The sequence below is a fragment of the Manihot esculenta genome, chromosome 15, assembly GCF_001659605.2.
Source record: "Manihot esculenta cultivar AM560-2 chromosome 15, M.esculenta_v8, whole genome shotgun sequence".
Taxonomy (NCBI): domain Eukaryota; kingdom Viridiplantae; phylum Streptophyta; class Magnoliopsida; order Malpighiales; family Euphorbiaceae; genus Manihot; species Manihot esculenta.
The window spans coordinates 8,313,958-8,384,027 of record NC_035175.2 but is presented as its reverse complement, the minus strand read 5'-3'; the positions used below and the strand labels follow the sequence as shown (position 1 = coordinate 8,384,027).

The 70,070-nt window shown below is 33.0% G+C and overlaps 10 protein-coding genes and 1 non-coding gene across 15 annotated transcripts in view; 4 read left to right on the top strand and 7 right to left on the bottom strand.

Annotated features, from left to right (window-relative positions):
* Positions 1 to 5,385: 5,385 nt before the first annotated feature.
* Positions 5,386 to 6,622, bottom strand: LOC110600857 (non-specific lipid transfer protein GPI-anchored 6). Of its 2 annotated transcripts, none has more exons than XM_021737761.2 (3): positions 6,138 to 6,621; positions 5,909 to 6,007; positions 5,386 to 5,821 (listed from the first exon to the last, which is right to left on the bottom strand). In XM_021737761.2, the coding sequence occupies exons 1-3, from the start codon at positions 6,460 to 6,462 to the stop codon at positions 5,688 to 5,690; spliced, it is 558 nt and encodes a 185-aa protein (XP_021593453.1). In that variant the 5' UTR covers positions 6,463 to 6,621; the 3' UTR covers positions 5,386 to 5,687. The 2 variants fall into 2 exon arrangements, with proteins under 2 accessions (XP_021593453.1, XP_021593454.1); XM_021737762.2 differs by having other exon boundaries at positions 5,519 to 5,791; positions 6,138 to 6,622.
* A 6,836-nt stretch (positions 6,623 to 13,458) lies between these two features.
* LOC110601021 (leucine-rich repeat extensin-like protein 5) lies at positions 13,459 to 19,152 on the top strand. 2 transcript variants are annotated; one of them, XM_021737997.2, is made up of 10 exons: positions 13,459 to 13,610; positions 14,395 to 14,732; positions 15,050 to 15,172; positions 15,278 to 15,308; positions 15,907 to 15,989; positions 16,418 to 16,495; positions 16,626 to 16,679; positions 16,867 to 17,001; positions 17,147 to 18,016; positions 18,110 to 19,152. In XM_021737997.2, the coding sequence occupies exons 2-10, from the start codon at positions 14,424 to 14,426 to the stop codon at positions 18,845 to 18,847; spliced, it is 2,421 nt and encodes an 806-aa protein (XP_021593689.1). In that variant the 5' UTR covers positions 13,459 to 13,610; positions 14,395 to 14,423; the 3' UTR covers positions 18,848 to 19,152. The 2 variants fall into 2 exon arrangements, with proteins under 2 accessions (XP_021593689.1, XP_021593688.1); XM_021737996.2 differs by having other exon boundaries at positions 17,147 to 19,152.
* A 559-nt stretch (positions 19,153 to 19,711) lies between these two features.
* On the bottom strand, positions 19,712 to 22,467 carry LOC110601022 (the record flags this gene model as incomplete). Its single annotated transcript, XM_021737998.2, has 5 exons — positions 19,712 to 20,062; positions 20,191 to 20,366; positions 21,948 to 22,022; positions 22,100 to 22,174; positions 22,392 to 22,467. Coding segments are annotated over 5 exons (597 nt in total), but the record flags the coding sequence as incomplete, so codon positions are not given.
* Positions 22,468 to 23,098: 631 nt separating this feature from the next.
* On the bottom strand, positions 23,099 to 35,420 carry LOC110601634 (E3 ubiquitin-protein ligase BRE1-like 2). 3 transcript variants are annotated; one of them, XM_021738845.2, is made up of 19 exons: positions 35,173 to 35,420; positions 34,515 to 34,676; positions 34,340 to 34,427; positions 34,005 to 34,235; positions 33,676 to 33,843; positions 33,284 to 33,477; positions 33,098 to 33,181; positions 32,868 to 32,987; positions 32,606 to 32,792; positions 32,362 to 32,522; positions 31,268 to 31,339; positions 30,361 to 30,437; positions 27,478 to 27,672; positions 25,456 to 25,528; positions 25,233 to 25,319; positions 24,984 to 25,121; positions 24,707 to 24,909; positions 23,712 to 23,874; positions 23,099 to 23,464 (listed from the first exon to the last, which is right to left on the bottom strand). In XM_021738845.2, exons 1-19 carry the CDS (start codon positions 35,281 to 35,283, stop codon positions 23,333 to 23,335), a joined length of 2,646 nt encoding a protein of 881 aa, XP_021594537.1. In that variant the 5' UTR covers positions 35,284 to 35,420; the 3' UTR covers positions 23,099 to 23,332. The 3 variants fall into 3 exon arrangements, with proteins under 3 accessions (XP_021594537.1, XP_021594538.1, XP_043806993.1); XM_021738846.2 differs by lacking the exons at positions 34,340 to 34,427; positions 34,515 to 34,676; positions 35,173 to 35,420 and having other exon boundaries at positions 33,937 to 34,077; XM_043951058.1 differs by lacking the exons at positions 33,676 to 33,843; positions 34,005 to 34,235; positions 34,340 to 34,427; positions 34,515 to 34,676; positions 35,173 to 35,420 and having other exon boundaries at positions 33,098 to 33,207; positions 33,284 to 33,423.
* Positions 35,421 to 37,412: 1,992 nt separating this feature from the next.
* On the bottom strand, positions 37,413 to 38,973 carry LOC110601398 (transmembrane protein 45A). Its single transcript, XM_021738514.2, has one exon. It carries the CDS (start codon positions 38,598 to 38,600, stop codon positions 37,659 to 37,661), a length of 942 nt encoding a protein of 313 aa, XP_021594206.1. The 5' UTR covers positions 38,601 to 38,973; the 3' UTR covers positions 37,413 to 37,658.
* Positions 38,974 to 44,518: 5,545 nt separating this feature from the next.
* Positions 44,519 to 45,019, bottom strand: LOC110601985. The gene has a single exon (XM_021739416.1). The coding sequence runs from the start codon at positions 45,017 to 45,019 to the stop codon at positions 44,519 to 44,521; it is 501 nt and encodes a 166-aa protein (XP_021595108.1).
* A 1,520-nt stretch (positions 45,020 to 46,539) lies between these two features.
* LOC110601395 (transmembrane protein 45B) lies at positions 46,540 to 47,709 on the bottom strand. The gene has a single exon (XM_021738512.2). The coding sequence runs from the start codon at positions 47,689 to 47,691 to the stop codon at positions 46,750 to 46,752; it is 942 nt and encodes a 313-aa protein (XP_021594204.1). The 5' UTR covers positions 47,692 to 47,709; the 3' UTR covers positions 46,540 to 46,749.
* A 3,985-nt stretch (positions 47,710 to 51,694) lies between these two features.
* Positions 51,695 to 52,526, top strand: LOC110601442 (dirigent protein 19). The gene has a single exon (XM_021738573.2). It carries the CDS (start codon positions 51,847 to 51,849, stop codon positions 52,435 to 52,437), a length of 591 nt encoding a protein of 196 aa, XP_021594265.1. The 5' UTR covers positions 51,695 to 51,846; the 3' UTR covers positions 52,438 to 52,526.
* Positions 52,527 to 53,653: 1,127 nt separating this feature from the next.
* TRNAA-AGC lies at positions 53,654 to 53,726 on the top strand. The gene has a single exon. It is a non-coding gene; the product is annotated as a tRNA-Ala (tRNA).
* Positions 53,727 to 60,032: 6,306 nt separating this feature from the next.
* LOC110600786 (metal tolerance protein 4) lies at positions 60,033 to 63,010 on the top strand. Its single transcript, XM_021737653.2, has 7 exons — positions 60,033 to 60,320; positions 60,615 to 60,784; positions 60,916 to 61,114; positions 61,852 to 62,030; positions 62,117 to 62,267; positions 62,391 to 62,521; positions 62,659 to 63,010. The coding sequence occupies exons 1-7, from the start codon at positions 60,116 to 60,118 to the stop codon at positions 62,836 to 62,838; spliced, it is 1,215 nt and encodes a 404-aa protein (XP_021593345.1). The 5' UTR covers positions 60,033 to 60,115; the 3' UTR covers positions 62,839 to 63,010.
* A 3,126-nt stretch (positions 63,011 to 66,136) lies between these two features.
* LOC110600977 (casein kinase 1-like protein HD16) overlaps positions 66,137 to 70,070 on the bottom strand; it is an 8,298-nt gene continuing 4,364 nt past the window's right edge. The window contains exons 12-16 of the mRNA XM_021737936.2: positions 69,280 to 69,454; positions 69,077 to 69,167; positions 68,464 to 68,621; positions 67,558 to 67,746; positions 66,137 to 66,444 (exon numbers count right to left, since the gene is read on the bottom strand). Of these exons, the coding sequence (XP_021593628.1) occupies positions 66,385 to 66,444; positions 67,558 to 67,746; positions 68,464 to 68,621; positions 69,077 to 69,167; positions 69,280 to 69,454 (673 nt within the window). The 3' untranslated portion in view covers positions 66,137 to 66,384. The remainder of the gene's footprint in view (positions 66,445 to 67,557; positions 67,747 to 68,463; positions 68,622 to 69,076; positions 69,168 to 69,279; positions 69,455 to 70,070) is intronic.

Below are 70,070 nucleotides of genomic sequence, written 5' to 3'. Positions count from 1 at the left end.
GGTCACCCGTTTGCTGGGAAGAGGTAGGAGAGAGGTCCCTAGCAGGACCCGAGCTAGTAGAGATCACCAGCAGGGTGGTGCCCATGATCAGAGAGAGAATCAAAACGGCTACAAGCAGACAGAAGAGTTATGCAGACATCCGCAGAAGGCTAGTAGAGTTTCAGGAGGGGGATCTGGTATTGCTTAAGGTGTCTCCAATGAAAGGAGTGGTTCGGTTCGGGAAGAAAGGTAAGCTGGCTCCGCGGTACATCGGACCCTTTGAAGTCTTGCAAAAGATTGGGAATGTATCGTACAAGCTGGATTTACCTGCTTCAATGGAGAGAATCCATCCGGTTTTCCATGTTTCTATGTTGAGAAAATTCGTGTCAGATCCGGGCAAAGTTCTTAGTGAACCTGATATGGAGATCCAAGAGGATCTCACCTATGTTGAACAGCCAGTACGGATCCTTGACACCCAGATCAGAAAGCTAAGGAACAAGGAAATCCCGATGGTGAAAGTCCTGTGGAACCACCACAATATAGAAGAATGCACTTGGGAGACACGGGAGTCTATGCTCCGGCAATATCCTCACCTCTTCTAAGGTTAGTCTCTATGTGTTTTATGTGTATGTTATGTTATATGCCTTGCATGTGCTAGTTGAGGAACATTCGGGGACGAATGTTCTTAAGGGGGGGAGAATGTAATACCCGGCTAGACTCCGGTATCGGAATTCCTACCGTCCGGTGGAACCTCGGATGTCGGAGACCTCTAGAAGGGTAAAAGCATGTTTTTATTAAATGTTTTCATGTATTTTAATGTTTTAAGTATGATCTTAAATAAGTTTTTGCATGAAAATTCTTTAAGGAAAAACCCAGGTTCGGCCGCCGAAACTCACTTTCGGCCGCCGAACATGCATGGACTTTGGGAGGCACGTTAGGCCCCCGAAAGTCTAAGTGAGGGAAGTGCAGGTTCGGCCGCCGAACCTCATGTTCGGCCGCCGAACATTGCATGGATGCGGAGGCACATTCGGCCCCCGAACGTGGCCTGGCCAGCCACTATAAAAGGGTCCCCTTGGTCCGCACGGGCGAGCTTTTTCTCTCCCATTGTCGGCCAAGGTGAGTCTCCACCGTTCCTCCCTCGATCTTGAGTGTTTCCTCTAGATCTTTCATGGTTTTAACAAGTTTATAACTTTGTTTTGAAGATTTGTGAGCTTTGAGCAAGTTTTGAGTGCTTGGAGGTTCAAAGAGCTTAATCTCTCCATCTCCAAGCTAGGATCGCTTTCCTCTCGTTTCTTCAAGAGGTAAGGGTCGATCTTGAACCCTTTTTATGTTTTAAACAAGTTTTAAGTAAGATCTATGGGTAGAATGCATGTTAGGGTTTATGTTGAACCTATGAGTTTTGATGACTTTATGAACAATGTAGCTTGATTGTGTGTGAATGAAGTGTTGTAGATGGGGTATATGCATGTTTGAGACCCCTAGGAACTTGTATGTGTGTTTTGGTTGAGAAATATGCATGATCTATGGTTTTGGGAGGCAGGAGGTTCATTTGAACAAAGTTTCTGCCGTTTGGCAGAAACCAGGTTCGGCAGCCGAAGGGAGTTTCGGCCGCCGAACCCCTCTTGTGAAGGCAGCTTTCGGCTGCCGAAGGTGCCCCCGAAAAGAGACTTTCGTCTCTGTCTGGCACTTTCGGCCGCCGAAGGTGCCGCCGAACCTAGCTGAGTTTCGTCTCTGTCCAGGACTTTCGGCCGCCGAAGGTGCCGCCGAAGGTGCCCTGTTCAGCCGTTTCATGCATATTTTCTGTGATGTTTTCATGATGTTTTAGGGGGTTTTTGGGGGATATATTAGAGTTATGTTTATATATGTTTGGTCCCTCATTGGAGTCCACCTGTGTAGGTTCGGACCCGAGGAACCGAGGACCCCAGCAGTGAGTGAGCTGCTTCAGTGTCTGGTCAGAGCTAGCCAGAGGTGAGTGGAAACAAGCTTAATGTTTTAAATCAAGCAATTAAATGTTTTGAGCATGTTTCATGCATCATGATGACATGTAATAGGCTGATTGCATTAGTTCACGAATATGTCGCATTGCATTTTATTTTGTGGTTGTGGGTGAATGCTGTATGATCCAATTAGTCCACGAGGCTTTATATATGATATGACAGGAAGACCAGGACCCCATGCTACGGCCTGGCACGAGACTTTATATATGATATGACAGGAAGACCAGGACCCCATGCTACGGCCTGGCACGAGGCTTTATATATGATATGACAGGAAGACCAGGACCCCATGCTACGGCCTGGCACGAGACTTTATGTATGTTATGACAGGAAGACCAGGACCCCATGCTACGGCCTGGCACGAGACTATGTTGGGACTAATTGGTGACAGGTTCACCCTTGATGTGGATTGTCTGTGATATGATGCATTTCATGAAAGCATGAACTTTAATATAATGTTTTTAGTTTCTGCTCACTGGGCTTTTAGCTCACCCCTCTCCCCTAACCCCCAGGTTTGCAGGTACGGGAGTGATAGAGAAGAAAAGAAGAGAAAAGTCATATGTATGTAATAGCTAGAGTATGTGGACATGACAAATGATAAGAATGTAATGTAATTATGTTATTGAGGATAGAGTTGTGCTTGACCATAGTATATGTTAATCCCTTGGTATGTACATGATCTTGTGTTTTGATATTGATGTAAACCAACTCACCATATGATGTATAGCCCTTGAGGCTTTGTTGAAATCCCACAGAGGGATTAATGTTTATGTATATGATGAATATAGTGCATGCACAGGTTGAGTTTGGTGAATGAAGAAAAAGAAAAGTTTTTAATTCTTATGTATGTTTGATGATCATGTATGGGATTAAACAGGTGAACAGGATGTATGTAGGCTTGCTACGGGTTCCGGCGGCCTTAAGCCGACCTGAATCCTAGCGCCGGTAGCGGTCCGGATTTCCGGGGCGTTACATAGGTTCTCTGAGAAAATCACCCCAACCAAACTTGATATCTTCTTTCTTCAACGTGAACGCAAGTCACAGAAAATCTCCACATATATAGCAAAAAATAGTCAGTTTTTCGTATTGAAATTTTACAGTAAACACAATACCATCATCTCCAACAAACTTTTTCCGCCGGTTGCCGAATGTCCAAACAAACTTTAACTCTCATAGGGTCCGGCAGCATAGCATGTATCTCCTTTCAAACAAGGAGAAATTGATTGTATAACTAAGGGCTCTCATTCCCTATATCTTTAAAATTAACGTTAATATCTTTTTGCCTCTAAATCCATTATAGGTATCCCTCTAAAAGATACTATAAATCTACCAAAGAGATCTGCATATTCTGAAAATTGAGTGGATTGTATGTGAGGAACATCCCTATCATATAGAAATTATAAGTGACGATCGGAATATTATTGGAACTCTTAATAGGGACAACAATATCTTATTTTTCATTGATAGTCAATTGACGCAAATCGTCTTCCATGGAGAAGAGAAAATAAAAAATTAGGTTTAAGGAAGAGAAAAATGAAAGAGTATCGAGTCATAAAAGGACCACAGAGAGAAACTTGCATCGAAATTCATGGCTTTAATAAGACTTCTTATCACTTAACTCAATAAGCATTTATAATCTACAGAAACATAAAAATGAAACAAAATATGAAAGGTCCAATTTTTTTTTATATGTTCCCCTTATTTTAAAAGGAAAAAATTTAGTTTAGTTTGAAATTACATTGATTTATTTCAATCCGAATTCTTATCAGTTTTAATTAAAATTTGATATGAAATTGGAAATCCAATTCTAAAACAAACCCATGATCTCATGGTTGAATTTGACAAAAAGGTGGAATGGTTAAAATTTGGTAAAAATGTTAATTTTATCTTTAAACTATATAATGGAGACTAAAAATATCAAATTGAATTTTTTTAAATCATCACTTGTTATGATTTTAAAATATGAGTTATATTTTATTTAATTTATTTAATATTTTTTAAATTTATTTAATTTTTAATAATAATTAAAAATAAATTTAAAATTTAATATATTTAGCTTTATAATATAATTCAAATAGTAAATTTGATCGTATAGCTACTAAATTGTGGGGATGGCAAGGAAGGTGTAGGATGGCCATAGCCGCAGTGATGGCCATGGCGTGCTCGTGGTGGCGTTATGATAGTGGTGATAATGAAACGGAGGCGAAGTGCAGGCAATGATGTGTTTGTGTCCATGTTTTTTTATACGCCTATTAATTTAAATAATTTAAATATTTTTATCAACTCACAATTATATTTTAAATTTTTAATTTTAAACAATTAAATTAAATCTTTAAAATTTATTAAATAAAATAAAATCAATTTTAATTAAAATTTTAAAATAATATATATCATTTCACGTTATTTTTTTAATTATTTTTAATTAACTATATTTTTTATCTTTACGATAAAATAGTCTTTTTTTTTTTAAACTTTACTTCCCAACTTTTTTATCAGAATAAATTAAAATTTTTCACAAATTTATATTTATATTTATTTTTAAAATTACAAAAATATATTTATATTTATTTTTAAAATTACAAAAAAAATCATCGACCAATTTAATTTTTATTTATTTATTAATACCTTCACTAAAAATACGATTCTTAATGTCTTGATAATTATTTTTACAATTATTTAATATTAAAAATTATAATATAAATATAAATTTTTTGAAAATTTTAAATTATTTTATTCAACAAATAAAAAAAATTGAAATATAAATGTAAATCATAAAAACATTTAAATTATTTTAATCAATAAATTAAAAAAAAAAAAAAATAGAATGACGATGGCAATCTCATATTTTGGTCATCGTGATAAATTATAAAAATTTAATTTAATTATAAAATATAATGCGTGAATTGTCCAAAACGGATTAATTCTTCCTCATATACAGCAAAGGGGTGTGTCTACTCAAATAAAATTTTATTAATTTAAATTTAAATATGAAACTTCCTATACATCTAATATATCATCTAATACAGCAAGTATCATAAAATTACTCTAAAATTATGTAGCTATGCTTTGACATTCTAATCTAGAAAATGATTCTGTTGTTTGTGGTTAGAAGAAGAAGCTTAAGGAGATGGGCAACTATAGTTACTGTTGTAAATGGGACAAATTTCTGAATATGGATTGACATGAAATAAAAAGACTTTAGACAATGCTTCACCATAAACTGACACATATGCATATTATTCCCTGGATTGAAAAGCTAATACCAGATATTAAGGACAGATGTTTGGTGGGCAAAGATTGGAATCGTATGAAATCCATCTAATTAAGGAGCATCACAAATCAAACAACCCCAACTAGGTTAAACATAAACCAAGCAAATAGATCATCATCTCCATCATAAATCATACAATTGAGAGAAGCCATTATGAAAATATTACTAACTAGTTAGCTGGTAAAAATTGGGGAATTTCTCCTTTAGAAACCCACCCACAGAATTAACTTCTATGGGACCCTCTAATTCCCAAATGCAGTTGGAAGTATAATGGCAGGGAAAATACAAGTTCTATAGAAAGAAAAATTGATGACAAAAAGCAATCTCACACAGAACAACCTAGAAGGAAAAGGAACTGAATTGTAGGATAGAAACAGTGCTAACAGATTAAAAAGGTACAATTTTTGTAAAACAAACCACAGATTATCTCACTCGTATCATCAGATGCCAAAAGCTGTCAAGGCCCATAGCAAATACCCACAAATCATCATCTCAACTCCAACCCATTTAGATCTCTTTCCCATTCCTCCGTCACTCTTCTCCTCTGCAGTTGATCCACTTTTAGTAGAGTTCCCTTTAATGGAAATATGCTAATGAGTCAGCTATACAGCTTATTCATTATCTGTTATATGTAATAGAATAAATTGTCTGAAATTCTTACCACTTGCTCCAGTGCTTGAACTGTTACTCCCTTTGGCGATATTGGCAAATCCTGCAAATACCTTAGCATCTGTCGAATTGGGAGCCAAGTGTAGTATATCTTCATCATCCACACCCCAGAAACGGCAATAATCAGCCGAAAAATTCAGACAAGAAAAAGGGTTTCAGACAAAAAGAACAAAGATGTTCATTAGATCTAAGATGATGTTAGTGATGGAGGAGGAGTTTACCGATGCACTGTGTGACATTAGCAGGGGCTTTGCAGGCACTGGGGAGAGTAGCAGCAAGAGTAGCATTGATTTTTATACCAAGACTTGGATCATCACGATCTTTGATTAGAAGACAAAGGCATTTGGTGCTCTTCTCTAGCACTTGCTTAAGCCCAGTACAGCAATCCAAGGCTGGAGTTTTAGCAGTTCCTCCGACGTAAGGAAGACACGTGGCTAGACCCACAAGTTGGTTTGCACATTCTGTTTTATCTTGCTCTGTGTCTGAGATTGCAACTCCAAGTACCATCATAAACCCAGTTGCCAGAAGCAAAGCTTTTGAGCCCATTGAAGCAGAGAAGTGAGAGAAACAGAGAGAACAATGAAGAAATTGATATATATACCCACTAGGGTTTTTTTATACTTTCAGTTGTGGTTTAGTTTTGATTTGGAGAATGAGCAGAGAGGGCATAAAAGGGAGAAAGAAAAGGGTTTTATCTGCAGTGAGAGTGAAACCTTTAATAAAACATAAAATGAGGAATTTTTTTTTTTAAATTAATAGGCAAGGAGATAATCATAATTAATAATAATAGGTTAGTGCAGAGTTAGAATTGAGACATCACATGACAAGGAAAGAAGTGGATTTGTCTGTGAGTCTGTCTTCAAGTGGGACAGGAAACTATTTGTTAATGTGTAGAACCAATTACATCCAGAATAAATACATGTTGGTGGAGGTTGGAAAATTGATGCAAATGTCAAGTGCTTTCTTCCTTTTTCTCTGCCTTTTTAGAATGTGTTTTCTGAATATTAAAACAGCAAATTAACGTTTAAAAATTAAAATAAAGGAATTAGGTATCATAACATCAGTTTAATTTTATATAAAAATATATATTTTTAAATAATTTTTGTATAATAATATTTATATTTAAATTAATAAAGTATGTAATAAATATTTTACTAAATTAATTATCACTTATAATAACATAATTTAATAAACTTTTGTCCTATGTAGATGGGAGTATTCCTATTATGGATCCGAAATTGAGCACACCCGTGTTTCTGTTGTCTTAGATAACCCGTGATTTAAATCCGTGATTAATTCATTTGTCTGTTGCGTTACCATATCCACATCTTTAATAATTTAAGTTGAGGATATATTATTAATTATAAAAATATTTCCTCTAATTTTAAAAAAATATCTACTAATTAATTAATAAATTAACTTCTAAAAAAATGCTAATTTATAGTTGAAACAAAGAGTAATTAGTGGAGTTATAATATATTTAATTATTTATATATTTTTCATAACATCCTTTGATAAGAACTTTGAATCCCCACTTGCATTAAATAATTTATGGCATGTTCGGACATGTGTTCCTCTTTTATATATGAAAAAATAATCTTAAAAGCTGAAACCAAATGTTTTAAATTATAAAGTATGCAATCAAAGGTTGAAGATAAATTCTGAAGAGTTTGTTAAATAGATGGTTCCAGAAGAGAGAAAGAAAATGTACAGACAGTTGCGAAGTTAATTAAATTAAAAGTGGTAGTTGACATTTATTTAGGAGTGTATTCCCAATTTTGCATTGTTAGGTTTTGGTGCTATGAATTGCACAATCATAAATCACACGTTTGAGAATATGATAGAATCCACGTTTCAAGAAGAGAAATCGCTGTTAGATGTTGTTCCTTATCTTTGCAAGAAACGTCGTTGTTTTGCCTCTACAATTTTTCGTAAACCTTTGCTGTTTGGTTTTGTGTTTTGTTTTCTGATTTTCACTTTATGTTTAAGTCGTACCATAAAAAACAGAGTTTTTTTTTTTTTTTTAATGTGGTGATGAAAGTTTAAGGTCTTAAATTTTTTTTTTCATCAAAAAACTTTTGTATGTCTCAATAACAGAATTTCAGACAGTCATTGCCATTTTTATGATTAGTCTCTCTTAAACAAGCGATATGGGAAAATGCTTTTTTTTTTTTAAATAACAAAACGTGGTTAAAATTGACCTCTTGTCTAATTTTTTTTTTTTTTTTTTCTAGTTAGAGGTTAGGTGTCATATGAAAGCAAAAGTCCAGTTTGTCTCCAATTAATAACCGCATGAAATATCAATTCGGGACCGCACCCTTTCTTTTTACCGTTCATAACACGGAAAGTTTCAAATCCGGATTCCATATAATAGTAAAATTTTACATATTTCTTTAAAAAGTTGATTATTCTGTTTACCCCTTTTATTGCAAGTACAGTTGCCGTCAATACTGCAGCCTGCAAGCTAGCTGGTATTGAATGAAAAATAAAAGTAATTCAGCTTTTCGGAAACTTGAATGCATGCACAATTATTTGAGATCCTCAACTAACTCACCTCTTCTCTACCTCAATTTCCCACTAAATTCCATGTGCTACTTCTATACTTTGCATTTCCAGTTTCCACTTCACCTCAGTAGCAATAGGCAACAAATTCCCATATTAGAAATCAATTTCAAGTACCAAAATCATTGTAAAAAAAAGATTGCAACTACAAAAATGTGATAAGAAAAAAAAAAGAGGAAGGAAGAAAGAAATAAAGGTATGGCTGCTTGTCAAATATTAATTATGCATCCCATACTTTTAATTTCTTTATCTGCCTCTCAATCCCTCCAAGCTGCCCTTGGGCCTGTAAAAACCAAGAGAAATAGAAGAAGAAAAGTATTTGAGGCTTAGATGAATTGTATTTGATAATTTGTAATACAGAGATTACATTGCTTTATATAATATTTCTAAAACCTAAAAAATAGCTATAACAGAAAATAACCAAAAAGATTTACAAGATTATAATACAGATTATAATGCAGAGAATATCGGAACTGTAGTCACGTAGTTTCACTAATACCCTCCCTCAAGCTGATGGTGTAGAAGTTCGAAGCCGAAGCTTGTCACGAAGAAAAAGAAATGGTCCCTTTGCCAATGGCTTTGTAAGAATATCTGCTATCTGATCAGCAGAGCTTATAAAACGAATAGCAATTGTTCCATTTTGAACTTGTTCTCTAACAAAATGATAGTCAAGGGCCACATGTTTCGTTCGGGAATGAAGAACAGGATTAGAGGACAAGTAGACTGCCCCAATATTATCACACCATAACGAGATTGACAACTTATGGCCATAACCAATTTCACAGAGGAGAGAACGTAGCCATAAAGCCTCAGCTGCAGCATTAGCTAAAGCTTTATATTCACTTTCAGTTGACGATCGGGCAACAGTTGGTTGCTTTTTAGAGGACCAAGAAACTAAATTTCTGCCAAAATAAATCAAATAGCCACCAGTAGAACGGCGATCATCCGGACAACCTCCCCAGTCACTATCCGAAAAACAATGAAGTTGAAAATCAGCACTGGGTGTGATAAATAACCCATATGTACTTGTTCCCCGCAAGTATCGAAGCAATCGCTTAACAGCCTGCCAATGTAAGATTGTGGGAGAGTGCATGAATTGAGCCAATTTATTGACGGAGAAGGCTATATCAGGTCTCGTCAGAGTCATATACTGTAAAGTACCGATTACTTGTCGATAACATGTGGCATCAGACAATTTTTCACCCATCAACTTACTAAGATTTGGAGTTGTCGGCATAGGAGTAGAAAATGGTTTTGCAGCAGCCATATTATGATCACTCAGAATACCTTCAAGATATTTCTCTTGAGATAATAGTAAACCATCATTAATCCGGCTGACTTGAATACCTAAAAAATAATGCAAGTCACCCAAGTCCTTCACAGGAAACACAGAACCCAATTTTTGAATTATGTTCTGTAACTCATGGGAATTGGAACAAGTTAGAATTATGTCGTCCACATAAATCAAAATAAAAAACTTCAAGGAACCACGACATAGATAAAAAAGAGAATTATCAGCTTTGGATTGCTTGAACCCCAATGAGAGAAGAAAAGTAGTTAACCGCATAAACCATTGGCGAGGAGCCTGTTTCAACCCATATAAAGATCGTTGAAGCTTACAAACATGTTCAGGAAATGACGAATTTTTAAAACCTGTGGGCTGCTCCATATATACCTCTTCATGAAGAAAGCCATGAAGAAATGCATTGGATATGTCAATTTGTGTAATGGACCAATGTGAAGAAACAGCCAGAGAAAGTATCGTCCGGACCGTTGTAAATTTAATTACCGGAGAAAAGGTTTCTTGGTAATCAATACCACACTGCTGGGAATACCCTTTGGCTACTAAACGAGCTTTGTAACGATCAATGGTGCCATCAGCATGCCGTTTAATGCGAAAAATCCACCGATTGCCAATAACATTCTTATTCAATGGTCGAGGAACCAAAGACCAAGTCTGATTTTGAGTAAGAGCAGAGAGCTCTTCCTGCATCGCTACCCTCCATTCTGCATATGGTATAGCTTGTTTAACTGATTTAGGTTCAGTCACTAAATAGTTTGGTTTGGTGTTGATGACATAGGCAAATTTCTTTGGTTTTGGGTTGGGTCGTAGGAGCATAGGATGTGTTCTAATTGGCGGAGTTACTGCTGGTGTGACAGGGTCAGTAGTAACAAGGGGTAGAAGACTGAGGCCAACATTAGTGGGAGAAGTGTCAACTGGTAAATGGGCTTGAGGAGTTCGGGTAAGAATTGGAGATGATGGCAAGGTGGGTGCATGTGAGTGAGAAGCAGCATTAGTGGGAGAAGTGTCAACTGGTAATTGAGCTTGAGGAGTTCGGGTAAGAATTGGAGATGATGGCAAGGTGGGTGCATGTGAGTGAGAAGTTGGAGTTATTATTTGTGAAGTGGACGATAAAGGTGAAGAAACATTACCTGAAGAGGATACGGATGCCAAGACTTGTGAAGGAAGGTCAGCACTAGTAATAGTAATCCATGGTTCTTGAATAGGACGGGAAACAGGAACGAGAGAAGATAAATCAGCATACGGAAAAATAGTTTCATGAAGTTTGACATGCCTAGCTAAATAAACTCTATTAGTTTTAACATCAAGACAACGAAAAGCACAATGATTAGGACTTAAGCCGAGATTGACACATTGAACAGAACGAAAAGAAAATTTATTTTTATTGTACGGACGCAACAAAGGAAATATAGCACAACCAAAAGGTTTAAAAATTGAATATTTTGGATGCTGAAGATATAACATTTGATACGGTGACTTTTGGTGAATGACATGACTAGGAAGAACATTGATCAACATAGCACTTTGCTCTAAAGCAAAATTCCAAAAACGTTTGGGCAAGTTGGCATGAGCTAAAAGAGTAAGAGTAGTATCAACCAAATGCCGAATTTTCCGTTCCGCAATACCGTTTTGCTCATGGGTGTAAGGACAAGCAATGCGATGAATAATACCAGTAGAGGTGAAGTACTTATTTAACTTTTGGTACTCACCACCCCAATCAGAATGAAAAGCACGAATTGTGGTATTAAATTGACGTGTAACCATTTGCTCAAAGTGGAGAAAAGTATTATAAACATCACTCTTATGTTTTAAGAAATAAACCCATGTAAAACGTGTATAATCATCAACAAATAGAACAAAGTAAGAATGACCATGAAAAGATTTAACAGGGGCAGGACCCCAAACATCTGAATGGATTATTTGAAATGGAGAAGAACTTTTATGTTCCACAGAAACTAAAGGAATACGAGAAAGTTTCCCTAACAAACAACTAGAACAAGGCTGTAAATTATGAGAAGAACTAGAAATTAAATTCGATTTAACTAAGGCAGATAACTTGTTACGATTCGGATGACCTAAACGCACATGCCAATCATCCATGGTAGGTACAGTAGCAGTCATGGCTTGTTTTGAAAATCTTAGTGCATACACTCCATCTTCACTGGGTCCTTGCATCAGTACCTTCCTCGTGCGTTGGTCCTTCACAGCAAAAAAAGTAGGCCAAAACTCAAAAAAACATGAATTGTCATTGGTAAATTTTTGAACAGATAGTAAAGGTTTAATAATTTGAGGAACATGAAGAACATTATGCAAACGAAAAGAACCAGATGCAGAAGGAAGAGTTGCGTTACCAGTATGAGCAATCTGTAAACCATTACCATTACCTACTTGCAGATTATCATTGCCATTGTAATCACTATATGTGCTCAGTGATTGCAAATCTGGAGTAATATGATAATTGGCAGCAGTGTCTGGATACCATGTTCGCGGCTGCTGTGGTAGAGGAGATGGAGCCGCAACATAATTCGCCTGAGGATTAAAAGGTCGAGCCTGATAAGGACGAGGCTGACTTTGAACAAACTGTCCTGATTGTCCAGAATAATTCCGTTGAAAACGCCGACGACAAACATTGGCAGTATGGTTTCTGCCATTACAGATTTGGCAAGGTCCCCTCGGCCTATTACCTCCAGATTGATTAGTACGATTGCCACCATTATTACGAGTCCTATTTGTTGCATCAGATGTATTAGAAAAAGAAGAAGCAGATGAGTTTCGAACAACCATATTTGCTTGCGGATGTGAGAGGCTTTGAAGAAGAACTTCATGTGCAACCAACTGACCATGTAATTCATAAAAAGAGACAGGTTCTGGTCTGATATTTAATGATGTAATAATGGAATGGTAATCAGCTCCAATGTTGCGATAAATGATAGCATTAAATTCTGCAGGAGAGAGAGGTTTCCCGGCAGCAGAAAGCTCATCAGCTAAGGCTTTGGCTTTGTTGAGAAATTGAGAGACAGTTAAATCATCTTTCTTGAGAGATTGAAGTTCAATATGTAATTGCAGTTGTCGATTTTGAGATAAAGCACCAAAGGATTGTTCTAATGCTTTCCAAACCTCTTGAGAAGATTTAAGACCAATCACATACGGGAAAATTTCTTCCGTAAGCGACGCAAAAATCCAAGATAGTAACATTTGGTCTTTGCGAAACCAGATAGCATACATGGCAATTTGAATATATATTTGGGTGAAAATTTCTTCCGTAAGCTCTACAAGATTATTTTGATAAAGTTTAAAGATATAAATATATATTTGGGTGAAAATTTTACTATAAATAAAAACCATACATGGCAATTTGACATCGATAATGGGGACAGTAAAATAAATGACAGACATGGTTGTTTGGTAGAGGCTGGACCAAATTAAGCTTGAACAAAGAACACTATTTTCCTAAATTTTAGCAAAGGGGTAATAATCTTAATCATCAAAATCAAACAAATGTAAATATTTATTTTTTATTGTCTTAGATAATATTACAATATTATTTCAATTTTAGATTTTTTCTATTATTTTCCTATTCTATGGCAAAATATGTCGAAATGCTGCGTCGGGTTGATTGGACCCATCCCAATTTAGTGGGTGTTCACTTTGGTAGGTTAGGTTGCGGCCCAAGACTAGCGGTTAAACGGCTCCGTATCGTAGCTCGGCCCTTCAACGCCAAAATGAAAGCTCGAGTTCCAGATACCTTTTACAGTTTTGCTTGCTTTGCTCAAGGCTGCTCCTGATATCAAATCCTCTGCTCTGACCTCTTTCACTTGAAAAGCCCTAGGTACGCTTCTATCTCTCATGAATTTTTTGTTGCTAAGATTAGGGCTAGGTATTGATGGAATTTGTTTTATATCCTCTTTTTTTCCCCCTCTGAAATTTATCTAACCAAACGGTTGCAATAAAGTTAAGAGAAGTGTAATTTTGTTAAATTTTTGTCGTACTTATAATTCTTTGTAGTAGCGTAGTGGAATGGATTTGTCTTTTTTTTTTTTTTTTTTAATCTCCTGTTGGAAATATTTTTGTGCAGTAGTTGATTATAATGTGCATTTTCATTCGTCTGTGTAGTTTCACTACGTTATATCTGTAATATCTGAACTTGCTTTTTAGCTGGTTTGTTTTGATGAAACTGAGGGGAAATAGTGTGAAAGGAAGTGGAAACCTGATGCTGAACTGAACATGGACGGAGGGGAAATAGGGTTGGACTGTGCAGAGATGTGGGATAACTTTGAAGTTGGAGGAGGAGAAAGGGAAAGTGAAGGAATGGAAGAACTTGAGGAAGATGGAGTGGAATGAGATAAGGATGGGGGAGCAAGTATAATAAATTCCATGAGATTAATGATGTAAATTTTCAAATTAATTGTTGGGAGGTTCTGAACGTGTGAAGTATAGATGTGTAAATGAATTCCTTATAATTTTCCATAATTCCTTTGTTCCAGACAAGCTCATATTATTTGGTTTTTGCCTTGTTATGATTAGTTCTGCAGGTTATATTGAAAGTGGCGAGTGTCAGAGATTAAACCTTACACTGTTGCTATATTTATATATTGGTTTGCTACTTTGTTTAGGTGTAGTACAAGGGTGACCGGAGAATAAGATGAGTGCTGAGGTTGACCAGACATCTGCAGTTGAACACCACAAGAATAAGATGTCTGCAATAAATACTTCGTCGGGTGCATCAACCACTGGTCCAAAGGTCTCTATATTTGCTGCAAAGTCTGGATTTGTCATACCAAAAAACAAACTATCAGGTTCATTGGTTCCAATCTTCAGAGGAGGTAAGAAGTCAGGAGGCAATGATGCAGCCAATGAAGACAGTAAGAACCAGGAGCTGAGGAAAACGAAATGGGGTCCAGATCCATATCAGGATGCTGCAGTTAGAAGGGGAAGAGCCTTAGCATATCAGGTAGATTAGGTTTTCCCTGCAAGTAGTAAGTCTTCTAAATATTCTTTATCATAGTAACTATTTTTTCTTTATTCAAAAAACACACATCTCAACTTCAATATCAAAATGTCAATTTTCAAATGTAAAGTATTTCAATTTAAAATGGGGTAGGAGGCATTATAGCCCTGGTTTGTGGGAGGAAAATATTGCTCAGCTGGAAGCAATTAAAGGTTGCCTTTTCCCATTGGGTGCTAAAATGTCAGTGTCTTCCGTGTGAATGGCTCACATGGAAGCTTCCCGTTCCAGGTGCCACTAAGTGATATACACATTTTGGGCAGACTCGAGTGGATCAAATCACACAAAAGCTGGAGTTGGGAATTCTGGAACCTGTTGAAACTCAAGACCTACAAGCTGATCAGAGTGCAGATCTCAAGTTGTCCAGTCCACCAATTGACATCAAGGTAAATTTATGGTTGATTGTGCATCCCTTTTTCGAAGAATACTTTCTACTTCCTCATTGTCATTTGTATGTTCCTGAGCTCTTACAATTTTAATTTTTGGTGAAGGAGTTGAAACTTGAAAGGCGGGAGATTATAGGTATGCTTGATTTTTCTTCTCTATCTCTTTTCAATTGTACATTCCTTTGCAGAAATAATGTTGGCAGTGCCCTGATATTTTTAGTGTTTACTATTTGAGAGCATGCAGTCAAGTGCTTAAATGGATTGAAAATTTCTCATCTAGTGCATTTGGCTGATTTCTCTCACTGGTTAGCATTTTCAATTTGAAAAATTTTTGGAGGGAAAGAGTAGAGGAATTGAAGTTGAGTACAAGGCAATGGAGTGGGTTTTGAAAAAATATGACTTTTTCCTTCTCATCTCATGAGTAGCATGTGATTTTGCTCACTGTTGGCCTTTTCTTTTTTAGCTCAGCATTTTTTCTATGAAAATAAGCTCTGGCCCCTATTGTCAAAACCACCATTTCAGCTATTGAACCAGAGAAATGTACTTGATTATAAATTGTTAGCTCTTTTAATCACTTGAACTAAAAGAAAAAGTAAATAAACAAAAGAGGGAGAAATAAAAATCAGGTCAAAGCTTTGGGTGCTGCTAGGCTTGCTATACCCATTCCTTTCATAGACTGGTAGTTGCTATATATGGCATCATTTTCTTTTAATTATTGTCTTTTTAATTTCCAGGTGAAATACTCAAACTGAATCCAAGCTACAAGGCACCACCTGATTATGAACCTTTGCTGAAAGAGGCCTCAGTTCCAATTCCTGTAGGTTAAAGTTTGGATTGCTTGATTTGATTTCTATCTCATCTTTTCTATATTCTGCAATTGCAATTATTATATAAAAAGGCATTTAATTACTTTCAGGATTCGATTCTGTAATCTTATTCTTTTAGTTTTAGATGATGATCCTTGGAAATATGTGCCACAAATAAATTAGGCAATAGCCACTAAAAAAGCAAATTACTTGAATTTGGATTCAGTTAAGCCTGAAAGCTTGATTGGGATGTAATTGTGGTCATTGAGTTCAGTAAACAGGCTAGAAATTATGAATCCACAAACACTTCCAAGTGCAATTAGCTGGTTGGATTTTCAATATTATGAGTGGACTGACCTTTATGCATTCTAAGTCTGTCCTAGCTATCCTTTTGTGACTTAAATAGTGATTAGACATTGTAATGGCGAGGTTTCTGCAGGTCAAAGATCACCCTGGGTGCAATTTTGTTGGTCTATTATTTGGGTCAGGAGGAGAGACTCACAAGCGACTAGAAAAGGTATGTTTGGCTGGTGCCATCTTATGTTACTGCTTGTTGGTAAACAAGGGATGGCTCGATGCATTTTGTTTGTTGTGATGTGTGTTTGAGTTGATTTCTAATTTTCTATTCATTTCTACTACTGTTTCAGGAAACTGGAGCTAAAATACGAGTATTTGGTACCAAAGCAAATGCAGGAAAGAAGGTAAATCATATGTGTAATGTGAAATTACTCTCATAAATATAATTGCACCTGAACATTTTGCTTTTCATCTTCCTCTTCTAATTCTTTTCTTTATCCATTTCACATCTTCCTTCAAAATTTTGTCAGTATGTAACTATGGAAACAATGATATTCTGCAATTGCTCAAATAATCTTGTTCCTTTCCCAGGTCGAAATTTCTCCATCTGATATGAATGAGACCCACTTGGCTTATGAGGAGTTGTATGTTCATGTATCAGCCGAAACATTTGAGAAAGTTGATGAAGCAGTTGCCCTAATTGAATTGCTAATAACCTCAGTATCAGTGAGTTTGACCATTCTGAAGATCAATATTTTTATCTTCATTGATGTTCATCTAAATTTTACAGTTTGGACGTGATTACTTTATTTTTGGCTTGTGTTCACTTGGTTAATTATTATTATTCAGAATTATGCTTGCTTTTTTATAGGGAAGTCTAGTGGCCGGGAATAATGTGAATGTTCCAAATCAAAGTCAGGAGGTATCTGCTCCTTTTAGAGTCCCAAATGGTGACCAGGGAGTGACACAATTAGCATTTGGACCTGCACAAACTCCTCAACGAGGTCAGTTTCAATACCAAGGACCATGGTTACCATCAGTCTCAGCTCAAGCTCAAGTGCACCCTCCTGGCTTCATTCCCCTTCGTAATTCTTCTGTACCAATTGATAACAACCTTCTGCATGTACAATCACCTTTGACTCCTACAAGCATGCCCTCACTGTTTGGGCCTCGACCAATTCCTTCACCTGGGTTCAATTCAAATTTTCTAAATGGGTCTCCTGTTCCTTCCAGGCCACAGCTGCCGATTCAAGTTCCATCACATCCATATGCACCAAGAAACCTTCCCATGCCAGCTCCTCAGCCTTCATCTGTTCAATCTAATGTCTTGGCTTCACTTTCATTCACTGGTAACCAAGCCCCACCTGCCATGCCATCTCCAGTTGCTGGACCATTAGTGCCATCATTGCCTCAGCCTGTGTCAAGTGTTCCACCAGGACCACAATCTGACAGATCATTGACATCTGTGGGGAGCTCGTCTGGATGGCCTCTGGCTTCCGGTGGTGTTCCAGCACCTTTAGTTCCAGGTAACATGGGACAAATGGTTCCTCCCATGGGTTCTTTGCAGGGGCCTCGGCCAGTAGTTCCACAATCAGGTTTTTTGTCTTCTGCACTGCCTTCAACAATGCCTGCAGCTAATATAGTTCCTCCTGTATCATTTCCATCTGCTCCTTCCTCAATCAATGTTCTGATGAATCAAGTAAGTGGAGCCTCAAGTTTAGTTTCGGTTCTGCCCCCTCAAGTGAGTTCTTCCTCTACACCTCTATCTCATGCATTAATAAACCCTGTGTCGGGAAGCACGCCAATTTCTTTGCCAATGACATCTGCATCACAGCCAACTCTGCAGTCTGGAACTGCGGGATCCTTTCCCGGAAATGTGTCAAATCCTACTCTCACACGACCAGCAATAGCTGGTCCTGCGATGCAGCATTCAGGTCCTGGTGATTTCACTTTTCAACCTTGTCATCCGCAGAATCTGGCACCTCATCTGAGGCCAAGCAATCAACCTATGACTCAGGATCCTCCACTTGCTAGACCAATGATGCAACCATCACCTCCAGCACCATCTTTCAGGTTGGCTGTGCCAAATTCAATTCCTCCACCTGGTATGCCTGTATTTCCAAGGTCACAGGTAAGCAATCAAATGGGTCAAACTCAGGCTCACATGTCCGCTATTCCTTTTGTTGGCAATTCTGCTGGCCCAGTTCCACCCAGAGTTCCAGCATTTTCAAATGCAAGTCCAATTATACCTCCAGCTCGAAACTTCAGTCAGGCTGCCCGACTGCCTGATTTGCCAGGCCCCTTTCCTCCTAGACCAGGGAATCCCCTACAAGTTCAGCATAATTATCCAGGTCCTATAACCCCGCGTGGCAATTTCATGGGACCAAATCAACAATCCAACAGAAATCTGTCTTTTGCACCTAGTCCTGGAGGGCAACAAATTTATGATCCATTTTCACCAACCTCTGTTCCTATAAAGCCTCAACAGCCAGGAGGTAATCTGTTAAATGGAAGAAAGCAGGAGACTGACCCTGAATATGAAGATTTGATGGCCTCTGTCGGAGTAAAGTAAGCGTTTAGAATGAATTGGCTAATTTAGGTTTTTCTGAAACAAACTGTTTCTTGTTTCTCTTTGAAATGCAACTTCTTGTGAGGTATAGCGAGTTGTGTTAAAGTGGTCATATTTGAAGGAGTAGAACTGGAGATGACTATTATATTATGTTTCTATAAATCCTCTCCTAAAATCAACAGGAGTGTTGAAGACGCGGGAGGATGTGGAAATTTTCATCATCTGAGTTGATATAACAGATGAGTTTACTAATATTATTAAACCGAACTATAGTGCAAAATATGAGTATTTCCCTTTCAGTATTTGTACTTTACCCTCCCAATAGAAATTTGTAGCTTACTGCTAGTGTGGAGGTCCTCCGGGTGGAAAGAAAACAATGCCCCATTATATTTCTTTCTTTTTGGTAAGGAACCCACTATTGAATTTGAATTTGGCCGATTGACATATTCAGAATATTTGTTATCATTTAGGCATTTTCATATCGTTGGTTAATTATGCTCTTTTTAGACAAAAAAAAAAGGTACTAAAAAAAGTGGTCAATTTCAATTTTTATAACAATAATGTCGATTTGTATCATAATATCTCCAATTATTCATGAATCTCCGTTAAGTAAAGGGCAAAGTTATTCTTTATTTCAAAGCTCTTCTTTTCTTTCTCTTCTTTTTTTCCTCAAAAATAACCCGCAGCAAGTCACCTGGACTATAACCGTCTCCTAGTCCTTGCAGAATAATCTTTCTTTCTTCTTGCATGATCAACCCAAATATTGAAAAAGAAAAGATTGGAGAAAATGAAACGTGCGCCATTCAAAGATGTGGGAATGGGGAGCATATAAATGCATAGCAAGCAAGAAATGATGCATTGTCTATATCATATTGAAGCAAAATAATCTCATTTAGATGACCACTGTCGCCTTTAAAAGTGGTAAGATTGGCAAAAAGCAGAAGGTTACATTCCCAACTTGTTGATTTTTATGTACAAGTGAAGTTTGAATACATACAAAAGGAGAAGTTTCTGAAGAAGACTTCAGACAGAAGGGCCAGATCTAAGCGCTCTCTCTAATTTCTCAGCCTTGACATAGTCATTTTCTGTGAGAGGACCTGCCGGAAAAGCTGTGATTTCCACCACCAGATGTGGGGTTGGGAGTTCATCAAACAAAACCCTCACATTGTTGCAGCACACACTTTCGCCATGAGCAGTCTCTCTCCTAATTTGACAACCCTATAACAGTAAAACAAATTCTGCAGAATGTCAGTCCAAGCATTATTTCAAATTCCCACATTTGCCAATGCACTTAGAAGGACAAAGGAATTAGAGTTCTAGAGATTGTTTTTTTAACATGGCGTTACCTTGTGGGAAGTGGCATCAGTAAAATGATCATCATCAGATAGTAATGATGCAATTGCTTTAAGAAGGCGTCTTCCTTCAGATTTGGAAGGCACCCTGTAGTTCCTTTTAAGTGTTCCCTTCGTTGTAGGATGCCATTTGCTCACCAATTTCCTTTTGTCAGCTGCTTCCTTGTCTGCTGAAAAAATTTAAAACATTGGAATTATACCCTCTGGAAAAAGAAAGGTAAACAATTGACAAACTTTTAAATCCTCCAATACTTAAGAAGATTCTACTTGCTCCCTGAATGAATTTTAGAAACATAAGAACACCAAAATTCACACAAAAAACTATTGTCGCTGAAGGATGCATAAACCTGTTGGAATCTAAACAGAAAGTAGCTTGGCACACGGCATTGAGAACTTTACAGGTGAGACGAAAAAATGCCACTTATTGTGTAAGCCATCGGTTAAATAATATCTACTACATCTTCCAAATTGAAAAAACCCTTCCCCCAAATTTAGAACTTAATACTAGCAAAAATATAAACCTATGGAGGGAGATAAGGAGAGAGAGAGAGAGAGAGAGAGAACTTGGTGCATGTGGGATTGAGTATCCAGTGGGAAAACTACAACACCACAAATCATCCATTGAATTTGAAAGCTAGGCTCACAACAATCTCAAGCCAACAAATGAATTGTTATTTTGCTTACTTGAATCTTCAAACTCAACCTAATTAGTTATTCCTTCAATCTCAGCTCCAGCACCAGACTCCTCTTTGGATCCACAATTAACTGAAGGCCCTTATTATATAAAAAAACATACTCTTGAAACATATTCCTAAAGATAGAAGATTAAAATGGTTTTAGTTACAAGTGGGGACACTTGTTAAAGATCATCTAGCAAGGAGATCAAGTCATTATAATTTTAAAACTTGTATCTAAATATTAAAGAAAAGGATTACCATTAAGAAAAGCTTAACTTTTGACCAATTTGCACTACAGCCTGAACCTCAAAAATCATAAATAATAGCCTATGCTTTTACTTATTTGTTGTAAATTGTAGCCAAGCTACTCAGATACAGAAGCTAAGATTATTGATATTAGGCTACTAACTATATCAGAAGGCGTGTTTAATTTCTCCATTTACGTTTTAATCTTACGGGGGGACTAAATCAGGTAATTTGGTCACAATTTTCATGGAATAATTATACATTATAATTGACTAATCTAAAAGTTAGCTATAATTGCATATTGAAACGATGTCTTAGGCCTTCCTTTTTCCTTGGTAATTAACCCCCGATAAAATTCTACTCCTGTAAGATTTTAGGAACAAACGAATAACAATAAATCAGTCTTTCCAGACAATAGTGGTTTAACATCATGTTGTACAAAATCACATCTTTCTTCTTCAACAAGTTCAACACTGTTAGTTTATATGATTCCTAGTTTTAGAAGACCTAACATTTATTTGATGAAATTTTATATTAATTCACAATTTATTGTTGAATACTCATCTTCATGATCTCAATGTCTTGTCATTTCAAAATGCAGAGAGAAAGCTGAAGAAATTGACTAAACTTGGCCTCACAAGGAAAGAAAAAAGTTAAAAGAAATTGACCAGATAATCTCAAAGACTACAACGTCCAATAAGATTGAAACTGAAAGAAGATTCCAGATTCTTCCAACATCTATGATTGAAAACTGCTGAAAGAAATTCATAAAAAGAAAAAGTGTGAAAATCACTGTGTGACGGAAATACAAGAAACAAACCCGCTAACCTGGTTTCCCTTGTTTGTTCTCAAGCCACTTAGAGAATCCCAAATCACCTGATTCAGCACCTGCACCGTCCACACCTAGAACAAAAAGCAACTTGCAACTCAAGTCTACCCAAAAGAAAGGGAAGAAAAAACAAAAGCCATCATTGAAGTACCAGAGACAAGTGGGTTAGCTATTGATCCAGCTAAACCAGCCTTCAACAGTGCGTAGAAGATGCAAAGCCTGCCTGCAAATAAAAGTGGAGCCTCAAGCAGAGAAGCATTGGTTGTGATCCTTTTGCAGTATTACAAGATCTTTCCCTTAAATAAAGAAATCCTTTCAGGGATTTTGAAGGATGATTAGCATCAAAACTGGTAAACAGTGATTTGGGTAGAAAACAAGCGTTCGAATTGTTAAAGTTAGTGTGAATCGTGGATTGAAAGGGTGAAGTGTAAATGGATTGTACCAGAGAGAGTAGCATTTCTTGTTCTTGGCTTTCACTGAGAATGGGAAATATCTCTGAACTGAGTGAAGTATTGGTGATCAGATCATGACGACGACGACGACGACGACGGTGATGGTGGCTCTAAGCTTAACAGTCAATGGGCTAAGGTCACTCGAGAAAACGATGTCGTTCTTAACGATTTTGTTTGGAATCGGTTTAGTCATGCCGCTCAATTTTTTAATTTGTCTTATTTTTACTTTTTTCTTTAAATTAATTTTAAAGTCTTAATTAAATTTAACTCATCTCAAAAATATAAAAAAAAAATAACTTTTTTGACTAAATCAAGAAATTAATATTAAAATTTTTTATAGTTAATATAATTAAAAAAATTAAAAACCTTAATCCAAAAAAATTTAATTTTATAGTAAATTAAACTTACCAAAAAAATAGGTAAACAATTATAAAATTAAATATTTAAGCGTGGCTCCAACTGGGTAGTTGTTTTAATATCCCATATGACTCGATTATGTCTCCACATACTTGGCCTTCACCACAATTTTCTATGTTTTTTGGTTTCATTCTTAATTATTCTAAGAACTCGTACCAGAGACGAGTGTTAACTGCAGACACAAAAGATATGGGTAAAGTTATGGAAAATACATGCTCGCATAAATACTATCTCCATATATAATCAAACCGAAAAACTGATGATGAGAAAAAAAATCAAGATGGACAAGACAATATGGCATTTATAGACATTTCTTTTCCTTGCTATTGTTTCATTTCCTATATTTACAGAAACATGATTTCTACTAATTACATGGAAATAAGAAACCTCCATTTTTCTATTCTACTAGGAAGATGCGAGTTCAGACACCAGAGAGTGATGCTTCTCTCCCAAGGTTAGGTTCCCATGACACCAGTCACAATCAAAACTACAGCTACAAAATGAAGAAACCTTATTCATATCTTCACAAACCGAACATCACTCTGACCAAATGCAGTTCCGCATCCAGGGCATTTCCTATGGCGAATCTCTAAGTTCCTCTGGATACATGGATTGCAGAACAAATGATAGCATTTCACTATTACTACCTGCCAAATAAGAGATTAACCCAAATATATCAAACTTACTCAAAGGAGCTAACATAATTAAACAGGTGCAAGCCACGAGATTGTTTGATACACCCAGTGCACTTATAAGTAAAGCACCCTCTCTCATTCACCGTAGGATCATCCTTCCACATTTTCAACTGAATCCCTCGAGTGAGATACTTACTACCTTCAAGTGCACTGAGCACTAAAAAGTTTCCTACACATGCCAGCAAACAGGTGCACTTACCTCCTTTGGCCGGTCAGAACACACGCTGCACTTGAGCATACTTTTGCATTCTTTCAGTTCTTCCTGGAGTCGTTGTATAGCAGCTTCACCACTCTCAGAACTCAGCTCAGCAATCTTATCATTCAACTCCATGAGCTCCTCCTGAAGTTTCTTCCTTTCACTTCTGGCTTAACAAAAGCACTTAATCAGATATAATGAGCACTAAATACAACTATACAGATATGGCTCGAGACATTACAAGACTATTTCAGCTTCATTTCACGTTCTTCTTGCAGATGACCTATCACCAACTTCTAAACCCCCAAGTGCATTAGAACAATCCTAAGTGTAACATGCTTTAATCAAGTATCACTACCCACTACTACTGAATACTAAATGGTGTCTAAGTGGGTGGTATGCTAGTAACCCAGCTCTGGGTGGAACCACAAGCCAAAAAGATCAGGTAACAGCCATCAACTAATTTAACTACATTTCATCTAAATATCAACTATATTTAGTAATGTAGTTTATATTCATCCGCATAAGCATATATTCTATATATCCTGTCTGTGACCCAAGCTCATCTTGCAGGGAAAAACCTCTTCTCTTCACAACTATTCTCTTCTTTTAATAATAGGAAATTTGACAAGTTCTTTTATATTTTGTAGGCTGCTGGGAAATTTTATATTTTGGTAGGGGTATTTAACAAATTTTCTATTTATGTCTCTCTAGAAAAGACCGTATGGACATATTTAGTTTTTCAGTTGTAACTGAATTATTATGGGGTGAGAAATTGGGTTCTGCATCAACAGGAAAACACAGTTCTGCTAAGTGATAATGCAAACGTCATGTATGTGATATAGGGAGGAGGGTTAAAGACGCAAACATTTTATGCCATGCAGGATATGTCGGTCTCTACTCTTACATCAATGCTACAAAATGCAATAGAAATGAATCTGATACAGAGAATAAGATCAAACTTTCAAATCTAATCATCACAAACATATTAAACCCACCTTTCATTGTGTAATTCAGTTTGAACTTCATCTATCTTCTTCTGGATTTGCTCATATTCCTTCTCAGAAGAAGAACCAGAATATTTTAGCCATTTCAACTCCTTCTCAGCATCTATCAATTCCCACCGTGCAGTTTCAAGGTTGACAGCAAGATGTCTGTCTTCTTCAGTAAGTCCGATTGCCTCTGCCAGACAAACCTTCATCTGCAAGATTGAATTATCAGTTGATATAGAATAAGCAATAGTGAATACGCCCACAGAGCATTTAAAAACAGTACCTGGTCCTCACTCTGGGCAATTCTCATTTTTAAATATTCTACTGATGCATTAACTTGTTGAAGTTGCTTTGACAGGGCTTGCTTCTCTGCAAGTAGAGTGCTCTGTGCCTGCTTTGTCTTCACACTATCCGAAACAAGCTGCCATATAAAACCTCAATAATAATGTACAGCAAGGTAAAGCTTCTCACTACTTAATAATGTAACATACTGATTTTACAATCACAACAAACAGGTCACTAGGGGCAAGACCTTGATATTGTAGTCGTCTCTCTCTGTCACTTGTTGCAAAAGATGTTGGTTTTGTGTTTGCATATCTTCATATGCTTGACCAATTGTCTGGAGTAAAAAAATTTAAAATCAGGAAGTGAAGGATAGGCAAACAATCAGAAGGATAGAAGGTAATTACTGATAAACAAAAACTTCTACAGACAACCAAAAAGCTGTTAAAACAGAAAGGTCAAAAGCAACCAACCTCAATTTCAGAGATATATGCCTCAGCCTCCCTATCTTTATTTTTAATAGCTTCCGAGAGCTCCCATACATCTCTGTACCAGGAGCAACAAAACATTGCCAATAATGTGTCAGTTCCTAAGAAATTAAAAGGTAAAAATAATAGCAGAATCTTCAACTACATGAGTGATATGTATCATCTGTTTTGTCATAATCTCCACAAAGGCTTCCATTCACCCAGGAAAAATGAAAAACCAGGAGCACTTCCAAAGAGAAATAGAAATGTTATCCAAATACCACAAACACCAGCATGATGCAGAAAACTTTGCTAATTTATAAGCATAATTCTGTCCACAACAATCTCAGAAGGCACAATCAACTAAATTTTCAGACAACTTTTTCTGTTCTCTCAAACAATTAGCAAATGAAATCTTTGTTTTCTCAATATCATGTCATATAAATACTTTTATTTCCTTCCCAAAGATATGAGAAATGTTGATCAAAATTTTCATTATAAATGACTCTCCTACAATCATGGAGACAATTAACCAACTTAGGGTTCTGTCAAGAAAAATCAAGCCCTAACTATATCTTTGAAAACCGACTTTCTCTCCTTCCAAGACGTCACTCCCATACGATGGAGGATGAGAAAAAAACAACCATCATTCTTGCGAAACACCCTGCTTCACATATCTGTCAAAATCCTACTCATAATCGTCATCAATTAACAAGCTCATGTCATCTTTCAAATATACAATGTCTTATCACTCAAGATTTTCTCCTGCCAGGAGGCCACCCAGATTAGAAGGACAAAATGAATAAGAATTTAATTACCCCTAGTACTTGCTTCTCATTTCTGACAAAGTCATATTAGTAATCTTCAGTTATTTCATAAAACAAGGATAAGCTACGACTCCAACACGACAGATTGCCCTACATCTCTACTGCAATCTTCACTTTCCTTATTTTTTTAACCCAATTAGAGATAATAGAACAAAGGGGGAATAATAAGGTGAGAAAAAAAATTCTCAAAAGGCAGAGAAACAAATCCTCAATTGGTAGATAAAACATATTCTCAATTTTATTAGCTTAACTCAGCTGTCAATTGTAGCAGAATCTACCAAATTTTGTAGAGAACCTAGGCCTATATATAGAGTATTTTAATCCTACTAAAGTTAGAATTAGGAACCTTAATTTCAACACTACTTCGGAATCACAAATTACAAAACACACGAAAAATCCTAATTAAAATAGAACTATGTTTCCTATACTTCTTCCTAAACTAAGTATTTCTAAAATCCGTAGTAATTCCTGCACCTTCTATTCTAGGTGCTTCCTTATATTTGAGAAAAAAGGTCAAACATCTAAATAAAATGACACCTAAATGCGAACATAACCACCAAAACATGTATTACTTCACCTCATTTGGAAAATGATAAGTAAAGCAACAGTAGCAGTTCTATAAATTTCTGAATAGACATTTGTTAACGAAGGCATTCATAAAAGGCATCACTACCTGTACTTGTTTTGACATTTTTGTTGTGTTTATTGTTAAATTTGGGTCAGGCCTAGCTCACCCCAAAAGCTAGCTCAAGGGGGAGGAGTGCCTAGAGCCCATATAAGGGGCACATTACCCCTTTCCACAACCGATGTGGGATTCAACACACCCCTCACGCCGAGAATTTTTACTGGTGCGTGGCACATTTATGGGGCGCCCAACATCGGATGGTGTTGTGTTTATAATCACTTACAATAGCATCAAATGTCTGAAGTCTCAAGGAAAAGAAAAGGAAAATGACAATAACAACAGTAGTTACGCATAGCAAATAGCACAGATCATAGAAATGAGAAAAGTAATCCATTCCCTTCTTATGAAGAATAAAAGAAGTCATTACACAAAACTTCCTGATAAAATAAAGGCGGAAGGACCTTTTTCCACACATTTTCTGGTAAATTCGACAACTCCTGACAATTAAACATACAAATTCAAACCAAGCCTTCTGTGCACACAGCTTTCAAAGAACTGACTATCAACAGAACTAACCGCTCAGAAGCATCAAGTTTGGCCCTTAATTCCACGATCTCAGCTTCAGCAGTAGAAAGCCTTTGCTGGCAGGCAGCCTCAGCCTCATTAGCAGCTTTGACTCTTAACTCCAGACTATGTTCATCCAGAGCACTCCTGAGGACTTCAGCTTGCGAGTGAGCCTTACGTTCAGATTCTTTTATTTCTAGCATATCTCTGAAAAAAAAAAAGAGTTTAATTCATTCTGAAAGATATCAAGCATGTGTAAAGAAACAGATACAGGCAAAAGACCAGCCTGAACAGCTCAATCTGAAATAGCTGGTAGCAACTTGTATCCCAAAAGTTAACATAAGGTCCTCAAACTTATAAACTAACCAGAGCCGCTAAAAACAACTATTGAACGTAGCCAATTGCATTTAGATTTTAGTTCTTGCAAAGATAGGGAAATTCAAGAGCATACTGCTCATCGTTATTAAGGCTAAAGGTGCAAAGGTTCTTGGGGCCAAGACGCAAGGCGCAAGTGTGAGCCTAAATGAAATGAGGCACAAGTAGTAAAATTTAATGAAAAAAGCAAAATTTTAGATAACCAAGAAGCATATGGCCTAAATAGCATGTTAACATTTCTTTTTTTAGACATATGTGGCATACAATCGAAAAATATATTACTAATGTCTTTTTTTTTTAAAAAAATAAAGTAATATCATAATACTGTAATAAATTACTCATATACCATTGCTAATGGTATTTAAAAAAGATAATTTCAAATAGAATAGAAATAAAGGAGTACAAAAAGAAGAGATGATAAAGATAATAAGATAATATTGAAATGACGTATGAGAAAAGATACTAAAAGCAACTGATTATTCACAATTCACCAGTGACATTAAGTCCAAACACTTCTTAGTCATCGATTTAGATTTTCGTAGATTGGCAAATTTTTTATTCAAGAAGGCTTTTTTGTTAATGTAAGTATTTTCCAAAGGTGGAAATAAAGATGCGCCATCCTAGAGTCTTGAGCCTGGAACAGGCGCACGCCTAGGCACTTTGTTATAAATAAAGAGATGGGATGAGCTGATTGGAGAAAGTGGCATTCCTAGATGCCGAGTGGATTTGAGAATAGGAGTTTGGAAGGAAAAAGTGCGTAGTCACCCTGTCAACTGGTGGTTATCTTGTTGTATGGTACTAGTATAAAAGAGAGGGACATACTTGTAATTGTGAGATTCAAAAAATCAATAAAATATGCAGAATTCTGTTCTCTCTTCTTCTTTCACTCTCCATTTTCTTCTCCCTTTCAACATCTCCTCCTCTAGTTCTCTCTAAATCCTCTCCCCTTTCTAGTTCTTCTCTCAACCCAGTCTATTTCTCTCTCTTCCTCTCCCTATTTCTCTGTTTCAGTAATTGGTGCAGGTCTGATACATAACACGCTTAAGGCGTCAGGACAGGAGCCTGGTGAGCCTTGAGCTTGAAGCATGCCTTTAATAACTATAATACTGCTAAACTTCTGCTTGTCAATCAAAGAGTTCACAACAATGAACTGGGCAAACATAATTAATGCATGCCTAGTTGCCTACTGAAAGGCAAAAGCAATGACATCTGCATACAAGCATCAACTGAAAAATAAATAATAAATAAGTAAATAAAAGACTGAAACATCAAATCTGCATCATAGCAAAATAGCAACATCGAATAATCCATGGCCCTAAATGCTAGCTTTTCACAGAATAATTTAGGTTTCTGTATCAAAGCTGGAGTCACATTCGCTTAACAGCAGTCCTCCTACACAGTTGCAACTTTTGGAATCTCGTCTAAGTTATTCAACATGAGTAAGAACAACGCAGTTTCACAGCTTATAAAATCCAAACTAAAAGATGTAATTCTGTGGTCAACACATCAGGTTGATTCAACCAACATAAGGCAGCTTCAAAATTCTATCATGGTGGAAAAATGTACAGGCCCTGGCATGTAACAGTAAGTTTTACTGTACTAATTTTACGCTAGCGGTCATACCTTGTCACCAATTTAGTTTATCATTATATAACAGTCAAGAAACCATGGAAGTTCTGCCCGGGATCAGGGGCCTCTTAGCAAACCAGCAAAAAATATTTGCCAGAATCATGACCTCCCAAAAGAGGTTTATAATAGAGTTAATCAGCTCCATCTGGCTCAAACTTCAAAGCTTAATGACTAAGCACAAATAGCACTAGTTATCAAATGAATTTGGGACCCAGAATTTGAATGATCAGCAGGAACCTAATAATAAGTTAAATTAGACTTAAAACAACTGTATAAAAATCATGTAGTCAAGTGGCAATATTTTACAACTATTAAATACCTTTTCTTTATGGGGCTAGTTTTACGCGCCAGCTCTTAGACTACAGTATGCCAGTAAAATAATTGGCTTACACCCTAGATCGTGTTCTTAAAAGATCCTAGCAGGAAGAATTTGAAGAAAATCCTACCCTTCACTATTTTTGCATGAAACTTGTTGCTTTCAGAACTCATTCATGTATCATACTGTAAGCCCAGGATCTTCAACAAAGAAGTTTCTTTCTTTCATACACATTATAATGGTATCCCAAGTTCCCAACAAATTAATTATGTGACTATGATGGTAAACTGAGAATCAAGTCAACTAATTATGATCAAACTGCAACCACAAGAGAATGGCACCCCAAAAAAGGAAAATTGTTTTAAATATCTTCTTCAATGAGTTTAATTAACTATGTTTCTACTGTATGGCATCCTAAGCTTATATGAGCTTCGAATTTTAACAGTACCAAAAGGCCATTAGCTTTTCAAAATGAATGCATAGAACATACAAAAAGAAAAAGGAGGAGAAGAAGCAACACCACCATGAGCTTCCCCAACATTTTGTCGGAGATGGCATTCTTAAAAGCAGTATACCTGCTATCATAACCTTCCTGTCCGTACATGTCCAAGATTATTTGCAGTTCAAGTTTTTCCTTCTGCAACTTCTCAATCTGCAAAACGCTCAAGTTCTTCAGTTACCGATTATTCATTTATGGTCAAAGAAACATAAGCACAATAATGTTTGAATGATTTAAACAGTATTACCCCTAAATTAGAGAGTATCATATCTCAGTGCCAACAGTACATTTGTTTTGCAAGTTGCTTACATAAAAGGAGAAGGCAATTTTTAAATATATTAGAGGGCACTAAAAAATTGATTAAAAATATGTTCTAGTCATAATAACAACTCCAAAACAACAAACAGCTTTTTCCAAACTGTTTTTTCCAATAGCATCCAAATTGGTACTATCTATGAAAGGTGCTTTTTTGATCCAGAACCTTGATGCCAAATGGGTGCTTACATGTGCCCAGCTAAATGAGTCTGAACTCCATCATTCCTCAATTCAATCCAATTCAACAAAATTGTGGTTTCAAACTTAATTTTATGATTAACTAAAACAAGAAGGTAGGATCATGTGTATGATACAAATGCTTTGCATTTCAGAAGAGGAACAACAACCAGAAAAATGTTGGACTTTTTAATTGAAATACATTCATTTCATATGGTTAAAATCAGCAGAGACTGAGAGACCAGATCAATTAGAATCCTTTCATGGAAACTGGGGATACAGACAGTGGGTTAGATAAATTCACACGAGTTTGTTCAAAGAACAAAAGCACATAAATAAAAAAGATAAGGATGTTTAGTTCAAAATAATCATAAGGATGTCAATAAAAAATGTACGAGTTCAACTGTTCATGGGAGATCAACTGTTCATGGGAGAAACCCAGGTCTGATATACAAGAAATAAAGTTCTGGCACAGGTTTTGACAAACTTACCAGAGTCTTCAGAGATTTGATTTCCGACATTTGTTCAGCACATTTGCTAGTTAAGCATTTTTGTTCATTTGTCTGCATCAGCAACAAAAGGAAGATTGTAAATTTCCAAAGGCAGGAGCTTATTTAATCGAAAACTGATAGTATAAGCAATAGGACAATTACTTCTAACTTAAAATAGTAACGGAAAAAAATAATAACCAGCACCATCAATCCATTCAAAATTTGAAACAAGGAAAAACAAGAAATGACTGGTGTACAAATCAAATTTTGGGGATACTGCAGCTAAGTGTCATATCTTGGGATTTCACTTCTTTTTAACCCTGAAGTGTAGCAACATCAATGTGACATTTACAAATTCTTGCAAAATAAGACCAAAACGTTCATTGGCAATTATCCTAACCCTCTTGTGTCTGACAAAATGAGCTCAGTTTCTCTGCTCATAGAATAAGTTCATTTGATGCACAACTGGCATGAACTGGTTGAGTATCATGCCAGAAATCCTAGAGAAAATTTTTGGATCTCAGGTGAATCATTTTTAGCCTCACATAGAAATAGTTAATTGTAAAAATCTAATCCAGAAATTTGTACTATTTCTTTGAAGTTTTTCTTTATCTATCTCATTTGCAATATTTCATGGAAAAATGAGTTAAGATTTGAAGAAAATGAAAAAGGTTACCCGAAAGTACTAAGTTGCAAAGATTTGTACTTCCTAGAGTTCAAATTGCAAGTAAAAATTAATGCAACTTCGAAGATCAAGGATCTAGTTTAATTTTCCCATTAAGTTTTATTAAGCCAGAAGCTCCTAACATTACAATTTAAATATCGACTGTCTCTTTGCTTTTCTATAATTATAATAATCCTTTTTACTGTAATCGTCTGGCAAACACCAACTTAGAATGCCATCGATGTTGTTAGTCTTAAAAGACATCATACAAGCCCCTGCCCACTAACTCCGACTTACGTGTCAAACCACTACAAGGTCTCCCAGTAGACTGACATAAAAAGAACAGAAAATAATGTGGAAAGCTAAAATTTAAAACGAGCGAGAGTCATTAATTTCCCGAGTCCAACATTTAATGATAAAGCAAGGCAACCTTTTCACTTAACAGGACTCTTAGAGATTGGGATTCTTCACGCAGAGAAAGTGCTTCATGAGCAGTCTGCTTCCACCGAGTCAACTGTGCTTCCATCATGCCCATTTCCTTAGACAAAGCAGCAGCCATTACACGGAACTCTGCTTTAATATCTTTTCTCCCTGGATCAAGAAAATTTCTTTGTAAACCAAAGTATCCCCAGTATTAGACCTTTAATAAAAACTAATTCAATAAATAATTTCACCTGAATCCTGCATAGCTTCTTCCATTTTAATCTCAAGGTCATTTTTCTCAAGAATACACTTCTGCAGCTGAAGTTCAAGCTCTTCAATTCTAGATTCAGAAGTGCCAACAATATTTCTTGCAGAATCTGCTGACTCTATTTTTGCATTGACTTCCTTCTCCCTCCTTACAACAAGAGACCTGTCAGCCTGAAATTATACTTTTAAAAAGACAACAAAAGGTACAAGAAAGCTAGACAACAAAATCCAGAAAGTTGCAAACACCTGCAAAGAATCTGTCAGTGCTTTGTATCTCTCTGCTTCAGCATGCCAATGTTGGAGCTGATCATTTAGCAAATTGTAGAGACGAGATGAATGTATATACTTGTCATCCTTCAGTTCTTCCTGTGCAAAGGCCGTATCGTCAGTTAGACTCTTAGGGAGGTGAACATTTGTGGTCCTAGACAAAACATGTATACCAATAAAACCTATGTTAACAATGCATATCAACAGACCTGAAGATTTTCCAATTCATTTGATAAAATGTGATTTTCATCTTGTGCATCTTGAAACTCAGAAAGACGGTCGGCCACTAGTATCTGCAACATTTTTTCAATAACACATCCTGCTTCTTAGTGCTTACAACACAACATACACACATGAACCACACTCTCTCTCAAAAAATGCCTGTTAATATGTACCTTTGTTTCTTCAATAGAATCCTTCAACTCTCGCAAACCCTTAGACCTCTCTGTCGGCTTTTCAGGTGTCAAGCTTCCGTTTACTGCACTTGATGCTGGAGTATGCATCCTAGCTGCTGCATCCTTTTGCATTTTCAGATTGACCAATTTTCTTCTGCTTTCTTCAAGTTCAGCCATGATCTCTTCTATCTCACCTTCAATTATGAACAAAGCACATCCAGATTTCGAAAGGGATTTAAGATGTGCCATCACCAAAAAATAGCAAATTGCAATAATGACCAAATATATGGTATCACAATCCCAAACCTATATTTATTTTAACCAATTATATGCATGTCCTAACAAACAAGTTCATGTACTGAAAAGAAATTTTAAAGAGCTGCCTCAGGGACCTGCAATGCGTTTAATCTCAGACTGATCCACTGAATTGCGACTAATAGAAGTCTGTATCTCATCAGTATACTCTTTATGCTTCAAGTGGAGAACATCAATCACATTGCGTAGATTCTTAGCTTCTTCTTTCATCATATCATCCATCCTTGAGAACTGAATGATGCTATCTGGAAACAGCAAATGAGAAACAAAAAATCAACAATGAATGAAAATTACCAATAAAAAGTACTACTATGAAGATTAATGAAGAAAAGACTAACCTAATCACAGAAATAAATATGAGAATGATCAATTAACAATTGGACTTCACATCAAGATTTCTTCTGACCTTCTGTGGATAGGTTTCCAAGCAAGGCCTGAGCTATACTCCCAGTTCTCACCCTCTGAGCATCAATAATATCTTCCAAATATTTCATCAACTTCATAGTAGACGAGCGACGTGAAGAAAGGGCTTCTTCAACACATCCAACAACTCCATTATTTCCATTGCTTTGAATAGAATCCATCCCTAACAGTCTACAAAGAAAAATCTCCTCTGCTGGGCATGAAGGAATTGAACCTATATAGCATTTCAAGTCAATATACCACACATATAATATGGTTATAAGACAGTTAAAGGACAAATATGCAATATTTCCCAGGTAACATAGTGGTAGTTAATACCGCCAGAATAGTCTGAATGGTTCAAAGTTTCCAAACCATCTTGACCTCCACCGGCTCGGACTCCGAGCAAGACCAGATCATCAACCAACTGTATAGAACAGCAAAGGAAATGAAAATGATACCCCGGCAAGCAAACAGACATGCATGAACACACAATAAAAGACTCTCATTTCACCTGATTCCATAGTTGATTCACCGTGATCAGCATGTCATCATAAGAAGTTTGTTTTTCTTTTAATAGTTGAATCTTAGCTTCAATATCCTGTAATTCATGTTTCTGAGCGTCTAATTGCTGAACAAGCTTTTGGTTCTGGTCCTGGAGAACTGCCACGTCAACCTGGAGGGGGACAACGAAAGAAAAATAAAACCAACTTCGAAATAGCTTCCTTAAATTTGATAGCCAAACATACACAAGAACGCAGATATAGACATAGCTGCCATCTCCAATCCAAAATTGAAACCTTCACTACTTAATAATTCAATGCCAGGTCCATAGTTTAACACACATTGCAATGAGTTAAAGAGCTGTGCTGGTTTATCAATAACAGCCCACTTTGAAATATCAATGCTTGCTGCTAGATACTAAGGGTTCTAAACATGGTCAGCAAACGCAATTGAGGCTAATTTTCATTACAGGAACAGATTAGTTGGAAGCGTGGACTAAACCTAACAGCTCTATTAGCCTATCAATAAAAAATAACAGAAGCTTCAGGTTCTGAACTTGAAATAGTAATTAAATATAAAACTTTAAAGTTCATTGAAATGAAATCAAGAAACATAGAATAAGCGTCCAATTTTCAAATACATATGAGATAGGGAAAGAAAAAGATTACAGTTTTGTTGCTGGGAGGAGAAGTGGTGGGGTTGCGAGCCATGGAAGGAGAGAGCAGGGAAGTCAAGTGAGGCCTCTTCTTGTCTGGCTCATCAGATTCTGCGTTTTCCATTTATTTCTTGAAATTTCCTTTTTATTTAATCTTTCGGTTAAAAAATAGCCATTAGAAAGCGCTGAAACGAGGAAGAGAGAACGCTCTGTGGTCTGATGCTCGCATTGATGGATCAAAGTGAAACCCTAGAAGCGACGAGGGGCTGAAATGATGTTATATCTGATACGACGTCGTTTCTCCTTCCTTGCTTCCGATGAACTCCTCAGATTAAATGGGCTGGGCTTGAAGACTAAGCCTGATCCAGTAATAATGAATACAAATAACATACTATTTCCCTTTCAAAATACAAAAGTTCAAATTAATAAAATTAATTAATAACTTTAACTTTATAAAAATAATTTATTTAAAATACTCTTCAAATAATCATATTTTCTATATATTAATATTAAATAATTTAAACATTAGTAAAAATATATATAAAAAATAAAAATTAATGTCATTTAAAAATTTTTAAAGCGATAAATAATTTGAAAAAAAATTTCTAAAATATTTTAATTTTAATTCATTAATAGCCGCGGGTTAAAAATTTACTATGTTTAAAAATTAAAGTTATTTAATAGAAAAATATTATTTTGTTAATTAATTTTTTTAGTATTGAACGTTGAGAAATATGTAAAATATTTTAACAAGAAACAAATAGAGTATCAGAATTTAAAATTAAAATATGTTATTTGGTAATTAAAATCCATTAATAAAAACTTTCAATTTATATGTGCAGAAGTGCAGTAATTACATGCAATGGTTAATTTTATTATGGATAAATAATTTTTAGGTTTTTTTTATATGTGTTAAAATTAATATATAACTTTATCTATTTATAAAATTTAATAGATAAATATTTTTAGGTTTTTTAATAATTTAATGACTAATTTATTGATACATCTATGTATAAATGTATTAAGAAAAAATTCATTAATTTTAAAAATAATATAATGACACAAGTTATTCAATTTTTAATAAAAACATGAGTAAATAATACAGGGTAAAAAATAACAATTGAAATTAATTTTATCGATGAGGAATTAATGGCATTTGAGATGAACACAACTAATATCCTAAAAAAAATCATATTTTAAATTCAGTTGAGTCAAACAGGTCTCTAAACACATGAACAAAATTACTTATTTCTTAATTATTATTTTATAATTTGTGATGGGATAAATATGAATATTTATTTATGAATAAAAAATAATAATAAAATTTGCATTGAATATGCCAAGAACTACATACCAAAAATGAATTAATGAAACATAAAGGAGAAGACTTCCAACTACAGAGAATTGAAGTTAGAGTTTTGTGTCTTTACTTGACTGGCATTCAAGGCTAACAACTAATTAATGTCACCACTTACTCTAAGACTTCCTAATCTCTATATATTTTGTTTTATTATCTACTTGAGAAAACGATTGGTTCATGGAAAGAGACTTTTAACTACTGCTTTTCTTCATGTTGTTGGAATTTTTTTTAAAATTATTATTATTACTAAATGTATGAAATATTATTATATATTGTTAAGAGACAAATAGAATAATCATATTAATATTGAATTAATTATTAAATATTAAATTATACATGCATATCTTATCCTGGTGATGATGGATCTTTAATAAATTATCATGATGTCCAAGTGGTAATAATTATCATGTCACAACTATCATCATCATGATTTGATTATTATTGTTTCGTTTAATAAATTTCTATGATATATTGATAATAATAATTCTAATATTTTATGAAAATTATTATAGGATTATGATTTCCTTTCCTGTCCGCGCTTGTCATTTTCTAGAATCAGATTGCTTAGAATATTCTCTTGTGTTTGAGTTGAAGTCAAGGTGGCAGAAACAGCTGCGTCTTTGTTTATTCTTGCACAAGCTGAAGCCCAAAAGAAAGGAAAATGCTCAATCTCACTTTTGAAGGAGTTTAATTTAACTCTTTTTTTTTTTAATTTAAATTAGCCCATAAATTTAAAAATAAATTAAATTCTCCAACAAGTAAAGGGTGGGATTGATTATTAATTAAAATATATAAGCCTTCAAGTGCAGTAATTTAAAAGAAAGGGTTTCATGATGATTAAGAATTCAGCAGTGAATCATCAAATCAACTTTTACTTATTACTATACACAAGAGACACAAACAACATACCAATAAGATTCACCCTGAAGCTGAGACAGACCCATCAATCAATGCAATAAGCCAAACAATTTCATGCCAATTTCCTCCCTAATCAACAACACACCTTTTTTTTCCCATGTCATTGTTTCTCACTGAGCAAACACTGTTGAATGCTTAATTAAACACAGAGTGGGATCCCACTAAAAACCTAATTAATTTGTACATATATATGACTTCAAGCTTTATCTTCTTCTTGCTTTTTACCTTTCCATGTCAATTGGGGCAAAGCTTCTTCCTATGTTCATAAAACTGTTTGGTTTGTTATCAGTCTTTTGTGATTCTACATCATCTGAGTCTTCTTCAAGCAACTGCTGATCTTCTTTTGTTAAAGATGAGTACTCAATGTTTTCTTCACCATAGTATTTGTGCATACCCAAATAGAAGCACATCACGAAAATGGTGATTCCAATCAAGAGCCAGCTGAATTGAATATTTACTAGCGACTTGGCCCTGTGTAAAGCTTCCTCCCCTGAACATCTCACAACTTGATGACCTTCTTCTGAGTGAATGAAGCAACCTTTGGGGACCAAAGATGGAGTCCAAAGAACATAGCCCATGACTATGAACCACAAACCTTGGTACATAATACTTGCAGACCTAACAAAGCTAACCATGAAACTCTTAGCCATGCCCATGCCCATGAGAGTGGTGGCTAAAGAAACAACTATAACTATTTGGAGAAGCAAATGGTATTGGCCTTCAACACCCATGTGATCAGCTGAGTGAAGATGGAACATAAAAAGCTGTTGCCCAAAGGCTAATGCTCCAAGAAATTGAGTTAGACCATACTGAGCTTTAACACCCATTTTATCAATAATTATTGCAAAAAGTGCATACACAAAGAAAGTCATTGATATTGAAGAGTGCTCAAAATTATGAAGATGGTTTGATGGTATGGTTCCATCAGGATCAAAGGGTTGGTGTCTCTCAGGACCAATGAACAGCTCCATAGACACAGAGATTGAGCTACCTACCATAATCAAGACAAGCTCTATGTACCTAAATTTTGGGGTCGGAAACCAAGGAGAAGAGGTGTAAGAATTGGGATGTTGAACAAAGAGTCTCGTGTGGTTAAACAGGTGCCAAAAACCAAGAAAAAAGAAAGCAAAGCCTGGAGCCACATGACCCACCAAAGTACCCATGAACGTTTCTGCAACCCAAAAGCAAATTCTTGGTTTTCTTGGTTGATTTTTGTTAAAATCAAGAATTGGGTATTGGATAAGAGGAAGAGGAAAGGAGGAGGAGTGTGTTGGAGGAAGATTGGCAAAGAAGGGGAGGGGGTTTTAAGAGGGGAAATGAGGGGTTGAAATTCTAAGAGGTCTAGAGGATTCTATGAGGTCCAATTTATGAAAAAATTTAGGCTTGGAGAATGAGATGTTAAACGCATAGTTTGACCTTAATTTTTTGGCAGCCTCAGCAGTTAGATTGCCCGTCTTCTAGAATCCAAATGCGTTCACATGCAGCGCTCGTACTTTTCAATGTTGAATGGCCCGAAAATCTGACACGCCGGAAACTTGCTCTGTAGAAATTTATTTGTCCAGATTCTAGATTTTTTTTTTTGCCAGACCAAATTCTAGAATTGGCTCTATTGAACCCTTGAATTATTGTTCTTCGTTTTATGAATGGATTAAACTTTTTTTTAACATTAATTCTAATTTCTAATCGACATTTGCTTTGTAGATTTTCAGTTATTAAAATGGTTATAATAAATGAGAAATTTTATTTATTTTAAAAAAATATTGAATTGTTATTGGAACTCGATTTAAGGATTTTATAAATTTAAAATAAATAAATTTATTAAGGGAATCTTTGAAATGTGAAATTAATTTCTGGTAGAATTCAGATGCTTGTATCATTACTTTCATATTAAAAGGGTTTTATTTAAATATTATTTTTAATTTAAATGTGAATAATCTCATTTATATTTTCGGACGAGAATATCATGTGATTAATTAAAAAGAAAGAAAAGTTAAGCATTATATTCAAAGCCGCAATTATTTAGTGCTAATTTCCTATAGCATAATTAAGTTGCACGTGTTTCACGTTGAATTGTGAGAAAGTTATCCATTGATAAATCAGGGAGAAGCTTCTTCCTCCTCCTCAGGTGGGGCCTGTGAATTTGTAAACACCCATAGATTTCCAAAATTCTTCATTCATAGGTTGTAGATTAATCCTCCCAACATTTGAATCCATGAAAGAAATTAAGAGATGAAAATTTAAAAAGAATAAATTTTAATTTTTTATTATTTTATTTATATGAAAGGATAATAAAAATATGAGAGGAAAGAAAATATTATAGGTTAAATTAATATTTTTACTTTTATAAATTTGAATTATACATAAGTCAAATTATAAATTAAATAGTACAATTGTTCCTTCATCTCTATATATTTTCTCACCAAATTTGTTAGATTATACCAAATGAAAATAATTAGTCTTAAGAAAAATCAAAGAAAAATATTGTTTTATTTGTTCTTCTCCATTTTAATTTTCTTTAAAAAATCAGTTTAATTTAATTTTAATTTTAAAAAATTGATGATAAAAACTCTCATTTCCCATTCTTTAAATATATATATACACACATTAATGATTTTTTTTATAGATATTATTTACCATCTATTTTTCTATTTCAATAATAAAATAATATAATAAATTAATAATTATATAATCATTTTAATAATAAAATAAATTTTATGGTATATGTTATTATTAGTAACAATTATAATTTTTTTTTATTAAAAATCAATAAATAGTAATAACAACCGACTTATCAGAATAATTAAATAAAACATTTATTATCTGTAAAATTATGCAAAAGCATGCACATCTTCTCTCAGTCATCAAAAAGTGAGAATGATCATATTCTTAAAATCATCGTTTAATTAGTTTTTGTGAGTTTTTTTGCATTGTGCGCAGGATATAGTCTATGAGTTCATTGTCGTTTCATTATTAATTAACTAAAATCGTTTAAAATTTTAAATTTATGGACTCATAATATTAAGAATTATTAAATGAAAATTACTCCAAAAATAATAAGTGGGTCTCTTTTAAGAGAAAAGATAATGTAACAGAACCCTAATATTTCATATTTCTATTATAATAATAAAAAATAATTTTATTTAAAAATTTAGTAACTTAATTATGTAAGGGTACTGTTTTATATTTTAAAATTCTTGAATTTTGAGTTTTACTTATCGAAAACTATGTGCTAAGAAGGCCGTAGACTTTTAGATTTGAAAATACACGAGGACTTGCGTACTGAAGTGAGTAAGAGAATACAAAATGACAATTATTTTTATTTTATTTAATGGCAAAAATGCAAACAAGGCTGCTTATTTTCTGGTTTTGCTGAAATAGGGCAAAAAGAAGTTTTGGTGGCCCTTAGTAACCCTGTGGTCATGTTGCCACTTTCCTTTCTCGGCTCATTCTTAAAAACCAAGAAGTCTAGAGGCTATGCTTTGATGCGATATGCTTTTAGGGTTCAAGGTTCATTGTGGTTCTATTTGTGCTAAGGAGAGACTTTGCATTTGACCACTTTTTTAGTTTTCGGTGAGTTAAAGGCTATATTTAGTGTGGTTGATTCTCCACCACTCTAGTTCTTTGGCTTGGCATAGTACTTCATTGGTTGTTTTTGCTTTTTTAACCTTTAGTCCAGTCTGGAGTGGGGTTTCTTGGTTGATTATCGGAAACTATTGATTAGGGTCAGGTCCTGTTTTTTATGGCGCGAGATGGGCAGCGGCTCGATTCAATGGGTTGATTATTGATCCGTGGTTAATTTCGTTGGGTCCCTTCATGTTTGATTTTGAAGAAGAGAAGTTCTAAAATAGAAAAAACGGTCAGGGATCAGGAATCCACCAGATAGCCCTCGGTGGAGACCTTCCGACGTTCAAATTAGATTAAAATTTTATCTAAGATTCGTTAACACACAGAGAAAATAAAAAAAAATGAAATAATAAAACATTTTTAGAAAATCTCCGGAAAACCTTTATTTTGAGGGTTTTTCGGTGAGTATATGAGAGAAATTAGTTTCTTTGAGCCTTAGTTCTTGAAAGAGGGAGAGAGAGTCTTTCTTTTTATTGGATTCTTCAGTAAGTGTATCAGAGAGAGAGAGAGTGTCACTCTCTTTTTAATGGTTCTTATTTCAATGAGAGTTAACCCCGTGGGAAGTTAATTATGTGATATTTATATCCCGATTTTCTGCTTCACATCCCATCAGATTAGATGGTGGCGTGATGCAATATGTCTGTCAAGCAGTTGGCAGTTAACTAATCGATGCAGAGTCGATTTTCTCATGCCTTTTTGGCAGGTGTGTCAGGCGGCTGAAATCCTTTTTGCCAGTGCAGTTAATACCTTAGAGAGGGTTTAAGAAGTAGACCATCGCGTAGGGTCGATATCTTGCCCTGATTTCACTAAATTTGTGTTTGGCTTATCTAACCTGTATACAGACAAGTTCCTTTCGATAATTGAAGTCAGTTATTCTGTGTTCAAATGCTTTGTTAGTGGTACAAATCTTGAAGTGGTCGATCTTATTGTTTTGGGCATTAGTAAAGCATAGGGAGTTAGAAGTCTAATCTCCATATTCTATTAGTTCGGTCTTTCCTCTACCCGATCAGACCAGATAGTCTGACTCATGAGATAAAAGGAGTCCTAGAAGAATTAGGTCCTCTCTCTCTTTGAGCCGAAAAGGTAGAGAATTGAGCTGAAAAGGTAGAGAATACACCAACTAGTTTATATCTAGCAGTATGTTTATATTAAGCCATGAGGCTTCCTATAATTATTAAATCTTTATCTTTGAATCTATATTGACTTAATATTAACAAGTATTTTTTCTAGTTTCATTAAGTTTTTATTGCTTTTCATTTTAAAAGTAATTTTATATAACTATTATTATTATAAAAAATGAATTAAAATAATAGTTGAAATTAATATTTATAATTTAGTTATTATTAATTATATGATTTTTATTGTAAATTATATATCAATAATAATACTATTAATCAAAATTTCATAAAAAAAAATTGGAAAAAAAATCCTAATACAATTGATTATCATACCATAGCAACACCTATGGTTAGTCCATAAGGAAATCATCTCACCAAGACAGAAAGTGGAAAGGAAAGTTAATAAATGACTATTTAAACTCTTTTAACCAATACCATTTAGATAAGACAAAATAAAAGAGATAAAAGAGAGGAAAATTGATAAAGGACTGTTTAGACTCCGTCGTAAATTTTAACTAATATCATTTAGGTAAGATAAAATAAGAGAAATTAAAGATATGATAAAAAATAAAAAATCTTATTGAAGATTTTTAAAATTAAAAAGTGTGTTTGTAATAGTAAGAGAGTCTATTTATAATATAAACAAAACTCTAATATGCAAAATTATGAAAATATCCAAAATATTCAAAAAAATAATTAAAACACAAAATTGACTTTTAAACGATGGAATTTTCACGTCGAATTTTGTGACAAGTTCTACGCCTCTCATCACACTTTTGAAAATCATGCGTTTCGAAATTCTTTTTTTGAAAATTTATTGTCGATCTCCATCGGACATCAGCAGTGAAAAATTAGATCCAATTTAAATCTGTTGTAAAGTCTAAAACTAGCGCTCCCCGTCAAAAGTTTTTCCTAATTTAAATATATTATTTTTTGAATGGAATGTTGGTTAGATTTTATTATCAAAAGTATGTGTTTTATTCAAAGGATTCAAAGGAAAAAGCTCAAAGTCCAAGTGCAACAAAAGTATGTGACAAGTTCTGCTGCTGCAAGATAGTCGCTAGGGGAGACTTTCAAGTTGCCGGTCTCCAAGAAGAAATCTCCCAACACCAGCAACCAAGCTCATCAAAGCTAAAGTATTTGAAGCAAAGGCATGGGAATCAAAGAGCACAACCAAAGGAGCCATTTATTCCAGTCGAAGGGGATGGTGACAAAGTTCATCAGTGGGCTTTTATAGCTTGAGGATCAATCGTCCAAACCAAAACATGGAAGCGGTACATGAATCAAGAGATGGCAACATCAGACTAAACCATGCAATCCTCTAAATCGTAAAAGAAGATGGAGAAAACAGATGAAGCATGTAGATGGCTCCAAAAAATAGAAGGCGAAAAGGAGCACCGCCTTCTCCTTGCAAGCACAGGAGCAAACTGCCATGGATGCACAAACCCTGCATGCAAAGCAAAAAACCACCAAAACAACTAAAGAAAAACTAAACAAATAACAGATTTGAATCAATCTTCTCCAATTTCCATCAGTCCGCCGTCAAATAACCAAATTAAAGAAAACTACCTGAAGGTAGGGAGGGAAACCTACCTGAAGACGGCAAAAAGGGGAGGTTGGTTCATATTAGAGAGAGAGATAATTGTGTCGTATAATCCATTCATTGATTAAAAAAGAAAAAGAAAATATAGATAAATGTATATGTACTGTGCAATTTTATTTACTAACATAAAATAAACATACATACAATGTAAATGAAATGATTTTTTTTTTTAATTCCATACGCAAAGCAACATACCACCAAGCAAATGAAATTATACACACAGGAAACTTCATCAACTTCAATTTCATCACATCACACTTTCTGCCTTTTGAATGGAGCAGATCCTGTTGATCCCATATGAACAGAAGCATCTTTGGATTCACCAAATCCTTTTAACTTTTGGGATTCAACATCAACACAAACTTCTTCTTCATATTCCATGTCTTCAAATCCCTTTGGCAGTGAAGAATATTCCACCCTTTAGCTCGATGTAATGCTTCTTCGCTGATACATTTAACCACATGGTAACCATCATCGTTGTACTGTGCACAGCTTTTAGGTATCAATATGGACCAAACTCCTTGAAAATTACAAGGCTAACGCATGAGAGTAGTTGCCAAAGAGACCAGGTGACAGGTCTTTGATTTATAATATAATATATCAATTTTGGATTCTTTTCAAAATGTCTCTCCAAAATATTTTGTGTTTAAATTAAAGTAAACACTTCGAAAAATTTTATAATTTTTCTACGTGGAATTGTTTACTTTTCATTCTCACAATTTATTTAAACAAGCTATCAAGCTATTTCTATAACAACAAGTGCAAGGACCTGAAGATGCAAATGGTATTGACCTTCAAGACCATTGTGATCTGTTGAGTGAAGATAGAAGAGAAAAAATTGATTTGCAAAAGCTACTGCTCCAAGAAGTTGTCTGATACCCAGTTGAGCTTTAGGCTTAAATCTATCGAGGATTATTGCAAAAGATGCATAAACAAAGAAAAAGATAGAAACTGATGAGTGCTCAAAGTTTCTGAGATGATTTGAGGGTGTAGCTCCATCAGGATCAAAAGGTTGGTGTTTTGCAGGACCAATGAAAAGGTCAATGGAAATGGAGATGGAGCTTCCTGCAATAATGAAGAAAAGCTCCAAGTACCTGAGTTTTGACGTGAGGAACCAAAGAGAAGATTTGAAAGAGTTAGGGTATAGAGAATAGAGCTTGATGTTATTAAAGAGATGGCATAAACCAAGTGTAAGGAAAACAATTCCAGGCAATACATGTCCTATTAGACTACCCATCTTATGTTCAAATTCCTACAGGCCTCAATCGGGCTTATATATGCAGATTCCTGAAAATGGACACACAAGTGTCTATTCAGTGGCGCAAATTCCTCTCCTCTTCTCTCCTCTCAGCTTTTTTCTCCTTTAATAAAAAAACTTAATTTACATTATGCTCAAAAAATCAAAAAAAAAAAAAAAAACAAAAAAACAATTCTTATTATCCACGAGGAATTTAGTAGTACAGGGAGATAAATAATGAATAGATCTTATGCTTGCTCCCATTGCTAAGGCCATAAATAACTTAGTTTTTTAATTTTAATTTTAATTTTTTGCTTTTCTATCATTTGAATGATTTTCTTTACTTTTTTTTATCAATTTAAAAAAAATCGATAGAATAAACAATGATTCAAGTGGGTATTGATTTCTGTTTTTAAGTTGTTGAGTATACTATTGAGAGCATGCGTGCAAAACTCAACCAAAAATTCATTGTTTTATTGTAACCATAATAATTAATATGTCCACGTTACTTGCTTTCCTAATATATATTACATAAAAATTACTTAGATTTAAATTGCTTTCTTATTTTATAAAATTATTATTCTTTATTAATAAAAAAAAAACTGAACTGTTAGTTTCTTTTCTTCTAAAAAAACTATCTTTTTCGTGCTTCACCTAATAAATTATCTTCAAAATCATTTCAGAGTTGCTGCAAAAATGAGAAAAAGAAAAAAAAAACACACTAAGCATAGAGAAACAGAAAGAAACCAATTAACCCATTTACACAATTGTATATGCCAAAACAAATTATATTATTATTCATTGAATCACAAATCGTCATATATAAACTAATTATCTAATAATTTGAAGGGAGGACAAAATAATCCCCAAGCTCTAAACAACAGGAATCAGTAAATTACATAAAGCTTCAGAAATTTGTTATAAATTTTTTAATATCTAAAATCTTATATTTTTTAATTTATCAATGTATTTAAACGGAAAAACCTAAAATATGTTTTTAGAATATGCCATTATATTTCTATTTTTATAGATATATATAATTAATGTGTTTCTCAGCCAGACAAAATCAAGAATGGTGTATAAGAGCATAAAATAATTATGAATTATATATGGTGGGACAGTAAAAATTCTCTTTGTTTGGAATTTTTTTTTTAAATAGAAATAAAAATTGAAAAATTAGAATATGAGACCTCTCAAATTTAACGGGCTAAAGTCATTGACGGGATACCGCTTATGGTTATGCCAAATCATTTGACTATAAAGGCAATACAGTCAACAAGAAAAGCTTTCAAGCATATTCTCACTGCTCGGCTACCACTTTCTATCTGGTTTCTAGTCCAAGAAGGCTAATGTAAGGAAAAGATACAGGAAGATCCTTATAAGTAAAGAAAGAGGTTACGCCATCAAATTAAACTTGTGAATGCTTGCTTGAAAATTATTTAAAAATAAAAATATTGAAGTCAATAATTTTATTTAAAATTGTGTCATATAATCCGTTTATTGAAAAGAAAATATATAAATAAATGTAAATGTACTGTGCAATTTTATTTACTAACACAAAATATACATAAATCACACAAGGTAAATTAAATTATTATTTTTTTCCATGTATACATAAACCATACAAGTTAAATTAAATTATTATTTTTTTCATTATTATCACCAAGCAAATGAAATTATACACACTAGCTAGCAAACTTCATTATCAACTTCAATTCCATCACATCACATCACATCTTCTGCCTTTCCATATTGAATGGAGCATATCCTGTTGATCCTTTGGACTCTCCAAATAACTTCTGGGATTCAACATCATCACACAATTTTTCTTCATCTTCCATGTCTTTAAATCCCTTTGGTAGTGAAGAATACTCCACCCTTTTGCCAAATCTTTCAAACATACCCAGATAGAGAAAAATTGAAAAAACTGAAATCAGAGTTAGGTACCAGCTGAACTCAATGTTTACTAATGATTTAGCTCGATGTAATGCTTCTTCGCTGCTACATCTAACCACATGGTGACCATCATCGTTGTACAGTGCACAACCTTTAGGTATCAATTCAGGCGTCCACAGCATGTAGCCCATCACTATGAACCAAACTCCTTGAAAAACAATGCTAACAGATCTCACAAAGCTGATTAAAAAACTTCTAGGATACCCAATTCCCATAAGGGTAGTTGCTAAAGAGACAAGCACAAGGACTTGGAGATGCAAATGGTATTGGCCTTCAAGACCCTTGTGATCTGTCGAGTGAAGATAAAAGAGAAAAAATTGATTCCCAAATGCTACTGCTGCAAGGAGTTGTGTGATACCCAATTGAGCTTTAGGCTTAAATCTGTCGAGAATTATTGCAAAAGATGCATAAACTAAGAAAAAGGTAGAAATTAAGGAGTGCTCAAAGTTTCTGAGGTGATTTGAGGGTATGGTTCCATCAGAATCAAGAGGTTGGTGTTTGGCAGGACCAATAAAAAGCTCCATGGAAATGGAGATGGAGCTTCCTATAATTATGAAGAAAAGCTCCAAGTGCCTTATTTTTGTGGTGGGGAACCAAGGAGAAGATATGTAAGAGTTTGGGTGTAGAGAATAGAGTTTGATGTGATTAATGAGATGCCATAAACCAAGTGCAAGGAAAGCCATTCCAGGCAACACATGTCCCATTAGATTTCCCATGTTTGTAATTTGTTTGTTCAAATTCCTCAATGAGGCTTTTATAGAGTATGCAGATTCCTGAATGTGTCCATTCATTGGCGCAAATTCCTTTCCTCTCCTTAACTTTTCCTTTTTTTTTTTAAATAAAAACCTAATTATTCTAAAATCTAAATTTACATAATGCTTACAACTCTATAAAAAAACAATTCTCATTATCCACGGGGAATTTAGCAGTACAAAGAGATTTTTTTTTTTTATACAAGTATTAATTTTATACAAACAATTCTCATTAAAGTATTAATTTTAAATTAATTGAAAATCAAATATATTTATCATTTTTCATTATTAAATTCATTTTACAATATTTTCATATTGACATTTAAAATTATAATTTTTAAAATTTAATATAATTATAAATAAATTAAACGGTTTATAAACTATTTAAAATTAATTTTAATAAAAATTCGATTTAGTATAACTCTTTCCGATCAAATTTAAAAAGAATAAATCAAACTTTAAAAAATTTTAATACACCAAATTTAATCACTTCAAAATTCGAATAAGCTCCCTTTAATACTAAAATACACATCAAAAGTTTGTTGTTATATGGATGAACTAAGCACAATCAAATGGGATTTTGACCATAACACACATCCAGACCTAGCCAGTCGTTTCCATGATGAGTAGATCTTATGCTTGCTCTCGTGGCTAGGCCCATAGACAACCTAGATTTTCCCCCCTTTTCTATCACTTGAATGATTTCCCCCCCTTTTTTTTTTTTTATCAATTTAAAAAAGAAATGGATAGAATAAACAATGATCCAAGCGGGTATTGATTTCTGTTTTTAAGTTGTTGAGTGTATTATTGAGAGTATGCGTGCAAAACTCATAACAAAAAAATTCATTGTTTTCTTGTAACCGTAATAATTAATATGTCCATGTTACTTGCTTAAGAAAATAAATATATTTAATTATTAGGGTTGATATATAAAATGAATAATAATAATAATATATATCAATTTATTATATTAATAAAATAAATATAAAAATATTAATTTATTATATAATATGTATAATAATTAAAAACAAAATTTTAAAATATAACATGATAACATGTATAATTTTTATCATATAATATTTACTGTATTGTAATTTCGGTGTAAAAATGTTAATTAATAAATTATAAAAGAATAATATTACTTAAAAAAATAAAATTAAATAGCCACTAGCTAATTTAAAACAACTCTAATTTAAAAGTAAAATTATAATATGACATTTAAAAATAAAGATTTAGTTTCCTAGCAATTTCGTAAACTGGTATTTGCTCTTCCTTGGAAGAAACTTCCTCCATCCATGCTTCTTTCTAAAGCTTTTCAAAAATAATTAAACAATTGATCAATGCAAAGATTAATTGTATATTTAAATTAAAGGAAGGAAAATAAAATAATAAAGAAGGTAAAGTCTAAGTTATTGGATTTTCACATAATAATATATTATTTAAATTTCTTATTAAAAATATATATTTTAAATTTAAAAAAAAATAATTCTTTACTCGACTTTCATTTATTTAATAAAAAAATATTTTCTCATTATTTTCTAATATTTGAGCATTAAAAAAAAATCTGCAGAATTCTTTATTAGATCGGGAAGGCAGTTCAAAGTAGGTTCATCCTTTCAACAAAATCTGCACGTTATATGGTAAAAAAAACAGAAAAAATCTGCACGTTTATTTAATAATACTATAAAAATATTGAAGAGTTGTCGACACGTCCCTTCATCTAATGTAAGGTTACCGTTGATTACAACAACAAACTTAAAACAGTTTTTTTCAAAAAAAAAAAAAACATCATATGGTTTTTCAAGTCTATAAGTAGAAAGTAGAATTCATTTTGTACAGACATAATTTAAAATTTTCCTTTCTTCGTTTTGATCATTTTTGCGTTATTTTTTTCTAGCATTTTCTACTGAATTTTTAAAATATAAGAAATTAAAAAGTAGAATTTTAATTTTTTAATTAGATATTATATCCTACAATAAAATTTATATTCAACCTTTTACATCAGAAAGGAAAATTCCTATCTTAATGATAGTTTCTTCAAAACATCTTATCTAATAAATTTTTTTATTATATCTATTCACTTCAGTATTTTTCTAAATTTCTACGACACGTTAAATTCAATTATTTGGTAATTGTCAGTTTTTAAAAAACAAAGAATTTGCCCCTTACCGTGAGAAATAAATGCAGTTAAGCCAGAATTAATTGTTTTCTCAAAAATAAAAATGTGGTCCTGGGTGATTCGGTGAATGAAGTTGTTTAAGTATTGAAGTTGGCTGGGTATGGCTAGGGGTGAGCATTCGGTCGGTTCGGTTTAAAATCGAACCGAATCAAAAAAATCGAAAATCGAATTGTAGTATTTTACATAAACCGAACCGAACCGAATAAGAGGAATAACCGAATTGAATTAAACCGATTTAGTTCGGTTCGGTTCGATCGGTTCAATCGGTCGAACCGATTGAGAACAACCAAGTTGCTTACGGCGCGGAGAGCCGATGGACTGGAGAGCCACGACCGACGCCGGCGATTGCGTGGAGGCCGCGAAAAGGCTCTTCTTGCATGCAACACATCAGAAAGCAAATAAAATGTCAACTACACAAAGAAGCAAGTATTGGGAGAGAGAATTTGGGTTAGAAGCTAGAGAAATTGAAAAAACCTTGGGAGAAAACTACTCAACAACACAAAGAAGCAACGGGAGAGAGGATTTGGGTTAGAAGCTAGAGAAATTGAAAAAAACCTTAGGAGAAAACTACAAATCCACTAGTGACAGAGACTTTCTGAGCGCGACACTGAGATGAGGAGGAGTCGGCGTTGCTAACCAAGTCGCGACTCGCGCATCCGCAACGTAGTGAAGATCGATGACCCAAGTTAGCCGCGATGGTTAATCGGTCGGGGAGGAGAGTGGAGAGAGAGACTAGAGATGTCGGGAGGGGAGGAGAGTGGAGAGAGAGACTAGAGATCGATGACCCGAGGCCGAGTTAGCCGCGATGGTTAATCAGTCGATGTCGGGAGGAGAGTGGAGGTCGGACGGTGGACAGTGGACCTGCTGGAAGTGGTGGAGCTCAATGCTCAGAGAAGAGGCACAGATGTGTGATGTGAGGCGGCGTGGAATGGATAACGCGAACTCTCAGCTTTTAGATTTAGGGCAAATATAAGGGTACACTTCAAAACGACGTAGTATAGGTGATTTCGGTTCGGTTCGGTCTAATCGAAACTTTTGAATTTAAAACCGAACCGAACCGAAATCACCGATTTTTTAGAAAATTAAATTCGAACCGAACCGAATTAAAAATAAAACCGAACCAAAATTTTAATTCGATTCGATTCGATCGATTATTTCGGTTTAAACCGAATAGTGCTCACCCCTAGGTATGGCAGTGGAGCTGAGAGATTCAATAGGGTATGCATGCAATGCACGAAGTGTTATGGGCTGGACTCATTGCCACCGTTGCCAGTTGTTTCTTAATATATGGGTCCTTTAATTTCTTATTTGGGCTTGGTTAGTCGGGGCACCTCCATTTTGTATTCAGGCCTTGTATGCAGCTCCCTTATCATCACTCGGAAGAAGTTTAATAAAAAAAAAAGCTTCATTGATTGATTAAGAGGGATTAAGGTTAGATCCATAAGCAAGTATGACTATAATCAATAATTAATCTTTTAAATAAATTTGGTTACCAAGTTAGGCCACCAAAACCAAAATGGAGCATCTCTGGATTTTGATAATCAATCACAAGTTCAATGTGGCTTTAATTAAAAATAATATTAGGGAAATAAAGTTAAATAAAATCAATTCATGAGTAAGTCGCCACTAACTGAATGTCGTTTAATTTATTGATTATCAATTAAAATTTCGTTTTGCCAAAAAACTCTAATTGCTCCTAAAAAAGTCATACTTAACAAGTTAGTCTTGGGGAAGCGCCCACCCACTACTCAAGAGAAATTATATATATATATTATTTTTCTATCAGCATCATTACAATTGGCGGTTTGGATAAAAAATAATAATATATATATATAAAAAAAAAAGCTTAGGTCCTTGAAGTTTAGTACAACCACCACCGGACTTTTCTTTCTCCGATCTATATATGTACACAGTAGCAGCAGAGGCTGAGATTGGCAAGCATGGCTAGCGCTGTCCTTCTTCCCATTATAGCTTTCCATCTTGCCATCTTCACCCTCTTTTCTTCCTGCCCCACAAGTATAGTCGCCGAAGTAGATAACGATTTTGGAACAACCATAAACCATAATCTCTATCGGCTAAAGAAGGAAAAGCTTACCCATTTCCGCTTCTACTGGCATGACATATACAGCGGCCCTAACCCCACCGTCGTTCCCATCGTGAAATCACCCAATAAAAACTCCGTCGCCGGTTTCGGTTTCGTAAGCATGATGGACGACCCATTGACCTTGGAGCCACAACTGAGCTCCAAAGTCGTGGGAAGATCTCAAGGCCTTTATGCAGCTGCTTCGCAGGAAGAGGCTGGACTCTTGATGGTGATGAATTTTGTACTCCTTGAAGGGAAATATAATGGTAGCACCATAACCATACTGGGAAGGAACCGTGTTGTTTCCAAGGTGAGAGAGATGCCGGTGATCGGCGGTAGTGGGCTGTTCCGGTATGCCAGAGGGTATGTTGAGGCTTCTACTTATAGCTTCAATCAAACATCTGGAGATGCCGTTGTTGAGTATAATGTTTACGTGTTGCATTACTAGTTGATGCATTTTATTTTACTTTTTCTTGCGTTTTCGTGTGTAATAATTTCATTCATATTTAATGGATGGAGATTTATATCTCAAGAGCATACAGAGGCCAATGCAAATATCTAAACGATTATTTTATTATTATTATTTTTTATATTTAGTTGGTAAATTTTTTTATTATTTTTTTAAAACATACAATAATTTAGCTTGTTAATTGTTAATACATATTCTGTCTACTTTTATTTCTTTGAAAATTTATCTAAAATTTTATGCGACTTTTTAAAAATTAAGGGTATTAATCTCTTTTCATCAATATGTTATCTATATTTTTACTAAATACAATAATTGCTTTTAGAATTTACTAAATTTACTAAAATTTTCCATTTTTTTTTTTTAATCAAGAAAAACTTTATTTATTTTGTAGAATAATAATCCAAGAGACAATCAGAAATGTCAATCCAAATCTTGAATCTACCATGATGAATAGACTCTCTAGCTAATAAATGGGCGGCTCTATTTTCTGAACGCCGTACCCAACAAACATGAATGTTACCCTGAGACCGCATAACATCTTTGCAATCAGAAACAACTAATCCAAACTCTGAAAAGTCATCCAGAGGAGAGCGAATAGCTAAGGTTAAAACTTTCCATTTTACTATTATTAAATTAATGAAAGGATAATTTTTGAGGTTATAGTAATTATATGACTTAAAGGGTAATTGTAATTAAATTAAGGTTTATTTTGCTACAAATTAGATTATTTAATTGTTTTCTTCATCACTAGTCAAAATCCTTAGATGAAGATAAAAGTGAATGAGGGGAGTATTTTCTAAAATTTTGTTAACTATAAAATAATATACTATATTTTGGTTTGTCGGCATACACTTTTTCCATTTTTCTTGATTCCCAAACAAAGGGAAACTTGGTATCCCTTGGCTAAAATAGAAATCCATGGTTTTTTTTCTCCAAAAAAATAGAAAACGATGTTAATATAAAAAAACTTATGCATCGTTATATTTTCATCGATGTTAAAAAAGTGAAAATTTTCAATTTCTTTACTTTCTTGGACTTTCGATTCGCATCAATAATTTTTTCTTTCCTTTAATTTCAAAAATTTATTTTCTACCCATCAAGTTTTTTATTTTCTTTTTAATTTTAGGTCTTTTACGTTGATGAAACCAAAATTTTTATAATTCTAGATTTTCAATAGAGTTTTATTCTATTGTGAGGGGATGTAGCTCAGATGGTAGAGCGCTCGCTTAGCATGCGAGAGGTACGGGGATCGATACCCCGCATCTCCAAGCCATGTTTTTGTATTTCATTTTCAATTTTGTTAATTTTTTTTCCTATAATTTGGCCTCTTTTTTCCCCAACCATAAGACAAATTACCAATGAAGGACTACATGCCGCCGTCAACAGATCCATGCCATTCTACGGATACCAGTGACAGCCCGTTACCTCACAGCTCACCCAGAAAAGGACTGTACGGCTCACATGAGATTTATCCTTAGGATCCGTTTGTTTTAGCGATAGAAAAATATTTTCATATATTTTACTGTTTGAAATAAAATTAGTAAATAAAAAATGTTTTTTAATTAAATAAACAATTAAATTATTTTAAATAATTTTTACTTTTCAAAAAATAAATCATTTTTTATATTTTATAAATCTTATTAATATTTTTATATATAAATGTATTAATATATTTTATTTTTAAATTAAAATTAAATAATAAAAAATAAATTATCTTTGTAAAAAATAGTATTCCTCAAATAAAATGAGCACCCCTAGTAATATTATCACTTTGCTTTTGAGTGGCCTCCGCCATTGAGGTTTTTATATTCATTGATATTAAAACTAGAGGCTATAGCAAAGCTCATGTATGATGGAACAGGCGGCTTAGTGATTGATTTCTGATTTTTATAGAGCATGGCCAAAACCCAGCCTTCGTTTTCACGCACTACCGCCGAGGAGGGAGCCTCCGACCGGATTTATATTTTAAATATTAAAGTACTTACTATTTTTAATTGAAAAATAAAATAAATGGCTCAGAACAAAAACATCTCCTTCCAACCCCAAGCAACAATCAAACCAAAATGAAAAACCTGATGTCGTCTTCATCTTCTGTACTCTTCTTCTTTAGTCGTTGTCTTCTTCATTTTTAGTCGTCTCCTTCTTTAGTCTTGGTCTTCTTTTTCTTCAACTTTCGTCTTTGGCCTTATTCTACTTCAGTTTTGTTTTCTTCTTCTATTTATTTAAAACGCAAACGCATATTTTACTAATTGAGGTTTAGTCAGTTTCTGACTTGGGCTTGTCTTTCTCCTCAGGAGAAGCTGAAGGAGAATGAGAGCCCTCTGCTTACTTCTCAGATTTGAGATGCTTTGTTCCTACTCATTATCTTGCTATGCATTTCATCAAACGCATTGTAGACATATACAGGGGGGGGAAAATCTCTTATTAGAACATCAAATAGAGGGAAAAAATGCCTGGAATAGAAAGGAGGAGAAGTTCTATTTCTTATATATATACATATATATAACTAATTCGGCAAACAGCCAAATGGACATGTTTCTTACACCATTCTCGAACCCATAACTCTTAATATGCGTGATGATGCCATCATAAAATCTGTCAGAATTTTATTATATGTTTATTTTTTATAATTAATTTTGACAGTAATAAAATTTATTTTATTTTTTAATAAAAAATCATTTATTGTCAATCCATTTAGTTAATAATCATCCTTATACTAATTTGCAAAATTTAATCCTAATCAATAAAATAAAAAATTATTTATAAACTGAATCAATTTTACATTTATTATATTTCATTTTCATTAAAAATATTAATTTTAAGAATTTTTAAAATCCCAGTTAATTTAAATAGTTTTTATTAAAAATGTCATATTAGAGGTAGTCATTACTAATCAACCATCATACTGAATTAGTTTATGAAAATGTCTCCCATTGTCAAATATTTCCATTTCATTTAAAAATTATATTTATAAAGTATATAATATTAATATATAGTAAAGTTAAGATTAATTCTAAAATTGAGTTGGGTGGTTTTCAGGAATTGATAGGTGGTTGGAGCTTTTGCTTGAATCTGAGTTGTGGGAAGAAAGCATTTCTCAACCCTAACGATTAGATCTAAATCTAATTGAAACTTTTTCTTCAAATGTCGAATTCCATTCAAACATTCCATCTTCATCCTCTTTGTCTTATCTCCTCATCTCTCAACACCTCAATTGCTCTATGGTCGACAATCAACGTGCGTGTTACCTGCCTAACATTCAGCTACCTCATGCCAAATGGATTTTTCGAAATGATCTCAGTGATATTTCGAAATTAATGAAATAATCTTTATAATTTTAAATTTTAAATTAAATTACTTTCTTTTATCATTAATTTCTCTTACATTTTATGATAATTATAATAATATAGAGACTTTTTAATTAAATTTTTAAAATTACAGTTTAATAACATAAAAATTAATTAATTAGTTTTGCCTACTATAAAAATTAAATAATAATTTAATTATGAGATTTGCATTCATATTAGATAGAATGATATATTACTTTTTATTCTTTTTATAAAAAAAATCTCATGCCTTTAATTTCTATAATAATTTTATTATTTTTTTTTTTTGAAATAGGGGTTGATGGAGTCGAATCTTAAACCTCTTAAGACTACAAAGATGCACTTTCCACTAAGCTAAGCCTTGGAGTGCTCTATAATAATCTTATTGAACTTATAAATTATGAGAATTTAACATTTACTATCAAAGTCATGTAGTTAAATATGCGTCTAGGTAAATAATTAAAGGCCAATTAACTTAAAAAAGGCTAAATATTTGTAGATATTTATATTTTAATTAAATTTTTTTAATTTTAATTTAATTGATTTAATTTTTATATTTTTAATTAATTTTAATTAATTTTAATTAATTTTTAAAATTTTAAATTGAATGGTTTAACTGACATGTTAAGTTACGTGTATTATTATTATTATTATTATTATTATTATTATTATTATTATTATTATTGATGAATTGATTAGAAAAGCTTAACGTTTATATTATTTTTATATTTTAATTTAAATATTTAAATTTTAAATAAATTAATCTAATATTTATGTTTTCAAAATTTAAATTAAAAATAAATAATTTAATTATTAAATATATAATTAACGTCTTCAATAATAATAAAATTTATTTTATAGTAATAATTATAAATATTTTATAATATATTATTTAATTTAAAATAATAGTATATATAAAAATAATTAAAAATATATATTACTATAAAATTTTTATAATTATTAATATAAAATAAAATATATCTATTATTAAAATCATGGATCGAATTAAATATATCATTTAATTATAATTAAATATTAATTGATATTATTTTTATATATATAATTAATTTATATTTAAAAAATAAAATATTATATTTAATATTTTATCTGAATTTTTATATTTTAATTTTTAAAAATTAAGTAAAATTATATCAAACATAAATGTTGGATCAATTAATTTAAAATTTAAATGTTTAAATTAAAATATAAAATAATATAAATGTTAAGTTTTTTTAATAATAATAATAATAATAATAATATACGTTGCATATTAAATAAATTATTAAAATATTGAATAAATTATTAAAATTTTTAAATTTTGAAATTGATTAAATTGAATAAAAATATAAAAAGTAAATTAATTAAATATAAATATAAATATAAATATGGACGTTAAAAACTTTTTAGATCAATTTAAAATATATTTCCAAAATATAAATAATTAAAATAGGACAATCTCATGTTGTATGATAATGATTTCAAAAACTAAAAATAGAACATGTACGAAGAAATGTCAAATTTTAATTAATTTGGAGCACATTACGAAACACTTTGATATAATTGATTTGTAGGCTCATAAATGAATCAAATTATTTGTGAGCGGTTCGAGACTCGACTCGATAACAACTCGATCGGATTCGATTCCATTTTTAAACGAGTTAAAATCGAGTTTAATTTTTAGATTCGTTTATCAAACGAGTCAAACTTGAACTCCATAATATTTGACTAGTTAAAATTTGTAAACTGACTTGTAAACAGACTCGTTAAAAGGCTTATAAACGAGCTTATTAAGAGGCTCATGAAGAAACTTGTTGAAAGACCCGTGAACAGACTCATTGAGAAACTTATAAATAGGCTCGTAAAAAAGACTTGTAAACAGACTCGTTAAGATATTTGTCGAGCAAATTTATTAAAAAATTCGACTTGAGTCGATTACACCCTTACTATTTAATCTATTTATTATATATATTGTTAATTTTTATATTTTTATCCCTTAATTATATAATTATATTATTAATTTATATATTTATTTTCAATAGAGACTCTTATTAAACTATTAACTCTCTTAATAGACTATTGTTATTATTATTATTTTCATATGTTTATATATATATTTATACAATTATTTTTTTACTTAATATTATTCGCTTAATTTTATAAATTAAAATTTTTATATAATTTAAATATAAATCAATATGATTCTATTGATAAAATTTGAATATATTGTATATATATAATTATATAATTTAAATTGATTATACTTATATTAATATATTTATTTTATGTAATATTTTATATTTATATTATATGTATAGTATTTTTAATATAATAAAATAATTTAATATAAATTATATATTTAAAAAAAATAATAATAATATATAAATAATAAAATAATAATATATGAATAATTAAAAATATTATATTAATAAATTTTATATAAAAATGTCTAAATTTAATTAAAATTATATAATTTAAAAAGAATTATATAATTTACAAAGAAATTCTCTCTCTCCCTCTCCCTACTGTACGTACTGTTTATATAAAAATTTATATATTTATTATATATTTTAATTAATTTTTTATGTAATATAAATATTTAAATAAATAATTATTAAATTTAATATTATATCATTAATTTTATATTAAATATATTTTATATAATTAATTAAAATTTTATAATTAGCATTTAATAATAAATATTATTTGATGTTATAAATAAATAAATATTTAAACATTAAAACTTAAATAATAAAAAAATAAAAAATTTAAATATTAAATTTTAAATAAAAAAAATTTTAATCATTTGTTGTTGAGGAAAACAGAATCAAAACTTTTTAAAAATTATCTTTTATTAACTATTAGACCACAAATTTACTTTCGTAGAATCACTATTACACATTATTTTACCTATGAAGCATTGAAGATTATTGGAATAATATCCCTTATTTCTCATCGACGAAATAGGTAAAGATAATTTTATAACGAAAAAATTTTACTTTTTATTATATTTTAAATTAAGGATATGGTTATTATAGATTTTAATTAAATTATATTTAAATTTATTAAAATTATTTTTAATATTTTAATTTAAAATTTTAATATTTAAAATTTAAATTAATTAAATATTATTAATAAATATTAAAATTTTAAATTAATTAAATGTTGTTAATAAATTTTTTAATTGAATTTTTAAATTCGAATTTAAATTAAGTTAGTTATTAATTTAAATGAGTTTTTAAATTCAAATTTTAATTAAGTTTGTTATTAGATTAAATTAACTTTTCATGAGGCAAATTCGAATAAACTTGATTAGTATTTAAATTTTAAATTGAATTCAAACTCAACACTAAAATTCAAAGTGTAGCTCAAACTTGAATTTTATAAGAAAATTGAACTTATAAAATTTTTTAATAAATGAGCTTTACCTCTACCGCTATTGATTTCGATTTGAATTTGAACTCAAAAACTCACTAATGATGACTCAAATACTGATGAGCTAGAGCCTATCAAATCCTACCAAATATTCAAGCAATTAAGTTGAAGACAATTGTTGTTTCTCAATTATTGCTAAACGCCGAAACAAAAAAAAAAATCTAAATCTAAATAGTACAATTTTTCTGATATATATAATAAATATACTTCCTGCACATAATTTTTTTCACTCTATTTTTAATATGTTTTCACATAAAATGTAATTATTTTTATTATTTTTTTAATTATATTCATTTTAAAATTATTAAAAATTTTAAATATTAAAAAATATTTTGAAATATTTCTTAAAAATAAAATTAAATAAAATTATAATAATCAATTTATATATTATTATAATATAAAAAATAATAAATAATAATTTTAAAACCATAAAAAGAGTTCATAAAAAATATAAAATGAAGAGATTAATATTTAAATATAAATATTTAGTTTAATAATTTATTAAACTTATTTATTTTAGAGTAAAAGTATAAAATAATAATAAAAGGTCATACTTGGTAATCTAAATTATCCAACTAATTACTTTTTTTGTTTTATAGTTTTTATTTTTTTAATTATTTTAAAATTATTATCTACTGTTTATTTATTTTTAATTTTTTAAAAATATCTTTTAATATTTAATAAAATATAATATATTTAAAATAAAGATAATTAAAAAATTAATAAAAAAATATATTTTTAATATATATTAAAAATAAAATAGACAAAAATAAAAATTATGGGAGGAGTAGTAAATAACAAATATTCATTCCATTGCCAGAGTCGGTTACTCTTCTGTTATTATCTTAAGCCTTTTCAGCTTGCAAGTGCTGAGAGCTCAGACGAACGAGTCGATAAAGATGGAGGCTGAGTCGAATTCGAATCCTAAAGCGCCCTTACTGGTCGTAAATGAGAGAAAGAGAATCGGGAGACTGAGTGGACGCAACTCGGTACGCACACTCAGGGACGAGTTTTTCAACAGATTGCCTGATAAGGTTCGATCTGGCGTCGATGTTGAGTCTCCCTTTCACATTGACGTCTCTAAAACCAAAGGATTGACTGAAGGTCTCTCTCTCTCTGTGTTTCGAAATTCTGTTTGTTTGGTTGCTCTGAAAATGAAGGAAAAGGAAACGGAATTTGTGCGAAAGAGAAGTTTCTCGATTAAATTCATATCATTAACTCAATTGCTTGTTGTTTAGTAAGTGTAAAATCAAATGCTACACTTGGATTCTAGGAATGTGTTTGTAGGAAACCAAGCAGAGCTCAGAGCAACTCCTTTGTACTTAATTTCCTCGAGTTTTCATTTTGTAAACTAAGGTTATTTTTTTCTTTTAATTGTTTTTTTTTTTTTTTTGGTAGATCAGAAGAAATACTACGAAACGCAATTTGCTACTTTAAAATCGTTTGAGGAAGTTGATGCTCTGGAATCAGATGACACAATCCATGAAGAAGACGACGAAGAACAGCTGCAAGCTGAAAGGGCCATGAAAATCTCTAATTATGCAAATATTCTACTCTTGGCATTCAAGGTAATCAATCTCAAAGGAGCTTTTTGTTTATTTATTATATTATTTTGCAATTAACAGTTCAATTTTCATTGCAGTGCTGAGCTGTACAGTACAAATGTATTCTAATGATATCAATTTTGGACAATATACAGATTTATGCTACAATAAAGAGTGGATCGATAGCCATTGCGGCATCAACCTTAGATTCTTTGCTTGATCTCATGGCGGGTGGCATTCTCTGGTTCACTCACCTGTCTATGAAAAACATAAATATCTACAAATATCCTATTGGAAAGTTGAGGGTGCAGCCTGTAGGCATAATCATCTTTGCTGCTGTTATGGCTACACTTGGTATGCACTTTGTGTCAGCTTGCATTTTCTTGCTCCAAGTTGCATTTTGTTTCATAAATTAATATTATGTTGAGAAGAATCCAGAAGAAAAAGGAAAAAGATCATGAGTTCTTTTCTGATCCCTGTGATTTTCTGGGAAATTTTATCCATAGCAGGACCTAACTGATTATAGTTTTATCTATATTACCTTATACAACCAACTCTTAGAATTACATTCTCTTATATGCACAATAATATCAGGAAAGTAATGCTTTTATATTTTGTTAATTGCTTTTCTGTTTAGCAAATGTCAAATGCTAGTAACTTTCTATGATAGGTGGAAGAAGGATAATGAATTTTTGTTTCCTTTACATAAATTGTTCTGCTTCATGCAAATCGTAAACTTAAAGGAACAACCTATTCAGCGTTCGTTTCAGAATAACATCAATTTAACTAAATTACATCACAGGGAAGTAGATATTTGTGTCTGCGGTGGGTGTAAATTGTGGATTTCCTTACACTAGAAATTCCCTCCAGGTCCGTGGAAAATAGAAATCAGATTATCCTTAGGTACCCTCTGCTGCTGGCTCCATAAAGTGTTCTCACTTTCCGCTAAAAAGTTGTGCATGAATTGCATTTGATTTTAGGTATCAGATCCCTCCAATAAGGTTATGGAGAAAGGTTCGAGTACATTCCACTTTCTGGATTTGGTATGCACTCCTAAAGAATAAACTTACTGTAGACTTTCATCTGTACAGGCTTTCAAATATTAGTCCAGGCTGTTGAAGAACTAATTAAAAATAAGCCTACTGCAAAAATGTCCTCAGACCAATTGGTGTGGCTGTACACAATAATGATTACTGCCACAGTGGTGAAGCTGGCACTTTGGCTTTACTGCAGAACCTCGGGAAACAAGATTGTTCGTGCCTACGCAAAGGTTTTTCTCTATTTGCTAATGAACTCTCTGTTGTTTAGCTTAGAACTTCGTTAGTTTTATAACTGATTGAAGCTGCTATTCAACAGGATCACTATTTTGATGTGGTAACAAATGTAGTAGGATTAGTTGCAGCTGTTCTTGGTGATAAGTTCTACTGGTGGATAGACCCTGCTGGTGCTATCATACTTGCCATTTACACGATTACAAATTGGTCTGGAACTGTTATGGAAAATGCAGGTAGGTTTTTCATGCTGCTTGTCCCAAAAGGAACAGGATAAACATAAAGGTTTCTTGATTATTCTCATTGTTTTCAACATTCATATATACATACAACTATCTTATGCAAGCTGGATGTTGCAGTTTCCCTCGTTGGACAATCAGCCCCTCCTGAAGTCCTGCAAAAGTTGACATACCTTGTCATAAGGCATCCTCAAGTTAAGCGCATTGACACTGTCCGTGCTTACACTTTTGGTGTTCTTTACTTTGTAGAGGTTAGTGAAAAGCAAACAGAAACTATTCGACATTATATGAGTGGGAATAATTTTTAAATCTCGCTGGTACCTGTGAATGTAATATTTTTATAACTAAACAAGTACAATTTAAGCCCTTTTTTTGTCCCCGGAAACAGGTCGACATTGAACTACCAGAAGAGTTGCCTCTAAAAGAAGCACACACCATTGGAGAAACTTTGCAGAACAAAATTGAGAAACTTCCAGAAGTTGAGCGGGCATTTGTTCATCTTGATTTTGAGTGTGAACACAAACCAGAGCACTCTGTTCTCAGCAGGCTACCCAACAGTTCAGCTTGATAATTCATTTTATATAAAAGCCCACCATCAACATTGTATCCTTATGTTGTTTGTATGCCCCGTGTGTAAAATTGTTCATCCAAGTTTCGGTATATCTAGAAAACTAATCGATTTATATGGAGACGATTTTATATCTATATCAATGTAATATTCATGGGTACTTCAAAAATTCCGTAGACATCCAATTTCTTTCTTTCTGTTTTTTATTTTTCTTTAAAAAAATAAAAATAAAATTTTTCACTAGATAACAATAAGACGTCATATATCAAACAAAATGCTAGTACTTTATGTCAAGTACATTGCATGATTAATCAGATGAATTGATCTATGTTTCATTTCAGATAACGTGTCAATTATCATTTATGCTTTGTTTGTATCGAGGAAATTGCAGTTTGGATAACTATAGAGGAGAGACAGAGGTGAAAAAAAGAAAAGTTGAATTTCCCATCACTTAAAATGTACCTAAAATATTTCGCACCAAATTAAGAGAATTAATATTATTTATGTTGAAAATCCTTTAATGCCCTTTAGTTTAAAGGTTCTCTTTCTAAAATTGTAAGAATATAATAGTCATTTTTCATATGTTTTTTAAGATCTAAAAATTTATCCCAACAATGAGAAGAAAATTAATTTTTTTTTCTTTATTTCTCTTCTTTGGTTTCTCTTCGTTTCCCAGACAATCAAGATCCAAACAAAGCATTAGGAAACAAATGTATCTTACACTGTGAAGAATCACATTTGAATGATTCCTAAGGAAGGTAACATATCAAAACTAGCAAAAGATAAAAGTGACATTAATTTGTCTTGTATCTCCATGAATTGCTATCATACAGTGAAAATACTGGAAGAAGGATGATGGTTCACTGTCCTGCAACTGGGCCAACTTCAAATGAAAGTAAGATAGCAAGAGCATTAAAATCAAAGGTTCTAGGTGTAGTTAAAAGAAGATAAAGCTTTCCATTTTTCATCCTCTTTTTCTACGATATCACAACAAATATTTCAGAATTCACAATTGAAATGTTTCCACAATTTTCTACTTGGAGGAGTGGCCTACCACAGTAAAACAATTTTAAATGAAGCAATTATTAATGACCATTTTCCATCGAGCCTTCCCAACCCCCTTTTTCATTTTAGGGGAATGCATTCTTCGCCTCAATTTTTTGCTTTCCATTTCCCTGTATATACATAGTTATATAAAAGAATTAAGGATGGATAATGACACTGATATTTTCAAAGTGCATTTATGGGTAGGTGAGACTAGCAACCGTTGAAGATGACCTGACGTGAGGTGTTGAACCATGATTTACAAGTAATTACTATACAAGCTTGAGATTAAGGATTTTAAATTATTCCAAAATTATCAAGGGGGTAGTACAAGTTTCCATTTTTTGAACTAAATTTTCAATTGTTGACCAAGAGTACATGAACTTTCAACCTAATGATCTGCTTTATCATAAACGATTTGCAAATTTTCAATTCTACCAATTCTAAAAATTTAATTAATTTGCTTCATATTCTTTTTGATTGGACAGGATTGAAATTTTGCAATAGAGAGAGAAGGAAACGCACTTGTAGTAGTCCCTATCTTTTTAAAAGCATACTAAATAGTCCATATTTTTTAGAGTATTAACTATTTAATCCATTTCATTAATTTTAGGGAGACTAAATATTTATATTTTAAAATTATAGATATTAATTAGAAACGAGAGTATTTTAATCGCTTCATATTTTACTTTAAATATATAATAGCAAACAATTTAAAGAGATATTTTAAAAAAATGAAGAATTCAGTAGATCATGAATTTCTTCAAAAATAAAATATACAAGAAAGAAAAGCAAAACAATACTTGGAAAGTAGACTGCATGTTGATGCATTCCCCTTATCTTGCCCAACATAATCCCAATAGACAGCTGATCCGGCATAACAATCAAAATAAGAAAAAAGACATATTAAACGCACCGTATCATTTACTTAGCCAATTTATATTATTTTATTTATTCTCTGTCTCATGTTTTTTTAGGGGAGATAAACATATAACTCAACTATAGTCGATTATAAAATTAAGGGTAAATTAATATAAGTTGCATTTATTTCGCTAGAATGAATTACTTAACCTTTATTATCACTTCATATTTATATCATACAATTTAATTTTTTAACACTGTTTTTAACCAAAGTTTTCTTTAATACACAAATTAAATACGTAATACATCAATATTCTATTGAGTTTTTAAGATATAAATTAAATAATTATAATAAATAAATATAATGATCGAATAGTAACTCATCTTAAATTAATGGTGTTTCTGGGTGACATATCCGCATAGAATGAACCGAACGTTTTTGGGCTACTGATGCAAGAGTTGGGATTTCTGATTTTCAAGCTTAAACATTGCAATGCATGAAATAACATAAATAAATAAATAATACAATTACAATTACAATTTTTGGAAATATTTGAAGTAGAGATTTGGGGGAACTAATAAAAGGTTTAATGAGTTAAAAGCTACTCTAAACCCGTTTAATAAAACTATTATTCAGCTCATATAACTCTTCAACTGTTATAATTAAAAAAAAAAATTATAAACTGGAGTTTGCAATCAGCAAAATAGAATACTGCTTTACCCTTATTTCAATTTCAATATATAAATACGAGTATGTGTAATAATAAAATAAAATTTATTCTATATATACTTATTAATCCTCTTATTTATTAAAGAGATCAATTAGATAAAAAAAAATTACTAAAAATAAATCAAAATTAAACGTAGCCTTCATAAAAATACTTTAGAGCATGAAACTGAATAACGCTGGTTATTTTATTAAAATTGATGAAATTCTTCAATTAAAATTACTGTGCATCAATAATTCATTCTTTAAAATTAGTTTCTAATAAATTTTAAAATATGGAAGCTGAATTGTGTGATTAAAAAGTACGGTTCTCATTGAGTAGAAGAGTGACAAGTCAACCGTAACACTTGTGAATATAAATAGGGATGTTCTAAGATAAAATCTGTCGAGACCAATTTATCAGCTGTACAAATCTTGTAATCCCGGTATCAAAACTACTAAATCTGTAAAAAGTCCTATTTCTCCAAATCAAATAGATTTTTCTTCCAGATCCAAAAACAAGCCCATCAAATCCTTGCATCACACACCCAAAAAGCAGAATAGAATTCTTTGTTTTTAACGTTCTTCAATCGAGATCAAATCCTACTTATTCAATCAACATGTCCTTTTTACGCAAAACGTCAGGAAATGGGCATTGGAATATGCTTTAAATACTTTGCTCCCAACTCAACCAGAAAACATTTAGGTGGTAGATCATGAATCCCTTTTGTATAAGAGCTCAAATTACAAATTCAACGAAACGTAGTAATCATACGCAAAATATAGTTTGTCCACTCCAGCTAAATCTCCTACTCCATTTTGTACAATTAATATGTGAAACTACACAAAGAAACTAGCAAAGAAAAGGAAATGGGAGATCCAGAATCCTTCTCACTTTCTTTGTTTCCACATACTTCCCCACTGGAGCATATATTTCAAGATACCGTCCGTCCATAACATAAACACGCCAGATAAAGGTTCTTCGCCCACTTTTCCTGGACATAAATAAAACCCATCTCAGAATACTAAAAAAATTATCAATTGGAACAAATTATGCAGTACGATGTCGCATCAATCACAAAACGTTCAGGTCAAGTAGGTATAGATACATCAACTCTAGGCTAATACAACATATCTATTATTTCTTTTTCAATGTTGATATTGATATGAAATTTTTTAGGGTTAATGACACAAGTTCTTGAATTTTAACAACTTTCAATTCTATCAGAAACTTCAAAAAACTTTATACAACATTAAACTAACTACTGGACAGCTTTTCTACTCATCAAACTATACACTTACATGGCTACACAAACACACACACACGCAAAAAAAGAACAAACGTGACTAGGAATTTAGCATTAAAAAGAGCACATTTTTTTTTCTAAGCTAAGGCATGTCCATAGTCCATAGGCCATGCTCCATATAGCATTTTTGGATATGAGCATTTCCTCAGTCCAAGAAATTGATACAAATGTTAAAGTCCTGATGGAGAATCCATAAGTTCCTGGCAGAAATGCACGAAGTATTAAAGTAGAATTTTATTTTTGGTCATTAGGCCAAGTTTTCTAAAATAAAACAGAGAACTTTCATGGAATAGAGACAGTAAAACAATGGGAAATACAACGATAAACACACAGTTCTCATAAATCATCATGCAATGCATAGAGCATTTATATCAGGACTGGCACACACATTATGACATGAACATCGCCAATCTAAATTTTTGTCAAAAAGAATGCAAATTATATTGCAGCCAACAGTTAAAATTTTTTGTCAAAAGAATGCAAAATGCATACAAGTATGCTCTTGCATTTTATCTAGCAGTGATCACATTCACTCTAATATAATCATAGGTAAATTTAAGATGAATAAAGACATTACTTACGGTTGATTGAACACATTTGACTGGTAAAAGTGGCAACTGACCAATACATCCATACCAAAACAGGACGTTAATGTGGGTCTTTGTCTTTTGATAGACATAGGCACACCAGATGCTAAAATTATTTCATTGGGCATAAATATACCAGATCAAAGAATTCGCTAAGAATTGAAGATTGTACATGGTCAACCGTTCTAAAGACAATAAGACTGCATGAGGTTACCTTAACATGTGTGCTTGGAAATTGAGAAGTACGTAGAGTTTCTTGTGTTTCGTCACCAGGTTTGCGCCTGGGGACACTCAATATAAGAGCAGCTTGATCAAAAGTAGCAGCTGTAGATGTAATTCGAAAGCCATTATCCCAGCGTCTGTGAATGCCCTCACTCGGGTAAAGAAAATCAAGCTCAACAACCTGTTGAAGTGAGAGAGAGAGAAAGAGATTCTCATGTCAAATATGAAGAAAATTATTAGGAAAATATGTGTCTGTCAGCATAAAAGGCAGGCAGGCATGCATATATATTTAAAAAGAAAGGAAGAAGATCTAAGCAACCTGAAAATTCAATGTATCAGTATTCATTAAACATCTAGGCCAGAGTGTTGAATTCAAAATTGGCCAGGTTACGTTATCTAATGGCATCCACAACTGACATTACAATCTTGTATAGGAGCAGTACTAAATTTATCTATTTTACATTTATTAATTTGCTCCTATAAGATCCAAATTTAGATAAAATATAATATAAATGCGAGGATGATTAAAATTGCAATAATTTGCTCAAGTGTCCTTGTATTGTTTTAACTTCTACCTTAATTAGAATAGAGGCAAAATTAGAAGGGAAAAAGAAAGAAAATAGACAAAAAACATGCATGAGTAATTGAAGGTATCATGCAATTCAGGAAAGTTTTGCAGAGGCTTAATTGGATATAAAGGCTATCTGAACGTCACAAAATAAATGCAAGACATTGTCAACATCAAAGAATTCAAAGACAAAATGCAAAAAGACCAATAAATGAAGGGCGCCCAGGAGCACCATCTTTAATGCTACAGTAGAATGACACATAGCAATGAGAAAATTCCATTCACTCTGCATGATAAATGAGCAATGCCAGAAAATTAGAAGAAATCAACCTGATCACTGAAGCCTGCATTGCGAGACATGACAACGCCCCACCGGCTTCCAGCAGTAGCCATTGAGGTCACATGAAATCCTTCTCTCCACTTCTTGTTTATCCACTTAAAGGGAAATGAGTCGCTCACCTTGTAAGACTGTTGCGTATATTGTGTGCCTGCAGAAATTATGTTGTTATGGATTTTAGTTGCCCATACTAATTTAAAAAAAAAAAACTGACATCTCCACAAACACAACAGTTAGCTTGACAAAAATTTGAAAACAGTTGGCACAATAGTAAGGTTTTCTAAGGCAAGTGTAGTATGAGCAATCGGAATGGTGCAAATAATGTGGATTGTGGAGTGAGAAAGCCTTAGAACATGATAACATGCAGAGAAAGAAGATTTATAATTCATCATGCTTTGGTTCCCATAAGAAGCACACCTAGCGACCCTTTGGCTTAGATTTTATTCAACTGAATTAAGTATAAAGTTGAATAAAACCATTTAATTATGTTTTATTAGTTACTCTTTGCTTGCTTATACATCACTAATAACAAATACAAACGTTGCCTCTATTCTCTAGAAAATTTACAAATGCAAATGAATGCCTTAAAAAATAATGCAAACAAACCTTTTGACATCACCACAAGGGAGCTTCCATTATTTGCACCAGCAATAGAACTAATGTAATAGTTCTTCTCCCATTGTTCCATGATCCATTCCTGTTATTTTGGAAGAACAATTTTCTTATTTTGTACATTTGATTGCTTGTATGGAAAAAAGGAAAAATGCAGCCAATGCCCACGCATGCATAAGTTCAGCACAGAGATTCACCTTGTGTAAGAAAAGAGGCGACAGTTCATAAACTTGGTTTGTAAAACCAGTTCCGGCATCCATAATTAATGCCCAAAGATTAGAACAAGATGCTACACTACTTATGAGCAGACCATCAGCAATTCCTCTCTCCACATGTTGAGCCAACCTTCCATCAGCCACATTATAATGGTACCTAGTTACATGGCAAATGTAGGTCATTAGGCACCATCAAGGAAACCATATCCGAAGCATCATAAAGCTTTTGTCTCCTTGAAATCAATAAAGTTGTTTTATTAGCGAAGCAATGGATTGTCCAAAACCAGATGCTAAAAACAAGAGGCTGCCTGGGGTGACCAAAGTGAAAGTCGAGCCATTAAGAATCCACATCCTTTTGACAATTCTGAACCTTTTTTGCGCTCAAACTAAAAAGAGCAATGTGTCCGTTTTCAATCTTCACATAGTAGGAAATAGAACCCAAAGTACAATCCCAATGCATTTGAATATAATAGATGGACAAAATCAATAAATAAGTTTATCAAATTAAGAGATTAAGGGGTATAAACTATAACATGGAATGGAAATTAGGATGCCAGTCGCCTTCTAGACACTCTTCTCAGGCTCCTAACAATTTTAGTTGAGGTGCACACATGAGCAACATTCAAAATTAATTACACACCCACAAAATATTTTATTCTGTTTTCACCTATTTGAAGGTCTTCAAGGAGATTGAACTAGAGAATTCTGATGGTAAAAGAAAATTCAAATTAAAATGGAATAAAATATAATCAGAAAGAGAACATGAAAAAGGA

Coding starts and splice junctions, on each gene's coding strand:
- LOC110601985 (XM_021739416.1), bottom strand. CDS start 45,019: ATGGGTAGTCTAATAGGACATGTATTGCCTGGAATTGTTTTCCTTACA.
- LOC110601395 (XM_021738512.2), bottom strand. CDS start 47,691: ATGGGAAATCTAATGGGACATGTGTTGCCTGGAATGGCTTTCCTTGCA.
- LOC110600857 (XM_021737761.2), bottom strand. CDS start 6,462: ATGGGCTCAAAAGCTTTGCTTCTGGCAACTGGGTTTATGATGGTACTT. Junction 6,008..6,137: donor TAATGTCACACAGTGCATCG/GTAAACTCCTCC, acceptor TGGATGATGAAG/ATATACTACACTTGGCTCCC. Junction 5,822..5,908: donor TTCAAGCACTGGAGCAAGTG/GTAAGAATTTCA, acceptor TTTCCATTAAAG/GGAACTCTACTAAAAGTGGA.
- LOC110601442 (XM_021738573.2), top strand. CDS start 51,847: ATGGCTAGCGCTGTCCTTCTTCCCATTATAGCTTTCCATCTTGCCATC.
- LOC110601021 (XM_021737996.2), top strand. CDS start 14,424: ATGAGTGCTGAGGTTGACCAGACATCTGCAGTTGAACACCACAAGAAT. Junction 15,309..15,906: donor TGAAAGGCGGGAGATTATAG/GTATGCTTGATT, acceptor TTTAATTTCCAG/GTGAAATACTCAAACTGAAT. Junction 16,680..16,866: donor AAGCAAATGCAGGAAAGAAG/GTAAATCATATG, acceptor TTCCTTTCCCAG/GTCGAAATTTCTCCATCTGA.
- LOC110601398 (XM_021738514.2), bottom strand. CDS start 38,600: ATGGGTACTTTGGTGGGTCATGTGGCTCCAGGCTTTGCTTTCTTTTTT.
- LOC110601634 (XM_021738845.2), bottom strand. CDS start 35,283: ATGGAAAACGCAGAATCTGATGAGCCAGACAAGAAGAGGCCTCACTTG. Junction 33,844..34,004: donor TGGAAACCTATCCACAGAAG/GTCAGAAGAAAT, acceptor TGCTGTTTCCAG/ATAGCATCATTCAGTTCTCA. Junction 24,910..24,983: donor TTGCCCAGAGTGAGGACCAG/GTACTGTTTTTA, acceptor TCAATCTTGCAG/ATGAAGGTTTGTCTGGCAGA.
- LOC110600786 (XM_021737653.2), top strand. CDS start 60,116: ATGGAGGCTGAGTCGAATTCGAATCCTAAAGCGCCCTTACTGGTCGTA. Junction 61,115..61,851: donor TGCTGTTATGGCTACACTTG/GTATGCACTTTG, acceptor TCATCTGTACAG/GCTTTCAAATATTAGTCCAG. Junction 62,268..62,390: donor AACTGTTATGGAAAATGCAG/GTAGGTTTTTCA, acceptor TGGATGTTGCAG/TTTCCCTCGTTGGACAATCA.